This window comes from Pogona vitticeps, chromosome 6 (assembly GCF_051106095.1).
Source record: "Pogona vitticeps strain Pit_001003342236 chromosome 6, PviZW2.1, whole genome shotgun sequence".
NCBI lineage: Eukaryota > Metazoa > Chordata > Lepidosauria > Squamata > Agamidae > Pogona > Pogona vitticeps.
The window spans coordinates 92,543,378-92,604,325 of NC_135788.1; the positions used below are offsets into that span (position 1 = coordinate 92,543,378).

At 40.9% G+C, this 60,948-nt stretch overlaps 1 protein-coding gene across 10 annotated transcripts; it reads right to left on the reverse strand.

Moving 5' to 3' along the window:
• Positions 1–26,919: 26,919 nt before the first annotated feature.
• Positions 26,920–58,893, reverse strand: SMARCE1 (SWI/SNF related BAF chromatin remodeling complex subunit E1). Of its 10 annotated transcripts, none has more exons than XM_020785470.3 (11): positions 58,735–58,893; positions 53,566–53,608; positions 51,882–51,925; positions 45,506–45,673; positions 41,132–41,212; positions 39,947–40,078; positions 39,123–39,294; positions 33,544–33,716; positions 30,981–31,082; positions 29,305–29,515; positions 26,920–28,669 (listed from the first exon to the last, which is right to left on the reverse strand). In XM_020785470.3, the coding sequence occupies exons 2-11, from the start codon at positions 53,570–53,572 to the stop codon at positions 28,455–28,457; spliced, it is 1,305 nt and encodes a 434-aa protein (XP_020641129.2). In that variant the 5' UTR covers positions 53,573–53,608; positions 58,735–58,893; the 3' UTR covers positions 26,920–28,454. The 10 variants fall into 10 exon arrangements, with proteins under 10 accessions (XP_020641129.2, XP_020641133.2, XP_020641130.2 ...); XM_020785474.3 differs by having other exon boundaries at positions 26,920–28,666; positions 45,569–45,673; positions 58,735–58,887; XM_020785471.3 differs by having other exon boundaries at positions 26,920–28,666; positions 58,735–58,887.
• Between the last annotated feature and the right edge of the window lie 2,055 nt (positions 58,894–60,948).

Sequence of the window (60,948 nt, forward strand, 5' to 3'; positions counted from 1 at the left end):
CACACACATTCCTGACCCCGGGCTCTGCAGGGAGGTGCTGCATCCCAAAGAGCCATACCAGAAGATGCTAACTACTGTTATTGTTTGCATCTTTTAAAAAGTGACATTTTATTTTTTTTCTTAAATAAATAAAATATTTACTTTTAATGACAAACATGTTCACACCAAAATGCTACAAGCCTCTGGCTTGAAGTTTAAAACATACTGAAGTAATGAGTCCATGTTCCCCAAAACTGTAAAAAAAATTAACCAAAATGATTTTCAGCCACTCTCCAAATAAAATGAAATTATCTCTTCATGGCTAAAATCCAGCAGTAAGTTACAACTAGAGTAGACTGTTGTGTTAGTGAGCCAACTCTTCTGCTAGTTCAATCGATTCAGTGGACTTAATTTAGTTGCAGTTTACTACTAGATTTCAACCACTATGTTTTAATTGTCGTGTAACTTATTTACACAAAGGGAAAAGAGAGAGGCAGAGAGGAGAGGAAACCGGATAACTCTGGTATAAGGCTTTAGTGTCATATGAGGTCCCTCAGTTGGGTGGATGACAAGGGGAGAGGGGCAAAACCCATCAAAGATGACCTCTCAAAGCTGATGGTGCCCTTGCTTGCTTTCTCTCCACTTTCTATAGCCTGTAAAGAGCCTGGAAATGGGTGGGCTAAACACCACTGGTAGCCACAGGCTCCTTTTCGGGGTGGGTAGGATGCTTGGTGGCCCCACCATGTCCTACTAAAGGATGTGAGAAATCCCCAACTGAAGCCACTCACAATCTGCATAGCTCAGTATAGGGATAAACCATTGTGATTGTAATAAACAACGGTCAATTAGGGTTAAGTATTAGATGGGTCAGATGTTTTGTGTCTCCTGGGATACATCTTATCCACCTGAGTGCTTTATGGTGATTCCTGTTGTTTCCCAACAGCAACAAAGCAAAGATATATCTGCCTCTCCTCCTGACTGTTGGGACTCCTCTAAATTAGCCTGCTGAGAGGAGAGATATTTGGGCTGAAAAACAGAAGCAAAATTTTCTGCACCCAAATTTTTTTCTGCTCCAAAAGCAAACTCTTTTTCTGAGCAAGTGCTCAGGGACACCCATGTTCCCCAATTCTAAGACTCTGCGCGCTCTTCCAATTCCTAGGCCACTACATTGCATAAGCTGGTAGATGTTGGGGATGAAGTGAAAACCAGATTAATCCTTCCAGCCAGAAACATGTCTACACCTGCATTAATTATGTCTCTGATTACAAGATGCCTGGGATCTGATTATAAGATGTGGACAGGATCTCCTTTTCCCATACCTGTGCTTGGGAATGGATGGACATCAAAGCTTGGAAGTGACTAGTTACAAACAATGCTACTTGCAGTTAACTCATTTCCCTCAATCACTATAATACAGTATAACACCACAATGTTATGACTATTTGACATTCCCCTTGTTTTTCAGTTTGTGCTATGTTAATGTGTAGCCGCCCAGAGTGGTCGGAAGACCGGATGGGCGGGGTATAAATCAAATAATAAAATAAATAAATAAAATAGCATTTTTGAGTCACGTTCTCTAACACTCTCAAATTAAGTTTAGGAAGAATCGGACAATAAAGCTACAGGTTGCTGTCCTCTGAAGATGCCGGCCACAGAGACTGGCGAAACGTCAGGAAGAACAACCTTCAGAGCCCGAAAAACCCAGAACAACTTCTGATTTTGAAATTGCACATTAATTCTAGTCGATGCTGGAACTACAGCCTGTGGCAACAGAATCAACAATAAGAAGCCTTGAATTTTGATAGGCATACAACTATCCATAAGGTTTCCAAAGCGGATATTTGTAAAGTTGTTTCTTTCCAGACTTGCGCCTTTTTAATCAAAGAATCCAGAACCTTGGGGCAAACGTGAATCTTTTTAACTTTCACAGACATGCTGGCAGATCCCTTGACGTCTGCAGTCATTATACTGAGATGTTCACCCATATTCCCCTCCATTGTTTCATCTACGTGATCCACAGTTGTGACTGAGACTGAATCTTGGACACCCGAGGTTAAAAATGGAGAAAATCTGTGATAGGGAAAAGGAATTAGAAAAACAAAAGGAGAGGCAGAACATCTGCTTTCCTGAGGGTCAGGAAAATGCCAAAAAGCAAAGGAGAACTGCCTATAGGAGAACTGAGAGAATAGTTTCATCTTGCTCAGTATGACAGTATGGTCTATAATATGCTGAATAAAACAGCCTACCAAGTGTTTTAGATCAAGTGTTTTTCAGATGGAGATTGAAAACTGGGATTTTCAATACACAGTTTTCCTCTGAAAGCTCATTTTACAAACATACAAAGAAAATCTCAGTTACCCCACCCCCACCCTCACAAAATGAGCATGCCTTTAGTTTTAATACAGGCTTTCTCTAATGTCTGTTTCTGACCTCAGGCACTCATAAAGGGCCTGTCCACACTGACATATAGAGATGATAAATGCATTGTTGAGGGCACTGTTTAGATTGGGGGGGGAGGTGTGTGTTTGCTTGGGTTTTTACTGAGAATGACCCATCCTTCCTCTTTAAGAGCTGTCACACACCATTCTGGTCCTGTGGTAGAGTATGCATTCTTTTTCGCATGCTCTGTTTCACTGGGATAAGGCACTCTTCAACAGCCTCAGCGTCCTGGCTGCAGATTCCAAGCGAGCATGAAAGGAGAATAAAAGAAGGGAAGTGGGGGGGAGGAAAGGAAGAATGGAATGGCAGGGATGGGGGGAGAGAGGAGAGATCTAAAAAGTACCTTCACTTTCCCTGACCCTTCGCAAGCAATCCGGCAAACTGACAGCGGATAGGCTACGAGGAGTCCTTTACTGTTGGGATGGGACATCACTCCTCTCCCTCACCTCCACAGATCCTTTGTAGCCTGATCCAGCCCACACCCCATACAGCCAGTCCCTCCTTGAATCACAGGCTGCTGCCAGTAACATCTGTGTCAGGCCTGAATCTTACCGATTACCTAGTTTTGCAGGGATGGCTTCTGACATCATAGAGCTTGTAATCAATTTTATGAAAAGAACAGATGTGCCACCAGGAAGTCTTTAGCTTTCTCTGAACCAGGCAGAGAGGCCTAAAATTGCTTTGATCTATAATGCTGTGTACAGGAATCAGTTCTCCTTCTGGGTCCAGCTGTTTTGCCAAAGATTTATAGAATGTCACTTTTTGGACATAAGTTGAACCTAAAAGGGAGAAGCAGCAACAAATGGAGGGAAGCTCGTGAATTGCAATGTATAATAAATATGCTACAAAATGCCTTCCTCTTTTTTAACAGTTCCTCCCCTATTCTTCAAAGGAACTAACCAGAAAACAAGAACACCTGGCTAAAAATCTAGATAATCCGAGACTCCTCTGTGTCTTCTGCACTTTTTGCTCTGTAATGCCCAGCCTGATAAAAGGTTTTGTAGGACTCAAAAAGTATATGTGAGATTTTAGTGATCTAATAAAAACTTGTCAGTTTTTTTATAATTAATAATAAAAGTAATAATCTTAGAACTGCAGAGCTGGAAGGGACCTTGTGGATCATCAAGTCCAGCCCCGGTCAAGGAGGCATAGTGGGGAACTGAACTCTCAGCCTTTGGTTCTGAAACCTAAAATCACTGAGCTATCAGGCAGTTCTATTTTAGAACAAATTCCAGTTCTTTTCCCATCAATTCAGACTCCCTATAGCTCTGCTGTAGAACTAGGGGGGAGCATTTTGTGTACAATCAAAGACGGTATGTGTAACATCCGTAAATATACTGTGTGTATCCATTTATTTATGATATGTAGTGTGGCATAGTGGATAGAGTGACAAACTGGTTGTTATTCAGAAACAGAGTTGACTTTTGGACATCAGAAGCAGTAAAATTGTTTAGAAATAATGCCAGAACATTTCTTTTTATAAAAGCAGCTTCCCACCAGCCTCCAGGTTCTGTATTATAGATCCTGTGTATTAGACTGGATAAAGGAATGGATAACTTTGGAAAATGATAGATTAATCAATCTGGAAGGACATGATTTGCAGTTTGGTTAGCATGCTTTTCTATGGTATAAAAAAGATAAAGAGCAAATACATTTTAATTCACATGTCACCTGACATCTAAGGAAGCCCTTTGAGAGCTCCGAAGGCATCGGCAGGGACCCCCAGGGAGGTCTCCCATGGTGGCAGGCAAGCCCTGGGAGACCTCCCTGGGGGTTCCCACTGCCGCAATCGGCACCTTCAGAGGTCTCAAAGAGTTTTCCCCCCAACATCAGAGAAAGCCATTTGAGACCTCCGAAGCCAAAAAGGCAGGGAGAAAGGGCAGGAAATTGGAATTCCATTCCCATGCATTTCAATTGGAAATGGTACGTCGACTTACAAACTTTTCGACGTACGAACGTTGTTTCAAAACGGATTAAGTTCATAAGTCGAGATACCACTGTAGATAAATAGGGACCACCTCGGTGGGAAGGTAACAGCGTTCGGTGTCTAAGTCGCACTGGCCATGTGACCACGGAAGATTGTCTTTGGACAAAACGCTGGCTGTATGGCTTGGAAATGGGGATGAGCACCGTCCCCTAGAGTCGAACACAACTGAAGAAAAGTTGTCAAGGGGAACCTCTGCCTTTTTGTACATTTATCAACAGCAGCATGAATTGTACAGTGGTGCCTCGCATAGCGATGTTAATTCGTTCCAAAAAAAACATCGCTATGCGAAACACCATTTCCCATAGGAATGCATTGGAAACCGGTTAATCCGTTCCAATTGGAACGGATTGCTGTCGTTAAGCGAAAAAACCCATAGGAAACATCGCTAAGCGAAACAATGTTTCCTGCATTGGAATGTATTGAAGCTGACTCAATACATTTCAATGGCTTTGCGAAGTCAATTTTTGCAATTTTAAATGTGTCATACAAGGGGCAAAAATGGTTTTAAATACTTGGAATAGCTTCTGCACCTTCTAAAACGGGTGCAAATGTAATTTGGCTTAGATCTGACTTTTCGTTAATTTAGGGTGAATTTTTTTCCCCCAACTTTTGACAGCTGTCAAAATCTGACAGCTCCATTATTTCCTATGGGGGAAGAAAAAATTCACAAAAAATTAATGAAGACTCAGCAACTGTTCTAAATGCTTGGATTCGTTAGAGGACCCCCTAAGTCGTATGCAAACCTGATTTGGCTTTGATCTGAACTTTCGTTAATTTATGGCGAATTGTTTTCTCCCCCATAGGAAAGCATGGTTCCTATGGACCGAAAAAAAAAATTAACCATAAATTAACAAAAAGTCAGATCAAAGCCAAATCAGATTTGCACATGACTTAGGGGGTCCTCTAACGAATCCAAGCATTTAGAACCGTTTTTGACCCTTCTAAGACACTTTTTTAATTGAAAAAAAAACATCGTTAAGTGAAGTAGGGGACCTAAAATCGCATTCGTTATGCGAAGCATGGTCCCAAACTTCGCTAAGCGAAAATCGCCCATAGGAAACATCGTTATACGGGGCATATTATTTTCTAAAAAAAACACATCGTTATGCAAATTCATCGCTAAACGAGGCAATCGTTAAGCGAGGCACCACTGTATTTCTAATACTGTACTATAAAATATTTCTTTACAATAACAGAACAGTTATACAAGATATTGGACATGGCAAAAAAAATGCTTCTCTCTGTTCATTAAAAGGACATATTTTGATGGTGCTATTAATGTCTTGTCTATCATCAGCAGAGAAGGTGGGTCAGTTTCAGCCACTGGGGCCAAAGGATGCTTTTACCCTCTTCCTAGCAACACTTACAACTGGCAGCTGACCTAAAATATTATGATGTTGTATCATTCCCTTCTATTGTGGTCCTGCTTGTTGCTAACTAACAAGATCAAAATATCTTTCTTTTTTTTTTTTGAAAGCCAGAAGTGAAAATATTGTTTTAGTATTCTTCATCTACTTTGCGTTGTAATATTGGTGCTTGTTATGTAATTGTTACAATTTTTACATTTATTAATGTTTTATGTACTGGTTATGAAACATTTTGCTCTTCTCCAGCAGGATTGTGCTGTTATTTTCCTGTCTGATTGTGTTGTAAACCCCTTTGACCACATTTCTCACTAAAAGATGGCATGTCTTGCAACACAGGTATAGCACAATTTGGAAATGTCCCCTTTTTTGGACTACAGCTCCCAGAATCCCCTGTCACCATAGGCATAGGTCAGTATAGACTGTTCTTCAGGTCCATTACAAGACCAATACTTTGCTTTGCTGAAGGTTCATATTGATGGTTCTATAATCACAAGGATTGATGGGTTCCTAGAGTTGGCATGGATACAACCCAGGCCAAACAGAAACAGAATTCTCTGACGTCAGAATGAGGTCACAATCTGGAGAGTTCTTGTTTCTCTGCAAACCAAGTGACAGTTAACAGTCAGGCTGAGCCTTAACATGATCAGGATGGATCTTCATGACAGAGAAAGGAATAGGTTGGATGGCGGGGGGGGGGGGGAAGCTGAATTAATTTTTCAGGGCCAATGTGGTATAGCAGATAAAGCGTTGGACTATGACTCAGGAGACCTGGGTTCAAATCCCTCCTTTGCCTTCAAAACTTTCTGGAGACTAGCAAAGGTAAACTATTCCTCGAAAATCTTATGTACTTCACAAATCCTATCAGGGTCACCAGACGCTGGAAATGCCTTGCCATAAAAGGACAATAAAATTGATCTTTTAAGAGTGGGGAGCTATTAGAAGGATTTATAGAGGTTTTCCTAGTACTTTCCTGCCTATTTTGTGTGCTGCACAGAGCACATTTCCCTCTGAGCGTTTTTGGACCACAACTCCCAGAAACTTTGGGTCAGGATGGCCAGTGGCCATACCATCTGGGAATTCTGAGAAATGGAAGTAATTTTTCCAAGCTCTGGTTCAACCTACGAGATTGAGTAACTAGATGACAGTGCCTAAGAAAGAAAGAAAGAAAACTCAACATCTTTAATTTTTATCTGTTTCCAAATAGATGGTCATGAGGAATCCCAGACAGCAGGCGAGTGCAAGTTCTTAAAGAAGGAGCCAGTCATTCAGGTGACCTTTAGTTTCTGCTTTCTTTCCATCTTTTGCTGTAGAAGTAATGTTTTTCTTAGTGTGTTCCTGATTCACAAGTCTGGGGCAGCCATGGTTCGATGCAGAGGGGAAAAAAAGCCAATTCAGGTGTCAAGCAGGGACAATAAATTATTTTATGTGATACCTTGGCTCCCAAAGAGGGATGTGTAGGATTTTCTCCCTCAAGTGTCCAAATAATGTGGCCTGTCCTGCATACTGTGCACTTTGATTTAACACAAGTGGGAAAGGGGATGATTTGAAAGACGGCGTCAATGCATAAACACTGAGAAATATTATTATCCACATGTGAGGAACAAGATGATATACAGTATATGTTTTCACAGCCAAGAAAGAAGGACAATCAAGAATATCTAAGGTTGTGTGGCAATTTGAAGAAGCCAAGGACTATGTGAAGAAAACCATGCTGAGAACCTCAGTAAGGAACCTACTTTCTACCATTAATGTGCAGCCACGTTATTTTCTCAAAGGTGATGAGGGTGTGAATTGTAGATTGAGTAAAAATTTTCCTGCAGAATATTCAAACACAGCTTTATTGGGGAGAGTACCTCTTCACTCCAGGGTATTGAAGTAGTTGGGGTGTTAATTTGGTTCTCACATCCTTTTCTAAATGGTTGAATATTTTGCTTGGAACCTTATCTCTTTTTAAAATTGCTCATCTCTACAAAGAGCTGTGTAGGAAAGAACATTCCCTCTCTCACCCTCCCCAAACAAAAACATTGCCCAAATGTGTGATTTAATTGCATCTACATTATTTTTAATTTTGTACAGCTGTCCCCCAAACATCTGATGCTTCCCAATGAACTTCTACCAGACCAACTTTTGTAAGGATAATCAACAAGATCCATGGCTGTGGGGCAATTTGAACAATTCACAGATAACCCTATCTCTAGTTTCAATCTAACAAGAAAGATGTCCAGTTGCCATGACTCAACTTCCAGCTAAGTGAGAAACCTCCTTTTAAAAATGTATGTACAGTCATGCTAGTTTCTGAAAGGTGATGATGGTGCAAGAACTAGTGGCCAGAGTGGAAACTAGGACTTGAGAGACCTGGGTTCAAATCCCTGAGTGACCACAGAAACTTCCTGGAGGTGTAGCACTGGTAAAGCCCCTCCTTCAAGATCTCACATACCTTGAAAAATCTATTTGGGTCACTATAAATTAGATAAGACCTGATAAACTAAAATGCACAAACTTTTTAAAAAGACAAATATCACTTAGTAATCCATAGCAGAAAGAGCCATCTGTTTTCACATTGCATTTCCTAATGTTCCATGACCCTGATTTCTGCAGAACTAATCACCATGAGGCATACCAAACTTTACCTTCCATTTGAATACAGAGGTCTTATTCCCAAAGCAAGTTAACCCCTTTTCTTTTTTTCAAAAACTCTGTGACTGCAGTACTTATACCTACATATGTAATAAGAAAGTGTACATATATTTCACAAATTTCCTTTTTCTCAAAAAAAAAAAAAAAAAAAAGGTCTCCGAAGAATGCCGTGAGCTCTCCTGAATACAAACCACAGTGGACCTGGCAGAAAGATGGAAATGAATATCAGGAACTATTTGCACGAACTGTTATTTGCCTCAGTATTGCCTTCTCTGCTCTCACTCTGCTCCAGGATCCTGTTCACTCTCAGCAGATCCCTTCCTCCCCATGAGTTTCACTTGCTGTGGCTCCCAGGGCCCCAGTCCTTATCAATCCCTGGAACCGGAGCCCCTTCCTCTAATTGGGAAATCCAGAGGGAAATGTCCCAGGATGCAATGATCCGGATTGGCAGATCTCTCTGAGCCCTCCCCCAGCCCCCATATTTCCCCCCCGGGAGCCCCATCCTGTCCCCCCACCTGTGGACCCCCAGACACCCTTACCTGACGGCTGTAGCTGCTGGGCTACAGAGTGCCAGAGGCAATGGCAGAGCAGGAAGGAGGGTTCTCTCCCCTTCCTCCTCCCCCACCCAATGTTTTCTTGGCTTCCCTTCTCTCTGCTTCTCTTCCTTTTCCTCCTCTGTTTCCCTCTGGCTCTTCCAATGCTCTTAGGGTAGCCTTGGCAAGGTCAGAGGAGCAGAGGAGGAAAAGGAAGAGAAAAGGGAGGAAGGGGAGATGGGGAGGGAGTGGAGGAGGAGTGGGAGAGAGGAAGGGAGGGAGGGAAGCCATTGTCCTTCCGTCCTTTTCTGCCATCTAGTGATGTGTGCCTCTCCCCCCCCCCCCCAATTTATCCTCATTTGGGCTGAATCAAAGCCCATGGCTTGGCCTTTTCCAAGCAGATTGGACTCCGATTGGATTGAGTTGTCCCCCAGTGGGGGCACCAAACTCTGAGAGGCCTCCCCCAACCCCTCCTTGAGTCTCCAAATGTTTGTCCCAAATGAGGTGGACCAGAGGGCTTCTGGATGGAAGGGAGGGGCCTCAGAGTGTGTCAGGAAGAAGCGAAGGGCTCACTGCTCTCGGGAGGAACGGAGGGAGGAGGGGGAGCCTTGGAGACTCAAGAGAAGGGACCGGGGAGTCGAGTTCTTCCACAGTTCGGATGAGAATCCCAGCCAGGGAAGAACTCTGGGGGGGTCGTAAAGCTTCCCTCATATTTGAGGTGAAGATTACGATGCACCATCTTTGTGATTTGAGCCAAGCCATGAGAAAGCTTGGCACCTTGGCACCGTCATCTGCACAGCACAGCCAAAGTCAGGTAAGTGAGTGTGAGCGGGAAGGAGGAGCAGCCCACTGCCCTCCCAACTGTCCTCTGGCTCGGATGGCGAGATGGGCGCAAAGTACGGGCGCACCACAAGCCTGCTCCCAAACCTGGGAAGTAGGAGGTTCGGCAGGTCTTTACTTTCCCTGGCACTTGAAACGCTGCTATGGCCAAGGAGGAAGGGCAGGGAAGAGGGGTGGGAGGCAGAGAGGGAGGCAGAGGAGAAACCAGAATCTGGGGGCAGGTGCAGAATCCTAGCCACAACTAGAAGGGGAGGTGGTTTTGCAGGCTCCCTGATGTAGGAAAGAGGGAGGGGGATGAGGCTGGAGTGGCAGAAGATAGAGCAGGATGTGGTCCTCCCTTCCTCCTTGCCATCACTGTTGCTGCAGCCAGAGCTCCAGAAGGGAGTCTAACGAGGGGAGGGGAGTAGGGTTTTTTCCCTCCAGAGCTTCTCCAAAATAAATTGTATTCTGTGGTGGAGAATCGTGGGGGGAAAGGACCCAAGACAGAATAGGAGTGTTGATTATGATGACAGTCCCTTAATATTCTGATTAGATCTTGGATGGGAAAAGGATGGAGAATTTTGCCCTCTGTATTGTGGTTAGGCTGACAGGAAGAGTTCCCTACACTACAGGGGCAAAAAAGAGATGACTCCAATTTCTTCCTGTGCTGTGCTCACCTTGCAAGATTAGAAGGCATTCTTCACATTTTTATGGGGATTTTTTCATGCTACACATCCTTATCCTCCAGTTTTCTACTACTGAAGGGAAAGATTCCTCCTCCTGCACCTGAATCTCAACTATCTTATGAATTCATTCTTACTGTCCTATCTCTTATTTCTGGAGAGGCTCTGAATAAGAGGAATGGCTGCAGGATCTGTCCTTCTGGTGAGCACTCAGGGCTGATTTCCTTCATTATGGATAGGTTTGATCTCCTTGCAGTCCAGGAGACTCTCAAGATTCTCCTCCAGCACCACAATTCAAAAGCATCAGTTCTTTGGCGGTCAGCCTTCTTTATGGTCAAGCTCTCACTTCCATACATCGCTACTGGAAAAACCATAGCTTTGACTATGTGGACTTTTGTCTGCTTTTTAAGATGCTGTCTAGGTTTGTCATCGTTTTCCTCCCAAGAAGCAGATGTTTTTTAATTTTGGGGCTGCTGCCACCTTCTGCAATGATCATGGAGCCCAAGAAAGTAAAATCAGCCACCGCCTCCATGTCTTCCCCTTCTATTTGCCAGGAGGTGATCCGGCCAGTGGCCATGATCTTAATTTTTTTTATGTTGAGCTTCAGACCATTTTTTGCACTCTCCTCTTTCACCCTCTTTAAGAGGTTCTTTAATTCCGCCTCACTTTCTGCCACCATCATCAGTATATCTTAGGTTCTTGATATTTCTTCTGGCAATCTTAATTCCTACTTGGGAACTAAGAATCTACCTTAGTTAAGCAATCCAAATATAAACCAAAGGAAGCCATATTTCTGACTCTGCTATACTTTCCGGTCCTACTGAATGTAGGAGGCATCCCTCTACTGTCCTTTAAACCTGTTCCTAATATTTCTTCTTTTCAGAAGAACCCCTCTCTTAGCACAGCACAAGAAAAATGAGTCACCTGACAATGCTTCCTCTGCCCCCCTTTTCCTACTGTGGTCTGACTCACTCCAGCACTAAACGCAGGAGAGAGTCACCTTTTCATTGGGAGATTCTCCTTCTCTTCCCATCCTGGGGTGCAGCACATTAACTCTGAACAGGGGAATAAGGAAGCTCAGTAACACCTGATCCCCTACCTTTCCCAGGCTCCCCCATGTTGGAGCTCAAGGCTCCGGGGACCCTGGGAAAGGTAGCTGCCATAGCAACCTTGCCTGTGCCTGAGGATGAGGGGCAGGGACGTAGAGGGGGAGGCCTCCCTGCCCCTCCCTGCTGCAGCCAGAGCCGGAGGCAGTTCAGCAGGTGTGAGTGGGAGGGAGGGGCCACATGGGGGAAAGGGGGACGTTCGGAATGGGGGTGCCAATCAAAGAGGCATCCCATTGACATTCCAGATTGGGGGATTCCAGGACTCAGAGGCATAAATTCTCCCAGGGGCATAAATTATCCATGTCTTGAGGAAGACTGGTGTCGGCCAGGATGAGAGACTGGGGTGGGAGACTGAGTTCCAGCTGCCTGTGGGAGCAGTGGAGGAAGAGAGGGACTCTGCTGAGAACATACAGTGGACCCTCTACTTACAGAATTAATCCGTACTGGAACCGTGGCTGCAAGTCGAAAAGTCTGTAGGTCGAATCTCCATTGACCTACAATGCATTGAAAACCAATTAATCCCATAACCGGCCGTTTTTGTTCTATTTTTGTTCCATTTTGGTTTTTTTCTGGTCTGTAGGTTAATTCTCTGGCTGCAAGTTGAATCTAAATTTTGCGGCCAGAGAAGTCTGTAACTCGAAAAGTCGAGCCGTCTGTAAGGGTCCATTGTACAGGGTCCTCACTATGCTGTGTTGATATTAGAGGCCACTGGTGTTGGAAGACACGGGGTTGCACTCTAAGAACACTAAATTTGGAAATATGCTGTAGAAGAAGAAAAATGCGGTGAAAATCCAGGTCTAAAAACTGGAAAGTCATCCTGAACAGCAGGAACAAGGGGATTATTTGGGAAAAGGCAGAGCCAGCCCAGGTGATGGCATGTGCCAGGTGGATTTGGAAGCTCTGCCAATCATCTGAGCCAGAAGATGTTCCATGTCTGTCGGTTGCTGTAGCTTAGAACTCTTGACAGACTTCTAACTCCTGTCCTCTGAAGATGCCAGCCACAGAGACTGGCGAAACGTTAGGAAGAAAAACCTTCAGATCACGGCCAAATAGCCCGAAAAACCTACAACAACTATGGGATTCTGGCTGTGAAAGCCTTCGAGAATACATTGTTCTATGTCTCCTTGTCCATGCCTCCAAGCTGACCTTGCACTTCCCAGCTATTCTTTATTGCTGCTGCTTGTTTGTCCATCATTATTAGAAAATGTAGGTCTGCTAATTATCTGGGCCCAAGATTTGGTTTCCTATCAATATTTGCAGCCAGTACCTGTTCTGGCCTCCCGCCAACACTTTTATGTTGTTGTTGTTCTCCCCTGGACTGTTCCTCTGCTGTTGTTAACTGGCAGTGCCGAAATACAGTGGTGCCTCACTAGACAGTTACCCCGCATGACAGTTTTTTCGCTAGACATTGACTTTTTGCGATCGCTATAGCGATTTGCAAAACAGTGATTCCTATGGCGGAATTTCGCTGGACAATGTTTGGTCCCTGCTTTGCAAACCGATTTTCACTAGACGACGATCTGCTTTTCGCTAGACAATGATTTTGCTAGACAGCGATTTCAGTGGAACTGATTATCACCATCTAGCAAGGCACCACTGTATGTCTTTTTAAAAAAAGAAATAAATGAGCACTGAAGATGTCGGTCACAGAGACTGGCGAAACGTTAGGAAGAATAACCTTCAGAACATGGCCAAAGAGCTCGAAAAACCCTCAACAACCACAAGAAATAAAACTATTAGTTAATTCATTAGTGTTGCTCTATGTGTTTCTTATATTATTGATGCCTGTTACATTGTCATGATATTTTGTTTTAGATTATTCATTTTTACTATGTAATATGTGTTTGTCATTATACTATATTTCGTTATTGGTGCTTTTTATACTTGTTATGAAACTTGTGGTATCAGCAGGATTGTCCTGCTTATTTTCTGACTGATTCTGTTGTGAACCGTTTTGATCATATTGTGTATTGAAAGATTGGATACAAATAAAGCAGAAATTGGAAATGAACAAAGCTGGGTTTTTTTTCACTACCAGAATGCTGCAGATCTGAAATAAAGGAACTGCATTATTTTTCAATATGCATCTTCCTATGCATTAGACTCAGTGATCCTCAGCTTCCTTTTCAACATACTTACTGTGTTCTTTCCAAAAGAAAGAAGAAAAGGTCAGTGGAACAGAAACAGAAATAAGTTATTTCTCTTGACATGTAGATGACACAAAACTTGTTGCACTTAGAATAGGATTTTTAATTTTTTTTTACTGTGCTATGAACTTGGTTCTGATTTATGGTGACTGTTTCCAGAGTTATAAAGTACTCAGAAGTGGTTTGCCATTCCCCTCTTCTAGGGACACCCTTTGACTGCGCAGCTTGCTGAAGTCTATACAGGCTAGTTTTTCTCTCTGGAGGCCCAGAGGGGAATCAGCCTCCTAGACTCTGGTTCTGCAGCCACATCTCTAACTCAGAGGGCGACTGCGCTGGCCAATCACCCAGCAGTTTGTAACAGCTTAAGGATATATAAATTTGAATCAATACCTGGTGGCTGCACAATATAAAAGTTAGCATGAGGAAACACATTATGGAATTGTCTCTTTAGTTTGGATCATCTTTTTTTTGTTCAGCTGACTGGAGTGGATTGAAGTTGCTCCAATCAGGCTGACATTGCATTTGCCCATCTTCCGCCCATTGTGCTCATCTTATCCAAAGGCAAACTGAAGCTTTACGTTTTCCTCAACTGGGCACTTGTTGCCTGCAAACAGTTTTTTTAAAATGCCTTCAAGGCAGTGCTTGAACAGAGTACCACTAGATCGGTTAAGAAAGCAAAAAAGATGGAAATTGTCAATTAGTACCTTGTCAAAGGCAGCTTCTGCTGTCAGAGATCTCTGTAAATACAATGTTCTGCCTCTGCTTATTCCTGCAAACCGTTTGTTGTCTGGATGGCTACAGCTACCTCACCTGTGAGACCAGATTAGAAAAACTGTGGATCACAACAGATCCAAGCATATTTCCCCAGCTGTGTGGGTGCACCCTCGCTGAACTTTCCATAAAGCCCAACAAGGATGAAGAGGAGAACATATTATGACTTTGAGAGGGTTTTGTCCTTTCTTGAATGATATATATTTGTTTTTATTTGTTCCAGGGGTAGAGTTTAGTACTATCGCACTTTCCCATTAAGGTTATTTTGATACACATAGATTCAATTTTGGAAGCATTATATTTTCAATCAATATATTCAAAAAACCAATGAAATAAAATTAATAAAGGCTATCAAAGAGAACCCTCCAGTGGAGAAAGGATCTCTTGAATATTTTTTTAAAGATTTGAAAGATTTTCTGCAGATTAGGTTGGATAGATTTATTGCAACACCTGAGCTGTCATCTTCTATGGCTTTAATACTTGTGCAAAACTATCTTCGACACCAGGAGATTCACTTTCTGTTGTCCTATCATATTCCTATTGCATTTTTAATTGTGACAGATTAAATGGCCTAATCTAATCTATATATACAACCACAGCAAAATGTTAGTGTCTACTCATATTTTATGGGGTATATATGAACTGAAAGATACAAAACTATTCATATTTCAGATATATGGGAAAGTAATATAAGACACAGAATATTAATGTGTGAGATATTGTATTAGAAAAATCCCTGGGAGACCAGATACATTGAAACAATAAGAAATTTATTCAAAACATGTGTATGTAACAATCAATATGAACATTAGAATGTTAGAAGTGAGATATCACAAACTGTAGCATATAAACTATGATTAGTCTGATTATCTTAATTGCAATATTAACATAGCCTGCACATAACATATTGTTATTCCCACAGGGGGAAAAAACCTCCAATGTGAACAGATAACTCACTCAGGTGCAAGATAAGATGTATCACAGTGAAGATAGGTAAAGATAAAGGTTCCCCTTGACAATTTTGTCCAGTCAAGTCCGACTCTATGGGGTGGTATATAACAGCACGCTTTTTTTTTTTTTTTTTTTTTTGCTTTATGTTTGAACCAGACTGCTACAAATTCCCCTGTCTGGACAGGCCCTTAGTTGCAATGGAGCTTACTCCCAGGTAAGTGTGTGTACAGTTATAATCTTAAGAGTTGTTTGCTCTTCTTCCATCACAAAATCCAGACCTCTATACAATACATTAGGTCATTTTCTTTGCAACTTGTAACCATCATTTTATGTTTTGTTTATGAGCCATCCTCTTATTTGGAGAAGAGACTGAGTGCATACAGAGCCACATACAGGGCACTTATGTCTGAGAAAGCAGCAGGTCCACCAGCCCCAGCAAGACTGGTTCCAGTTTTCTGGATAGTCACTCCACTCATTTCAATCATAGCTACAGTTACATTCAGATCCTGTTCAGTTAGAAATGGAACATCTACAGTAACATTCCCTTCTTTTTTTTGCTGAAATCATGATCCAGGATATTTGTGACCTTTTCAAATAAGAGAAATAAAACCAGAACATCATTGTCTACAATATCACGCACAAGTGACAAAATCAATGTCTATGGTAGAAAGCAGCTGAAACTAAATTATAATGAAATACAGCAGAGATTGGGATAACCTAGCTATACTACTCCCTTTATATGTGATGCAACTCAGCCTTGTACATTTCCACTAGCACACATCCTCTACACAGTGGAATCGGTTTCCCAGTAAGTATGTAAAAAGGGGGAATAATAACAGTGGCATTTTATTCACAAAATGTTTGTGAAGGAATGTTGGTGATCCTTAAATGGTAAAAGGAAACCAGATCAGTGTCCCATTCAGAGAAAATCAGACTTCATTAGTGAGGGTGTGTTCACACAGGGAAATAGATCCCATTTTGGATCACATGTGGAGTAGTCCGATCAGACCTGTTTCCCAGTGTTCACATGATGTACAGAGAATTCCTCTCTGGCCCAACCAGCTGTAAGGCTACGGCTTTTGCAGGCTGGGCTGGAGCGATTCCCTGGCTGGTGGAAGGGTCACTTTAAGGGAAGATTATTTCCAAGAAAGCAACCCTTTCTGGTGCAACTGGACACACGCCTTTCCTGCTGCCTGACGACCCCCTGAAGTAATCAAATTCAGTGGGGCTAGTTTTAAGTAAATTTGTAGGACTGAATTAATGCACATTCTAGTCCCTGAAACATTTCCCAAGGGAAAGCCTTTGCAAGGCCTATGGTAAGGAATATAGCGTGAGAATAAAGGACTCCTCTTGAGAAAAAAGATGTAACCTGTTCCCCAGTGGTCTCAATCAATGTGCCATATTCATTCATTGCATCAACACCACCCTTAGCCTCTTTTACACTATTGGTCGAAATCTTGTTGGCGGTTTATGCTGGCGTTAAAGGCGTGGCTACATTGGTAAAAGAATACAGGACTCATTCCAGGATTGGGACAATAAGATTCATATTGTTTTCTGTTGACTACATGATATACAAGTCAGTGCAAAACAGCCCAGAGTCTCCCCAATTGCAATGTTTCCCTTTGTCATTTCTACTTTTTTTTTTTTTTTTGGTAACAAATACATTTGCATCACCTCAGGTAGTGTGATCACTTGTGTTGATGCATGCAGTTTGATCGTTCTGTGGAGGAGTTTGTGGCTATTCTACTGCAAGCCTTTCCACCTGGCTGTAACAATAGCAAGGAAGGGCAGCCAGTTCATTCAGACAAGAAATGGGCTGTTTGAATCCTCTCCTCCCCAACCCTGTTGCCTGGGTCTACTTATTTTCCTCTTCTCTTCCATTCCGTTCTCGTTTCATGTTTTCTTTTCTTTTTTACAGACTTGGTGCCATTGTGCTAGAGCACATAGGAGACCAAAGGGGAAAAAGTTCAGCAGAGAGAGAGAAGAGGATATTGCTAATCGGCACTTCTTTGAGGCTTTTGTGAAGGTAGCTATGCTGTAGCTTTGCCTCCTGCAAATTTTCATGGCCACAGCAGAGCTACTTTAACAAGCTACAAATATGACTGACTGCCAATTTCCTCCACTCTCTCTGCTAATTCCTGTGTGGTCAGCTAAAACAAATTCATCTGGGGAAACCTTATCTCCCTGACAAGAATTCACAGTAGACCCATTTTCTGTGACTGTGGAGAAATTAAATCTATGCAGCACTTAAGTGCATACAGTTTATGTCCCACCATGTGTTTAGATAGCAAAAGTTAACAGTAGGTAACACTGTTGAAGTACCCCGCTTCTGGTCAAATTTTAATAGTCCAAACTCTGATGAAGCCTGGCTGTTGTGTCTCCACCTTCTTGCTCTTCTGGACACTCCAGCCAGGGGGCAGGAAGATGAGTCTCCCTGCTCAGCAGCAGAGTGTCCAGAAGAGCAGGAAGCCAGAGACACAACAGCCAGGCTTTGTTGGAGATTGAACCGATGAGCAGGATGCTGGCCCTGTGCGCTATGCCGCAACCTGTAAGCGGACAGGTCGGTTCTGGGATGTGGGCCTGGGGAGCCAAGCCACCTGGGCCAGGGAGCCATATTTTTTAATTAATACAAATATCTCATCTCTAATGTTTTCTATAAGTGGAATAAGTAATAATGGCGATGATTTTCAAATAAGTAGCAGTATTGGGGGGCAACCCCAGTATTAAATACTGCAGAAAATGCCAGGGGCTGATTCAGTTCCCCCCCCCATTTATCAGATGATGCAACACGAAATGCAAATCAGCTCAGAGTTTGTTTGTTTGTTTATTTAATTTCTATTCCACTCCCATTAGTGTCACAGCACAACTCTGGGCAGGTTACAATTCTTAAAACAGAAAACAAAATTAAAAATAGAAATATTAAAACCAATAGCAATAACCCTAAAAAAAAACCCCAACTAATCCCAGAGTGGATGGTGGAAAAGAGAGGAGGGAAAAAAAGGAGAGGGAAAAAATGGCGGGGGGAGGTGGTCAGCTGGGCTCAGTGTGGAAAGTCTCCCTGAAAAGCAGTGTCTTTAATTGCTTCCTAAAAGGCCACAGGGAGGGGACTAGGCGGAGGTCCTCCAGAAGCTGGTTCCATAAAGTTGGAGCCACTGCAAAGAAGGCCCTACCTCTTGTAGACGATTTATGGGCCTACCTCAGAATGGCCACCCAGATGAGCCTCGACTGGGATGATCTTGTGGGTGAGTCAGATGACATTAAGGAGAGATACTCTGACAAGTAACATGGGCCCAAACTGTGGAGGGGTTTGTTTGTGCATCTGGGATGCCACAGGGAACCAGTGGAGGTGAGCTAGAACTGGAATGATGTGGTCAAATTTACTTGTACCAACCAAGTCCTTTTCTAGGTAGGGGCATAGTTGGGCATTGTCTTCTATCCTATTATGGGGTGGCCAGCTTTTTAATCTTTTTAAATCCCAGCTCAGTGAGTTACTGGTATGTACCTGGCTGTAGAGAATTGACTTGCTGCACACAATTATTATTCTTTTATTTTAGTGACCAGGGAACAGAAACAAGAAAGTAAACAGGAAACATAAACAGGACTTTATGTTTCCTGTTTACTTTCTTGTTTAAGTTTGTTCTTAAAGGTGTTTAAGTTTGTTCTTTCCTGTTTAAGTTTGTTCTTAAAAGTGTTAATTTAATGTTTTTCAATTAATTAATGGATTTTAATTGTTATTGCATTTTAATTGCTTTTTAATCTGTATGCCTTTACTCTTACTTGTTTTAACAGTGTGAGCCATCTTGGGAGCTCTCATTGGGAGAAAGATAGCTACAAATTATACAAAATATTTTTTTTTAAAAATAGGGTTTTTTGAAAACAAAAAAGTAACTACCATGCTAATTACCTTTTTGTCTCAGAATTCTACCCGTAAATAATTGCTTTTTTAAAAAGTGTTCCAAGTTCTCTTGATTAGTGTTGAAAACAGAATGTTGGACTAAATGGATGGGGATGTGAAACAATAAATGAATAATTACTTGTTAAATGCTACTTCCGAGGTAATGAGTAATATAACTAGATTGAGTGCCTGCCAAGGAAGGCAACCAGCTCTTCCATTAATGAACAGCACTTTTCTGTCAAGACTTGCGTGTTTTCCCCTTACATAAGCAAAAACTGGCAATAGGACAATGTGTCTTGTTGAAGGTTGTGAGATACAAGACTTAATTTGAGGACAATATGTCCTGCAAATTGTGAGATGGAGAAGTTTTGAAAAAAACTTTTTAAACTGTGACATATGGACATCCCCAACGTTACTGAAGTGGACAATTTATCAGACGAGTTGAGCCAATAAAGCCAAGGCCTGCTGTATTAATACTTTGATGAAAAGATGAGAAGAAAATATTTATTGGTCACCACTAGATGGAGATAAAGGCAACAGTTCTAAGATTAGGCAGGCCAGCCAAAGTCTCCCTTCTTTTGTTGAGTATCCTCTTGTCAGCTTTCTGCAAAAATAAAGTTTTCAACAGTAGCATTTAAAAAGTCAAGTGAAATTTACAGACGTCCTTCTGGAGTCAGAAATCATGGTTTGTAAGTCTTCAATTGCCACCAGGCTGAGAGTGATAAACCAAAATCTTTCAAGTCTCCTTTTCTCCCGCTTCCACCTGCCCCTGTGTCCAGGACAAGCACAAATCCCTCAGAGGAGACATGGAAGGATCCTCCCCAAAACACATGAGGACTGTGAACTAATTTGGGCATCCCGTGGGCACTGACAGCAGCCTGTTGGCCGATCTTTCCACTGCAGAAGCCACACTGGATTGCTTCTGATCTACAGTAAATGAAAATCATCCCTAAATGTCCCAGATCTTCATTGTATTAGCTTGAGGATTAGTAGCTGGTTAAACAAGAGGCAAAGAGGGCAGAGATATAGTATGTCCTAAATTAATGCATGGAAATTGTGAAAAAGGAACGTCCAGAGCTCACTTTACAGCTCCCAGGTCCTCCAATGAACATGGCGAAGTTTGCCATGCTTGTGGAGAGATTCTGGGCGATCATCTAAAAAACTAACGTTTCCAATTTATGGCAGAAGACACAAATTAATAAATATTTTCAGAATGGTCCAACTGGAATCTATTGGACTTTGAAAGGTGCACCCTAACTAATACTTATAACAACCATTGATGCTTTGGAAGATACCTCAACAACACAACAACACTGTGATCTCAACTAGAGATGGGAGGTCCACAAAGTTATGTTTTCCCCCCCAAACGAACCACTAATCAGGTTGTTGGTTAATTTGGGAACTTTTTTTTAGACAGCCCAGTGGCTGTCTAAAAAAAACTCCAACAACCAACCAACCAACCAACCAACCAACCAACCTACCTACCTACCTACCTACCTACCTACCTACCTACCTACCTACCTACCTACCTACCTACCTACCTACCTACCTACCTACCTACCTACGACAGGTCAGCCTGTCAGCCAAGGAAGAGGAGGCAGCAGCAGGAAAAGGTAGGGAGGCAATGGGGGGCAGTGGGAAGGGAGCGGGGCACGTTGGGGGTACAACGAACCAGGAGATCATCGCAGCTCATCAAAAATCCATTGGTGTGGGAAAATTCAAGTTCTTCAGTGTGGAGGAACCTGAACAGATCCAAATCAACAAATCAGTGATTTTTGATGAATTTCCTGGTTTGTTTTTGGCTTCGTGCCCAACTCTAATCTCAACCAATCCATCACAATGCATAATAAAGCATCAAAGTCATCAGCCTCCAATGGCTCTCCTCCTAAACCTAGTATCACATCCAACTTATCTAGGGTTTCAGTGGAATCGACTTCACTTCAATCTGACCCAAAGTCAGAGGAATTATTTTCAGACACCCTGGCTATAGACAACCAAAGAGTATGATTTTGTCAGTCCAGGCAAAACTGGGAGTAGTCTACAATTGCCTGAGGACTTGAGAGCATGTATTTACTTTAAGCCACTGGTCCCCAACCTTGGGCCTCCAGATGTTCTTGGACCACAACTCCCAGAAGCCTTCACCACCACGTCTGCTGGCGAGGATTTCTGGGAGTTGAAGTCCAAGAACATCTGGAGGCCCAAGGTTGGGGACCACTGCGTTTAAGCCACATGAACCAAGAGCATAGCCAGTCCCCATGACTCAGCACTCACAGGAGGAATAGACAACTGCCTTGTCATGGCCCAGTCAGACACCCTTCATGGAACATCATTGGCTGGATATCTAAGAGGTCAAATGACTACACCACCTAGCCTGAAATTATTTTCTCTGTTTTATTGCAAGAGACCTGGCCGGGAGCCAGTGGGTCCATCACATGTGATCTTCAAGAACCTGACGGGAAGAAAAGGGGGCAAACTCAAGGGAGACTGGCTGTCCTTGTCTCTACAAAGCTCCAGCCAACAGTCATAAAATTACCCTGTGTGGCCCACAAGTTCTTTCTTGTGTCCTAGATTTTAGCCACCACAGCCTTTTGATTATAAATGTTTACCTTCCCTCTCAAGGTACAAAGTCAATAGTATGTCAAACCTGGTCCAAGGTTGAAGACTTTTAATGATGCCATGTCTGGCTCTGCCCTTAGGCAAACACCTTAAGCCACAGATGCTGGGGAGCAAAGAAGCAACTTCGCACACTTTCAGCTTAGAAAACTAAGCTAGCCTTTGTGGTGAAGGAAACTGCCCTGTCACTATTTTTGAAATGATTGAAAGCCAGCCATTGGCACTGTTGAATCTTCTCATTCGCTCCCCTTCCTTTTCTCCCTCCCCCAGAGTATTGTACAGTAGGACAAAGCACTTCCAGTTTCTCTGGTTGCCTTTTTTGTGTGAAGAGGGAACCCTGGCCCAGTATTGCCAAAGAACTGGGTTTCCTGTCCTCCTGTTTGCAAGGGAGCCTCCCCGTTTCCCCCATGCAGCTTCTCCATTTCACTGGAAGCGGCTTCTCTCAGAGACATAAACCTACTGTATAGTCTCTGGTTCCACCTAGTGGTCAGTCTTGGTAAAACACCTTGGAAACATGTACTGAACATAATTTTATTTATCTATCAGGCAGGGTGAAAGCATGGGTACTGATCCTGCGAATACGGCAGTCATACTGTATTGGGGAGTAGCGGCCAGCAAGTCAATGGAGCCACGAGTCATTCTGTAAGACCTACCCAGGCTGGGACGTTGAGAATTTTGACCCTGAGAGAGGCTTAGAAATCAGTGACCAGAAACTGGGCCTTCTCGGGAGTAGCCCCGCAACTGTGGAATGTTCTCCTGCCCAAAATTTGCCTGGTGCCATCATTGGGAACTTTTAATTGATTATTAAACCCCCTTTTTTTTGAGACAGGCCTTCCTGGACTCTACTGTATCTTGATACAACAGTGCTAAAATATCCAGATATTCGCTAAAGTTCAACCCTCGCCATGCTTTCCTTATTTTTATTTTAATGTCTTACTGAAATAATTTTCATTTGTCTATATTGTATTATGTTGTACTACTGTTGTGTTATTGTATTGCTTTGTCTCTATACTGTTTTATTGTACTGTATAAACTACCAGAGTGGCCTGGGTTGCCAGATGGGCAGCATAGAAATTAAACAAACAAATAAAATAAGGTTGCTTTATAGTAATCCTTTCATAGGAATATTAGTGAGGATGCATTTGGACTACTGTGGATAGTTCTGATCATTCTGCATTAAGATTAAAATGGCATAGCTGGAAAAATGCCTCAAAGAGCAACTGAAATTATTCTGTAAAAAAGAGACAGAGAAAGAGACTACGATTGCTCTACAACTCAAGTGTGTGGAGAATGTGGATGTTCTTCCTCTCCCACAATCCTTGACAAATATAGAAGTCATCAGAAATTACCTGACAACAGATTGAGGAGGGACGAAACAAAGACCTTCCTCAGACAGTGCAATTTACTTTGTAGGATGTGCTGCTACTGGATGGATGTGTTGATGACAGGCTTTAAGTTGAATGCCTAGAAAAAAGAAATATCAAACAACTGGATGCACTTGGGACACAATACCTAACATGATTTCTATGCTGAGATTGACAGGTGATTTGCATTCATGATAGCTGCTGGGTGACAAACAACAAAAAAACTGTGTTCTCATGTTCATGTTGTGTGTTTGCTGGTTTGGCCACTGTGGGAAAGCAAAATGCTGGACAAGGTGGCGATGGGATTTTGACTGGTCTTAAAACATTCCTTCTTCAGTCTTCAGATTGCCTTTACGTTTACCTGTTCTGCAAGAGTTGTATGCCAGCCCTGATGAGGTCCTGGTCCACAAGAAGTCATCTTAACCGCAGCTATGATAACATCAACCCACAGTCAATATGAACACACTGTTATGACTCATTTGATGGGTTCATCTCCTGCTACCGTACTGTGTATTTGGCGACTAAGAGCTTAACAGCTTGCTTGAGGATTTTGTTCAAGCAGATTCTCTGAGGTTTTGGGGATATTCACTTTTCACCACTTTTACTGTGAGAAAATTCACAAGTGGGTTATTTCTCCCCTCAGCAGACACACCCTTTTCAGCAAGACTTCCTGTCTCTACCACTAATCACTGTTTATTAAAATTCATTATGAGAATGGGCTACCTGTTGAAAATCCTGAATAACTTTCAACGGACTGAAACCTTTGCATGATCAAAGTGATTATGCCACAGAAACATATCAGCCTTGGACTTCAGCTGGTTTCAGAGAAGGGAAAAGTTGTAGCAAATAAGAGAAACCTACATGTAGACAGAACCTCCCCTGCCCAGATGTTAATCAGGGATTCTGGGAGTTGAAACCCAAAACATCTGGAGGGCCAAAGATTTCAAACCATTGCATTGGAAGGCATCTGGAAAAAACATTGGTACTCTGGGTTTATACTGGGTGTGCGTCTTGACTCTAGGACTAATTTCCACAAGGCAGCTCTGCTGCAGCAAAAATAGCAAAGAATTGAGCAGCACCTTTAAAATAGAGCATAAACTTTCATGATCATCCACTATCCTTCATCCAGCACAGGATGAGGCTTTGCATCTCTCTCTCTCTCAAATACATCAAGTTGGAGGAAGGAAACAGAAAACAGTGAAAATAATTTTAAAGGCACAATTGATATCCTCACTGTCTGTACTGCAACTCAGCTACACATACCATATATAAGACTGGAGCCCCCCAAACAATGCATCTGAAATGAGCTATGTGTCCATGAGTGCTCATGATATAAATAAATCTGGATGTGAGGGAGATCTGGCTGCAACATGTTTTCTCATTGATCATCAGTATTAATTTGGCTGATCGGCTGGCAAGGGGGTGTGCCCTTTCACACGTGTCCCTCCTGAAGCCGTGCACTTGATGGAAGAAGATGACCATCCCAGATAGGAATATACTGTTCTTCGGTCAAGGGTATACAATACATAATTCTTTTAATCTGATAGATGCCACAAAACTAATTTTGAGCCTAAGCCTCCCCCATCCCTTCAGAACAGGTTGCTATTGATTTTTGTAGTCCCCTGGAAGCCCTTCAGACAAAGCCTTAGTGCACTCAAGGTGCTTTGAAAATGCTGGCCAGCAGCATGCCACTGGCCTTTACTCTGTCCACAATCCATTTTTATCTTTGTCTTTCAGCTATCAACATATTTCAAATGGCAGTAAGGAAACTTAATTAGCATGAGCTGCATGACATGTTGTATGTGCCAAAATATTACTTGGAAAGTAGTGGGAGCTCCTACAAGTTCATTTTTAGAAAAAAGCATACACAAAGATAGAGCAGATAGCATAATACGCACAATTTTTGGAAAGCTCTTCTGTATAACTTTTAGACATACAACCCTTCAGTTTCCTATGTGAATCTTCACTCTTGGTCCATTTAACACAACCAGTTTCAGTCCTAATGACAGTCAGTTGAACACTTAACAGGCTCTACACCAGAAGCCACACCAGAGGTCTACATACTTTAAACCATTTATTCAAAATTCTCTCCCTTTCATTTGACACATTTTATGGAGTCTGGAGCAACTCAGGCATACTTCATTTAGGCTGTAAAGGAAGTGAAAGAAAATTATTATTCAAAAAAAGAGATTTATCTTGTGGAGAGACAAGACAGAACAAAGGTGTGTTAGAACACAACAGCCTGTGCCTTGGGTGGAGAGAGAACATTAATGAACTTTTGATAGTATGGATTTAAATTGTGTCAAACAGCCAAGTCCTCCTGAGTTTCACGTAAGAACACACAAGGTCTGAAATTCCCTGCAGGCAACCTTACAGAAAATCATTTACTCCACACCCAGCTGCCAAGGAACAGGTGTGGAGGCAACTGTGGGGTTGCCTCAGAGGAAAAGAACTAATAATAAAGTGGTTGCTGTCAGAAGCACCTTAAGAAGTAAGTCCCAGAGGCGTATATATAGAGAGGCAGTATGGCAAGTGACAGGAGTAGCCTTCCTCAGCCTAGGGCTCTCCAGATGCTTTGGTCTACAACGTACACATTAGCCCAAGCCCACATGGCTGATGCCTGAGGATTATCAAAAGTTGTAGGCCAAAGTATCGGGACAGAAAATGGCTGGTGATAAGGTTGAACACGGGAAACTCAGTTTCAAGTTCTCTCTCAGGAAAGAAACTTAACAGGGCACTTCTTCATTCTCTTTTTCAGTCTGCATCCAGCAAAACAATTGAAAAAAAAAACCTCTTGCAGAGAAGGTTTAAAGATTTCCAGAGCTGTGGCTAGAACAATTAAAGCTAACATGGGGTCACCACTCACTGATCCAGTACTGTCAACTGACTGGCGCCACCTCTAAGGCTTCAGGCAGGATTCTCTCCATACTTTTGGTGCAAATACAGAGAACAGAACCTGGGACCTTCTGCAGGAAAAGCATGCCCTCTACTACTGAAGTATGGGCTCTGCCCATGAAAGAGAACTGGGAAAGAGGGGGGAGGTTGTCTGTGCCAGTACAAATCAAACAATAGGAGTGGCAAGTCTTTGTCTCTCAGGAAGCAGTTTGGGAAGACGCAGAACTCAATCCAATTTCTAGGATCAGAGAGATCATGAACTTCCACGTGCAGCTTCTTCATGCCTCATGTTCTTCCCAATCACCCCTTTCCACCAGACGCCTTTGGAGTACACCACCACCTTCCATTTCAAGTTTTGAAGATATTCAGCTAAAGCTTGGGTGGAACCAACCAACAAAGTACAAATCAGGCCACTCGAGTCTAGAAAAACAGATTGTATGCTACTGATAAGACACTTTGGAAGTCATTCATTCACAGAGTCACCATGGATTGGAGGTGATCTGATGGCACATAATATCCTCTACTCCATCATGCACAGGGAAACTAGCTATTGAAGCTACATATTCACAACTAGAGCTGGACTTGGCTGCTCTTGTTTGTGTAACTAATTTATGAAACGGATTTTGGATTTTCTAAAACTGGCATCTCTACAGAATATTCTTGTTCCCCTTCTGTAGGAAAACACAGCATTACAACGGATGCACTTTGTGACAAGTACAGACCACTGCAACCATTTCACTGAAAACATAGTCTAGTTTATTACATCAAAAAGTACTTAAAATAGACTGAAGAGGTGTGTTTTTTAAAAAAAGAAATAAAATAAAAGCCACCACAATGAAATAGATGATACTCATAAAATCTTCAGTTTTCAGTTCAAGTTACCATTCTCTCTCTCTCTCTCTCTCTCTTAAATCCTCCAAGGAGAGGTCTGTGGAGGGCAACCATGAAGCAGAAATTCTCAGACAGCTTGCATTTGAAAAGAAAACAAATAGCTACAGTACATACAACGCAAGACATCTTTCAACTCAAAAAGCTACTTGAAACAAATGATTTGCATGGCACTCTCATACTGTGGCACAACGTGGGAAACAAAAAGGTTTGACAAGCTTCAAGCAGCTGCCTCGGATTGTGCTCCACCACACCTTTTGCATCAATCCACTCTCTAGAAAGGATCAAAGAGCACAGGGGCGGGTGAAGCCCACAAAAGAACGATCCCACATTATGCTCAACAGCTCCAAGGCATGATGAAACTACATAATGCAACTGCATTTTTGGCAGAAATGGCCAGCAGACTCACATGCCTAAAGAGAAACTGCTATTGTTTTTGGTGCTTGCATGAGAAAGAAAATCACTGTAGAAGAAAAAAAATGAAAGCTACCCAGTAACATTTAGCTTTGTGGAGTTTTATGCGGCAGAGATCTGAAACTGACATCTGCTTTCAAGCGTTGGAGATCTGTTGCATTTTCAGCACGGCAGTCAGTTTTTCTTTTATTACCTTATCAAAGTGAATATTACTAGAAAAAAGAAATGGCAAGAGCAAAGCAAAAAGATATCTGATGACTGTGGCTTGTAACCACATTTACCTTGTTTAGCTACTCCTCTATAAAATATGTTCTGTAATGATATCCCTTTTAAGACTTATTTCACAAAAAGAAAAAAAATTACTGTGGTTAAGAACCATGTCTTCAGCATGTGGACTGGAATCTAGTTTGGGACCTAGTGGAAATGGGAAACCTCCTTTCTTAGCAAACAGCAAGCATTTTAAATCCAGGAAGGGAATCCTGATGTTTATGGATTAGATAAAAGGGTTCTTGTTAGCAGAAGCTGAAGTTTCCAATATCAATTCTACCTGCATCCCCAAATGATATGAAAAAGGAGAACTTGTCCCTTAATAACCAGATCCTAAGCCACCAGCAACCAAAAAACAAATTACTCCCCAAAGTGTTACATGCTTCTTCAGCACTCTGTAACATTTCCCAAAAAACAACAAATCCTGAAACAAATCATTTCCTTGAGAAGAGTGTGTGGTTGTTCTTGGGATCTCTTTTCAATCCGACTAATTACCTTGAAGGCTTTGCTCAACCCTAGATATCTGAATGCAGTGCCAGTACATATTACAGTCGGTTAAAATGTACAATATTTTGTGGTGGCCAAAACATAAAACAAGAAGTAACAACAATTTATACACCATTTCTAACCCATACTATTAGTTCTTTAAAAAAGAAAAAGAAAAAGAGAGAATGAGTGAGATGAAAAGCAGATGTATATTTATTCTTTCTTTTCACTTTCCTCCGGAGCGACTGGGTCAGCGGGGGGTTCTTCTACCATGGCGCTGTTGCTTTCTGAACCCGTGTTGCTGTCACTTGTTCCTTCCTCAGCCATGCTTTCGACTCCTTCTTGCCCACTCTCCTTATCTTCTGGCGTGGAGGTCCCTTCCCCATTTTGCTGACTTTCAATCGTTTCCTCAGGAGGGGGCTCTTCTGCTACACAAACATTTATTTATTTTTTATCAGTGAAATTCTTTTGCAGCTGTTAAGCTGTTTTTTAAAATTGTTTTTCAGGTACAATGGCAGAATAAAAAGTTGAAGTAAATGGCATTCACAGAAGGAAACAAAGGTGGTTCTATCTTTAAAGTTATTTCGTGCATAAGTTATCGATATAGTTTGGTTCTTAATCAAGGACACTGAATGCGTGTGAATCATCCAATTCTTTCGCAGCCTATTCTATCTCTACACTACTGGAAATGAATCAATGGCCCTGTATATAATACTGTCCAGTAACTGAAACAGGCTATTACGGTCACATTAATCTGACTATAATTTATTACATTTATTAGACATAATCTTCTAAAGATGAAAGGCTTTTTATATGTAAGGAGCCAAATTAAATCAAGATCTTAAATTTAAAAAGAGAATGTATTATCTCTTTCCTAAAGAATCCTGGCCCAAGAAGTTAACTGAGGAAGATAATACAGACGGTTAGGGGGGAAAAGGGGGGGCAAACTATAACCTATAAACATGTGATGTCCTTTTAAAAATCTGTAACCTCAAGCATGTGTCCCTTTCATTTACTGCAGCTACAAAAAAGGAGAGCTCATACTGTTTTGTCAGACTAGTACCTGTCTCCATGGGAGTTGGCCCCTCTTCTTTCTTCTCCTCTCCCTTGCTCGCCGCTTGCTCCTCCTCTGCGCTCGTGCTGTTCTGACTGCGTTCCGCTAGCTCGGCCGCTTCTTTCTCCCGCTCCTCCTGCCGCTTGCGGGCCTGCTCCTCAGCCTGAGCAATTTCGGCCGCAATCTTCTCCATGTCCACTTCTACTTTCAGGCTGCACAGCTAGTGAGGAGCAAAGAAAAATGTCCCCGTTTTGAAACTGCCGTTCTTTTTAGGTTTGGGTTTTTGTCGCATTACAGCACAGTCCTGTCTCTACTACGAAATTAAGCATGCTTAATTTTCTCCTGCCATTAGCCCCACCTCCTGAAATAACTTGAGGTTAATAAGAACTGTTGAGGGGTCCTGGCCTTGCTAGGTCAGACATGAGCTGAACTAGCATTCTTTGCAAAACTCCGCACAGAAATTGACCAGTGGCAATCCCTTCTCCTAGGGAGCCAGCTGAACAGAGTGACAAAGCTTTTACTTTCATCAGCATACCAAGTCCCTGGAAACTGGCAAGTGATTCACCTTTTGCAGATTTATCAGGATAACATAAGGGGAACCCCATAAAGTATGACAGTATTATCTATGGTGTTGGTTGCAGATATAATTTTCAAAGCATACCATAATGGTTAGATATTTGGCTTTTTAAGTAAACTGAAGTTCTCCGTTGTCTAACCAGAGCCAGAAGGCCATAGAAACATGTATAAAAGTTTATACAGTTTCCTATTGACAAATGATCCGTTTTACGGGCTAGAAAATAGAATGCTTCACCATGGATGGGGAAACAAAATAAAGAGATGTGTATATCTAAGCTGGCATGTTATGAAGAAGCCTGAAACCATTTCCTAAACACCAGTTTTCATTTGGTATATTTCAGTCATTCTAACTCCTCTTTAATCTATGGTCTCATATGGTACAGCCTACCCCACAATAAGAACTTAAGACCTAGACAGAAAAAAAAGCTTGAGGATTCTTTGGCCTGTACTTTTTAGACCTCAAACTAGCACTGGTTATACTGCTGCTGCTACATTATTCTTTCTCACACTATACATTGGGAAACACATAAAATATTCAAGAAATGTATCTCAAACCCTTTTTCAAAGGAGACTAATAATGGATGTGGACAGAAATGTTATGCTACAGGAACAGGGAACGTATGACTCTCCAGATATTACTGGACTCCGAATTCCTGACATCTCTCACCCATTAGAGCTAGGTTTAACAGGAGCCCCAGACCATGATCATCTGGCAGGCCACACGTTCCTCATCTTCAAATCTAAGATTGCAGGCTCACTCCCTCTTAATGTTTTGGGATAAAAAATATCTCACTGGGCTTGAAGCAAAAAGTATAAATAATGTTACAATGGTTGTGGAAGATGTTTAAGTCTCCCTACATTTAGATCGAGGGAATCGCAGACTCGGCCTATAATTCATACCTTTCTTCTACCCCCAAATGTGAAACTGTGGTCCTTCAGGTATTTCTCAACAGTTGTTACCAGAAGCCCTCACCATCAGTGCTGACGGGACGTTGACCAACAACTTGCAGAAAACCACAGTTGTCCACCCACTCTACCTAGGCAGAAAGAACAAACCCGAAATCTGCTGGGCCCCTGATCATAGACAGAAACACTTGGGAAAGCCATACTCTCTTTAGCTCATTGTTAAAGGATTCTGTGCTCTCCAAGAACTTCCGCTTCTTGTCCTGATGACGTTCTTCTATCTGCAGGAGTTCGGCTTCCAGCTTCCGCTGTGTGAAGAGGGGATATTACAATAGAGGGTGAGCACAGAGTTCTGACAGACACATAAATATAAATAGTACGGGAGGGGGGGACACAGAGATTTGCAGCAAATTACATGAACTGCCTAGATGAGGGAAAATTCAGATCTGATTCCAGAAATGAGATAAACAGGTCCAATTTAAAACATTTTTGTTCACTGACGCACTAATGAATTTTTAAGGAAAAGTGCTTTATTTGTTATTTGATTGTGCTATTTTCTATTCAGACTAAATTTGCTATAAATGTTCTCAGTAGAATGAAAGGCGGTATGCAACTGTTTAGAAGTTCCTCTAGTATCACTCATGTGTGCCCTGGTACTTATGAATTTCTCATCTATGCAGTAACTGTCTCACATCTCTGAACTGCTGACTTAAGAGATTTGCAAAGTTTTGGAGGTCCTTAATGGGCCAGCTTTTTAATCACATAGTTGAACAGGTTTAGATCTAATATGAACTGAATGTTTGTCTGTATATCACCAGCCCTTGAGGTTTCCATGGGTGTGTTTATAATTTCTATGTGTAAAGTGTGAGATATATGCATTTGTCTAGCAGTGTATTTTGGGGATAGTTCTCCCAACAGTGTGGAACAAAAGGTCAGAGTCAAGAAATACACAAAGACGGAGCCCTTAATGTGCAGCTCTTTTTTAATTCTAAATTCTGTTTAGACAATGTTTAGCCACTTATTGTGCAATTAGGGAAATTAACACATATATCGAATAATAGGTTCTAGCATTTACATGCTAATGAAAAGTTGCAAAACATCTTTTAAAGAAGCAGCTCTGTTTCACCTTGCTCAAGCTGTGCATTTCTGTAAGAGGGCACAGCATGTACAGGAATGTTTGAAGTGTTAGTCCACACCTATTATTACATCTGATCTCCTGGCAGATACATTCTGAATCATTGAATGTTGGACCTCACCCCTTAGTCCTCCCAAGAAAAAAGTAACCTCTGTGAGCATAAAGATTTCTATGCCTAGCATGCGTGCTGAATTGTATCAGGTAACTTGGAGGATATCCCAAAGTTGATTGATCAGAAATGTACTCCTGATTATAGCAATTTTATTTTTCCCATCTGGAAACATGGAAGACAACTGTGTGAAAGTGTGTGTATTTTGCAAGAGCTACAATAAAGGCCTATGAATTGAGGAGGGGCTAAAATACCAATCAAAACACAGACACACTCTCTCCTCCTTTTTGCACTAGCTGGAAAGAAAGACCCCCCCCAAAAAAAAAATTATACAAAAGAAGCTTCAATCAGTAATTAAACAATAATTTGTCAAGCAACAATTGAAGGACCTGTAAGTTCTGCTCAGTGCTGGAGACAGATATGAATAACTGATAGCTTTTATACTTTCATAATTAGGGACAAGAGAGTAAGCATTATTTTTACCTGTCCCAAGATGGCTACATGCTGAACTCACTTTGAATCTAGCAGGGATAAATCTGCTGAATGTCTGCTACATTCAACCTCAAGAATTTTATAATCTGTTGCTCTGAGCAGTACTACCTTATCTTTACCTTTTTATCACAGCTTGCACCTTGTTTTGTGACAATTTTAGTTTGCCCCAATAAAGATATTAGTCCACTACATTTTTTCTGGTTACAATATAGCTTCTGTATTTCCTTCAGTAGTCTATGCCATCTTCAATTGCTAAAACGACACTCTGGTGTGACATTTTCTTTGACTTAGAGCTCAGCCAGCCCCAGGGGTTAAGAAATATAATAATGTCCTAACTATCTTACTCTACAACAACATAAGAAGTGCCCTGATGGGTCAGATTGGGATTCTCTTTCTAACAGATGCCTGGTCACCAGGAAGACAATTTGGATAAAAAACTTTAGTACACATCTGGAAGATCCATAGGCTCGGGTTTGTAAAAAATCTGGGGAAATAATGGAATACTGATGTCAGTTTCACTATTAACCCTGGAGGGAGTTCTCTGTAACTGCTTTTTAAGCACTTTCTGTGGTTCACCAGCACTCTGCTTGCAGATATTGTGCTTTCAGGTTGCATAAGATGATTAAGAGACAGGTAAAAAAAGACATTGGTGGAAGGATTATCCGCCTCACTGCAGGGATTTTGGTCCTTTCTAAAATTTACCTGTACACCTGACATCAAAGATCAGTTGCAATCAGTTTTAAACTGTTTTTACTTTTGCAACCAAGGAAACCTGGGAACAGCGAGGAAGATAGGGTTTCTGAACTAAAGAACTCCCAGCCCAAATTCCAGAATTTGGAGTGAATGAATAGCAGTTAAAATACTATGAAACTAATTTAAATTGAGACATGAGAACATGTCCATGATATTAATCTATCAACAACATGGGCGGCCTGTGTTATGGAGAAACCTACCTGTTAGGTAGAAACTAAGGAAGAAAAACTCTGGTACCAAACTCATTTACATTCACAGATATCAGATATGCAAATTTTACCTGGTGAACCATTAAGGACTGGACTTGGCGCTTAAGAACTTGCATCCTTGCTGTGGTGACTACTGATCTGACATCAGGGACTACACTTTCACTCAAGATTTCACTAATTAAGCGGTGGTTTCTTTGGAAACGGGCTGTAGCAGTGTGTTTCATGGAAAATCCATCATCATAATCTGAAACAAGATGCACAAACATGTGAACTGGAGAACATGCAAGTGCAGCTTGTACACTGAGAACACTGCCTGACTTCACAGCTGACTTTGACCACAAAACCCTGCATTCCATATACAGTAGTATTGTTCCCTCTTCTTTTTGCTAGTGCCACGTTCCTACCAGAAATCTTCATGTTTTTTAAAAAAATCCTGCAGCTTGGGAAATGGAATACTTCATCTCTTCTCTGCCAGCCCACTCACACATGCAATCGCTTGTTCACATGTCTGCCAGTTACATGGTTAAATATGAGCCACCTTAGCTGTACAGTAAATGGAGCTTCTTCCTTTGCATGTTTTCAACACATAGCCCTCTCAAAAACCTTTAATAAAAATAGTGCAGCACATACAACAACAAAAGATTAAATAAAAATAAGTCTAAATGAACACAATAGACTGATGGAGTAGTGGCATTTTTGCAGATTAATACTCCTACGCCAAAACCTCTGAGAAGTTTTGTTGTTGCCGCTGCTTTGTTTTTCTTACAGAAGCACAGCAAGCTCTCGCCCCCTTCATCATCACCTTTTCCTACAGAAATAGTTACATAGCCGCCTAGAGTGGTCTTATAGACCAGATGGGCGGGGTACAAATCAAATCAAATCAATCAATATATAAATAATCAAGACGGCAAACAGAAAATTACCACAGCTGGTCAAGCACCACATGTGTATCTACAAAATTGTTTTTGAGATCTGAGAATAAATGCCAGATATAGGTTTCAGCTTCAGAACTCACCATACCAAAATATAACCTTATTTTGGGCAGGATTCACAGAGGATCAAGGCTAAATTTCTGGCCTAAATCTTCCAGTGAATTTTGTGATGAAGAAAAGTGTTGGCTTTCTGATTGTGTACAAGAACTCCTACATCAGCTGTAAGTAACTGTCCATACTATATCCCCAACTTCATAATTTTCTAAAATAAGAGGTAGGAAGGAAAAATTAGTGGAAACAAGACATATTACATGCCTTAATGCTCCTCTCCCTAAGTCCTAAATGAGTGGGGACTCAAAAATAGTTTACTCAGTAACAACAGAAATAATTCTCCTCCCAGAACAGAAGGGCATAATCATGGTAATAAAGACAAGCAGAATGCTAATGAAAAATGTCCTCGCCCCCTGAAAAGAAATACTGCAGTAAAAAAAAATATATTCAACTATATAACTATTATATGACTGGACTCTCTAAAAAGATCTGAAGAGAAAAATTTGCAAAGACTGCAAGAAAATCTGATAATCTAGAAAAGTCTCAGGGAAAGGTTACTGAATTCTCTGGGTGTTGAAATGAACCACTTGGAAACATCTGATATTAAAAGCCCAAACAGTCGGTAAGCTGTGCAGGGGTGGGTGGGAAGAGGAAAAGAAGGGACTCCTCTGTTTGGGAGGCCCAAAGACCTTCTCTTGCAAGCTGGGAAGAGAAATATTCCCCCAATTATTTATTTCTCCACTTTCTGCCTCTGTTCAGAGACCTTGCAAAATAATAAGACCGTGCCAAAATAAAAAGCTAAATGAAACTCAGTCCTATTTAATGCATATTAAGTTAGAGATATCCCCAGCCTCTCCTGACATATCTGTAATCAGGACACATACAGAGCAAAGGTTGTATCTTAGAATGCCCTTAAAATAGGGCAAAGAGGTGACTGCCTGTCTGAAGTCCAGAAAAGCCGGATAAAAAGACTCGTAGGCACAAAGGAACTCTCCTCTGAGGGTGGCCTGCCACCCACCCTAAGGGAACATACAAAACTTATTAGCAAGACTGTCTGGCACCAGGACGAGCAAAGACTCCTCTATGACAGAAGGTGGAATTAGGGCAGGGCAACATCTGGTAACTTTTGCTTATCTTACTGTACCTCACACATGGTGAACAGCTGCTTGAACATGATGTCTCACAGATATACAAACACAAAAGAAAAAAGTGTTTCATTCTCTAGCTGCACGATTTCTCCATATGCAGTTCTCCAGTTACAACAAATAATGCAATCTTAAATGAACAAAAAAAGACAAGAATGATTACATCATTTATCCATCCCTTGCATAAAATATGCATAATTTATGCAAGGGATGGATAAAGTGGATACAGGGAAGCTCTTTTCCCTCTCACGCAATACCAGAACCAGGAGACATCCACTTAAATTGTGTGTTGGGAGAGTGAGAACAGACAAAAGAAAATATTTCTTTACCAACCGTGGTGTTAGTCTGTGGAACGCCTTGCCACAGGATGTGGTGATGCCATCTAGCCTAGATACCTTTAAAAAGGGAATTGGACAGATTCCTGGAGGAAAAGTCCATTGCAGGTTACAAGCCATGATAGGGATGTCCAATCTCCAGGCTTAGAAGGAAGGTAGCTCCAAATGTCAGATGCAGGGGAGGGGTATCAGGAGACAGGTATCTAGTTTTCTCATGTGCTCCCAGAGGCATCCTGTGAGATACAGGAAGCTGGACTAGATGGGTCCTTGGCCTGATCCAGCACGGCTCTTCTTATGTTCTTATGACTAACAACACAGAGCAGTCAAGGTGGGGCAGGGAGTAGCCTTTCAGCCAAAATAAGAAATGCTTGGGCAATTCCCCTCTTGGATATATGCTGGTGTCAGTGACACTATTCTTTTGAAGCAAAAAATGACCAACAGGATTGATTAACCTGACTGTGAGGCTTGGAATGAAAAAATGGAGACAAAATGGGATAGCTATGAGCACAACCTGTGGGATCTTATTGTGGCAAACTTACAACCATTAATTCTTATTCATATAAGCAAGAACCGGGACTCAAAGGGTCAAACTGGGCACCTCTTTTCAAACAAGGTTCATACTGGTTTAGTTGAAAAGTTAGTACAGTGCAGCATTTCTTCTAATGTTCTGTAGGCTCCACTCCCTGCATGCTTGAGACCGGAAGCAAATGGGTGAAAACACCAGCTTGGCTGTGCACACGCAATGCAGCGCTGCACACACATGTGCTTTAGAGGGAACACTGGCACAGTGTAATGGTTAAGGGCATGAAGCAAGCATGGGAAGCATGCAGATACATCATGGGAACCCAGCAGGAGGAGGTTTTATCACAGCCCTGTTATTTCAGCTTCGGATCTCACCTCAATCTGCAATATGATAAAAAACAACAACAACAAAACACCTCTGGATAACATTACAAGCCTTGTCGTCAGGACTGCTAAAATGGACGAGAAGTACCTCGAACTCTTATATTCTGACAAAAATGTTCTCTATGAATTATCTTTATTACCTAGGTATACACTTTGAAAAGCAATTCTGAAAAATAATGAAAAAGAAATACTACCGAAACCTACATTAATTATGCAGTCAAGAACAGGGCTGTTTCTTAATGGTTGTATAACCATGGAAGGGACAAGGTGCAGGTTCACATCTTCAGTGGCATGGTGCCCTTCAGTGGTGTCCCCATTGACTTCTTCATCAATGGAAGGGCCACACACGGCCAGTGGAGGCAGGTGGACACTACGGTCCCTGCTGCCAACACTCAGCAGTGTAGGACTTGAAAAACAACCTGCCCTTAAGACTCAATAACATGTCATGTGGGATGGGCACACCTTGTTTGAGGGGGAAATCAAGCTCTAATGTGGCTAAATGGTTCCCCCCCTGCATTTCAGCAGTGGGACAGCAAAGTCTGTTATGGGAGGAAGGATTAGTGGTGAAACTGACCTTGGACCTCACAGCGCAGCCCATTTCTGTTCTCTATAACTGAACAACTGCAGAGCTTTGCAGGCACTTTTACAGAAAGCTAAATTACCTTCACTTCTGTTATGGAGTGGTTCAACACAAGCACACCAAAAGAGTTCCATAGGCACAGAGAAAGAGAGGCATAATATGTCTACACGTACTGTAAATTTTTTCAGACTCTATGGTCTCAGTGTGCCCACAGCCAAGATAAAACTAAGGGTAAGTAAGCTAAAACTGTCTCTGAAGAGCGACAATATTATTAAAGAACAATACATGAAAAAGCCTCTTAAGATCTTACGAGACATTAAGATGCAATGAAATGAGGATTGCCCTCACATTCCCACAGATGTGTGTGAGGATACAGATAATACTGAACAGCTGAAAGTGGTTGAGTAAGTGAACATCTCTCCTCTTTGACCGCTACTGTAGAGTATACATGAGAGAAGTCTGTCCTTTCTGGAGTAATTCATTTGAACTTATCAAACCTGGCTTAGGAACCTGACATCTTGGTTGTGAAACCTGTCGAAAAATGACTGAAATGCCAATTCTTGCCTCCCTCATTCTTTCTACAGACTGACTTTCTAGTTTGATTTTGGATTTTCTGCTATATTTTCTTGATTCTGTTCTAGTCCCAGTCACTGAAGAAGATGCACGTGCGGTGGAATGGGTCTGATTTTTCTGGTACTTGCTATCATATTATATATTGCTAAGTTGCAACTACCTCCCATTCCCCTCTCGTCACAACAACTGCATCACAGGCAATAAGCAGATATATTTTTCAGCAGACAATGTGGACATTGAACTTGGACAAATAAGATGAGGTCACTATAATGTTTAGTGCAGGAAACTGCACTAAAAGTATCCATTATTGCATAAGGACTGGGGAAAAGACATAGATGCTGTTTTTAGGAAATCATGAACACAGGCATTTTAATTTTTCAACTGCTGACAGACTTTGAACTAAATGGTGGCAGATCCATTTTCCTTCTTTCAAAAGCTGCTTACTTCTCAATTCATAATCAAAATTCTAATTTTCAGTCCCAATGGGCAGGGCTCTGCTCCTCTCTTACACAACTCCCTTCCCCTTGGCTTTCTGTTGTGATCAGAACCAAAGGGGTGGGAAATGATTGCTGTTGATATGTGGAGGGGGTGGAGTCTCTCGGACACATGCACCTTAGAGACAGCCTTGCTCATAATCATTAGTAACGGTAGGTAACAAATACCACGGCAATATTTGAGCAATGTCTTATATGGATGAAACATAGCTATGTATGTTTTATGTAGAATCATTTTATTCACTTGGAAACCTCAATGAAATCGTTACTGGAAACAGAAATGTTTGCTATTAGCATATGTAAAATATTTTATGGGCAATTTATTAACTGTTCAGGACAGCAGACAAGAGATCAGTTTGGGCTAAAGAGGCAAAAAAAAATTATGCTAAATCAGGTCAGGCCTGAAATCTCTCTAGTGGTGGAAAGAATTAAACTGTGGCTACTGCACTTTGGGCATACTGTAAGAAGGTAAGACTACAAAAACTGTAAATGATAGGATTTTGTAGAAGCAATTAATTCACAGGGCCTATATACGTCAGAAGTGACTTCATGGCACATACAATGAGCAACTGTTCTTATGGTTCCTACTAAAAAATCCCAACTTAAATATCCTTCAGCACCATGATTCACTTACCATCTGGGTCTTCAGCGGGCTGGATGCTCATATATGGTTCGCCCTTCTCCATACGGGACTGCCTTTGCCGGCTTTCCTCCTCCAAAGCAGCTTCAGCCCGGCTTTTTGCATTGATGTAGGCAAGGTAAGCAGGAGAATTATGGTAGGCCTTCATTGACTCGTTGTATTCTATCTATAGTTTGATAGATACATTTTTATATAAAAATTGCAATCAAGACCGTCTCTCATACCCTTGGGAAGTTCTTCTGACTAAAAGATTCTCGCAGTAAACAAGGATAATTCTGAGCGATGCAAGAAGTGGACACCTCAGGGTAGTTACTGAGATTCAACTGCTCTCTTCTGCAAGGGCAGGGTTGCGTCTAAACATTTCAGTGTGTGTCCATATATAATGAACAGCAAGGGGAATATGATGTTGGGAGGAACTGCAAGAGGGGAGTCTCATTAACTGTGATTTATTTCCAGGTGCCTTTATGTTTAGAGTTGGGGGGCAGAGAGGAGGGCACACAACCTTTGACTCAGGTTTAACGGTACCATTTGGTGTATGTTTGGGTGGGCTCTTTCAAGCCATCCAAGGTATCATGATTCTACCATACTTTTCTTAAAACTCCTGGGAGATCGGCCCTCGCACAGCAAACAGTTGATTCAGGTTCTTCCCTCAACAATGCTCTCGTATATGAGCCCGTTTTTTATCACCTCCTCCAGAACCAGTCTTTTTTTAAAAAGAAAAAAACACACCATATCTTATTTTAGCTTTGTATGTGGGAGAAAGAGACAGAGTTCCAGCGTCATTTGGGAGTGAGAGAGGGAGATTTTCTTCTGTGTACCTTTTCTGCTTCATATTCATTTAAGTACTCTTGCTTCTCTTCATCAGTGAGGTCTCGCCACATGCCTCCAATGATCTTCCCAATTTCCCATAACTTCAAGTCAGGGTTGGACGCCTTCACTTGGTCCCAGACCTTAATAAAAACATCTGTAGTAAAGCTCCAGCTAACTAAATACTTACAAAATTAAATACATCTTTCGTTATTATCACCAGCACGACTATGGTCCTTTCAGAGAACTACCATCACAAGAAAGGCAACATTAAGACAGTTACTTTTGGCTATGCTATGTCCACTGTTTGATCATTTCTCTGGTACAGGAAAAGAGGTACAATGTTTATCCACTGCCTGGTTTTTATTTTCAGTCGCATAGTATCCTTTGCACAGCATCCATTTGACTGTATCCTTGCCCTTAAATCCTGCACATGCTTCTTCTCTTTTGTTTTAAGAGAGGCCGCTGGACGACACAAACTTTTTTTTTTAAGAACCAGAGATAAAAAGGCAGGTAACACAGTTCTCCGTCTGGTTCAGTCTCTCCTTGACATTGGACTGGATCAGGCGCTGTCCATAAGACCTAGGCTCTCATTTTATCAGGAAAAAGTCATTGAATTAAAAAAAGAAGAGGGGCATAGCACTACACCCTCATTTCATCTCCCTAAAGTAAAAGGAGAAGGGAATTTAAAAACAATTAAAAAGTTAAAAAAGAAAAGTAGGTCCTACTGTCACTATTGGAAAGTCCAGCTATAGAGTTGCACCAATCCTGCTTTGCCACAGAAAGCGGAACTTTTGACAAAGAAAATTCTGTCAATAAGTCACCAGATGCATCCTTGTTAGCAGAGGAAGTAGTAGCAAGTTTTAAGCATTTTTAAAAATAAGCAATACAAAAGTCTTCATTTCTCCCCAGAGAGCAGGGTGGCCATGTTTCATTCTGTGGTGAAACTTATCTTTTTCCCCCTCCATTTGGATGGTTCACTACTGCCTTCACTGTGAAAGGAGAAGACAACTGCATTCTTAAGCTTTCCCTTAAGGAAAAGAAATATAGCAAGCAAAGCACTCAGATTTGTTTTTTGAATTAAAACACATTAAAATACACACATACACACACAAAACACTATAAAACAGTTTAAATGCAAGCCCAGATTTTTACATATGACTTCCTGAAATTAAGACCAAGTGTTTTGTACCCACCTTCCTGCTGTACCTCATGTAAGGCATGAGTGGCTTATCTGGAGGCTTGGGGGGTTTGGGGATTGTAATGCCCGATGACGCCTGGAGAAGAACCAAATAAAATCCACTGGTTATCTTATCTCACACATTTGTGAAATGCAAGATAGAGGTTTGCCAAGAGACATACACAGGTAAGTAAGACAGGAAAGCAGGTCACATTACAGGCTCTCATAAGAAAGCACATATTCTCCAACACCCCAACCATACTCTGACTCTAGTTATTCTGCCTGTCAATACAGAGATTCTGTACTGAAAGCAGCAATGCTGCCAATTTTACCAGCTGCAACATTACCACAGCTCCAAATGTCCATTCTCTTTCTAATGAGAGCAGCTGTTATTGTACATGCATTAATAACTTGAGGCTACATTCACACTACCTTTTAAACACTTGGCTGAATCTCAGCATTCTGATCAGTACCCACTGCATCACTTCTGTAGCGCTGACAAGTACAGTTCAGGAGGGAATTAAGCTACTCTCACATTGCAACCTCAATTTTCTTAGGATGTTCCATGCTCTGGGAAGTGGGACTATGCTACAATCCTTTGCAAGAGGGGTGTGCCAACTTGGGGCCATCTGATGTCACAGGACTGTAATTGTTACTTTCCCTCACTTATGTCTATCCTGGCTAGGACTGATGAATCCAACAAAATCTGGAATGCCCAACAAAATGTGGTAGTTGGCCTATAATAAGTAAGGGAACATAGGATTCCTTGCTTGATAGAGAGTCTCTGTCCAGGGCAACCATCTGACTCTTCCATCAGATTAGTGCTACTGCCTTTACATTGGCTTCTTTGGAGTACTGTACTTGGAACTGTTGCTAAGCATTCCAATGATAGTCAAAAGAGATCTTCCCTTAGATTACCAATGGAGAAGAACAAATACGGGTACAATGGGGCAGCTTGCAGCAATAGGTATGGGGCAAATGGCTAGTAACGTTTAACTGTGAATGCAACCTCAAGGCTAAACAAGAGATAGGTAACTTTAGGAAATGCAGAAAGAAGGAAATTCAAGTGCTACACATATCTTTCATTCAAGGCCTTCTCAAGTTACACTTATTTCAAAAAGACAGAAAAAGGGAGAATCTCAGAATATTTGTGGGAACAAGATCTTTGCTAAGCTTGCTCCATCAACCTGTATATCATACGAGTCCGAATTGTACTGTCCAAATCCAAATAAGTTTGTGTGTTCCTGGGTGGACCTTTGTCTTCATTAAAGGTTTATACAAACGCCAATCACCTTGCCTGTACTCGATAAGAAAGAAAAAGAAAGACACTAAAACAAAGAGGTGTTATTGGCCCTTTCTCTCTACATTTTTGTTTTGAAATAAGCATTTCCACAATTGAAGTCTGTTCATTTCAAAGATCTGCTGATACTGTAGCTGAATTATTGATCAACTGCTGGACGTTCTTCTCCATTATAGGCTGGTGACTTCAGTGAAACTAGTTCCAAGGATACTTCAGCATTCTACATGGATGTGGTTATCAGGAGAGGGTTGTGGCCTACAATTATACCTATGTGTGGAGATACAGTACCAACTATGGTAAATGGACCTCTGTATCTTCAAACCTTACTCTTCCAAACTGTTGCAGACAGCAGAAGAGCTCTGTCTTAGAATATAAAATAATCTCACTATTGATTGTAGTTGTCATCAGGCAGTTGCTTGCAGTAGGAGCTTTGATATGCAGTCAGAACTCCATCATCCATAAGGGCTTCACATTCACTTCAAAGCAGAAAATAGATCCTTGTGTGCATGATAAAGTTTATGTGATTTCCGCCTTCCACAGAAATTAAAAGGCAGTCTTTGTGAGCAAAATTTTACTTGCATAATGGAGCAGATACAACACCACTACATGGATTTCAGTTTTAGAATGATCATGTCAATGTCAATTACTTAGTTTCAAGTAAAGCACGTATGGCAAGAATGGCTTCTACCTTTCTAGAAGCACTTGGAAATTGCTTTTTTAATTTTGAACAGAGAAAACCACTTTCTTCTTTGCCATATTTATGAAATGCTATGACTGAGTCAATGCATACATAATTCTGCTGGAATATAAAAATGTTTATGAAGTGTATGCATTCCAAATGTATACAGATATACACACAAAAGATGGATCTGAAAACATTTAGTGAATCAATTTAATGTTTATAAATAAACAGGAATTTTAAAAAGATAAACCACACATATTAAAGTATACATGGCACAGAAAGCTGCAAATGCTCACAACATATATACAATGAAAATCTGTGAAACAAAAGCCCCTATTCCAATCTGAATTTGAAATCAGATTGAAAAGTATTTGGGTGTAATTGTTTTAAATGATTAGTGGGGAAAATACCATGGGCTGGTTCCAGATACTGAACAGAACCATTGATATCAACAGGACTTACATGAACTTAACAACATTGATTTCAAAGGCTCTTTTCTAAATTTGGAACAAACTGTCCTATAAAGTTAGTGCAATTTCATATGTCTCTAAACAAATGAAGGCCCCAATGAGCTCAATAAAATTTCTTCTTAAATGCATCCTCACCATTGTAACTGTGTTTAGTTTCCTATCCCTCTGCTATTTGTTTTCATCTTTCTTTATGTCATCTTTTGTGTGTATGTGTGTCCCACATTTGGGCTGACTAGAGAAATGAAAAAGAAAGCTCCCTTTGATTTATCAACTCAATGTCTTGCAGAGAACCGTGAAAACATGGGCCACTGGATGGCATTTGGTTAAACTGGATGCCATCACTGGATGGCATTTGGTTAAACCATCTGTATAGCAGTTAATTAAAAATAAGGCCCAGTTCCTATTTAAAAAGGGCAACATCACGTCTGGTTTATATAATATTCACTCATACAAAAAGAAAATTTACAGCCATAGAAACTGAACATGTTAGGGAAAAGCCTTCTCGAATTGGCTTGAGCTTCATACCCTGAGAACATTGTATGCAGGAATATTCCACTTTGTGAGCCCCTGCACAGAAGCTGTATAGTAAAGTGTAGCGGCTTAGTGAGAACTAGTGGTGCTCTATGGCTTATTACAGACCCATAATCATGGATAATTGGGAATAAAGAGACCCTTTTAATTGAACATGTACCTGTCTCCTTTATTGATCATAGGGCTAGTCAAAGACATTTCACTTCCCAGTTATCAGAAGATCATTGACTAGGTATGCTGAAGTTGCAGGGCACAGACCACAGCAAGAGCTATCTGCCTCTCTGCCAAAGGGTCCAATATGAAGATTTTTTAATGCTTAATACAGTTCTTCCTTAACCACTTACCTAAAAATTAGTATCACATCATGGAATGAAGACATACATAGGTAAGTGGCCCTCACACTGAAACAATTCATCAGTGGCAGGTTCTGATATGCTTTGACTCCCATGTGAGAACAGCAAGGATATGGCTGTAAGACCTTATAGATTAAATTCTTTGGGAAGCCAAATTTTCAAGGCAATAACCTTCTTTACTAGACACATGAGTCAAGATGGAGGGAGCAGATGCACTCTCTCAAAAGGTGGTAATTGCTTCTTAATTTCCAGATTCTGACCTTGCTCCAGAACCTAACCTAATTTTCATTTGTCTAAAGAAAGTAACAAGCAAATGAAAAACAGTTTTCTTTTGCAAAAATGGAGAAGTGTATAACTTCTACCCAATTCCAGAACTCTCTTAATTTTTACAAGTGAAGAGGAGAAAGATGCTGATTTCAGCAACGTCCATCCCTAGAAAAGGCTCTGGAAATGTCCTAATTTCCCCAAATTTAGTTTAAAAAAACGCTCTCCTATCTGTAATTTTGCTTTGCTCATCCCCCTCAGTTTTGGCTCAGCCTCTTTGTGTTTATAATTTCATCATCTTCTCAGATAGCTTCATCCATATGGCATTATTTCAGAATGTTCATGCCACAATAAGAGAAGATATACTTGAAGGTGCTAAACTGTCTACATTCTAAATAAATTGCTTCTATGGGTCTGAGAGGCCAATTCAAATGTGTATGTATATCACTTGATGCTTTTCCACTTGACAATTTGTACATCAGTGAGTGAGTCACCTCTCCTGAAAGCCACTGTCAGAGATGTCTGGAAGTGTCATAAGATCTCTGTCAATGATGCCTCATCTATTGTACGTTTCATATATAACTTCATGTTCCAGTCATCAAGTGACATACAGGTGAACTTACCCAAAATCTTGTTACAAAAAAAAATCTATTATCTAAAAGTTAGTTCCTACACAGCGAGAGAGAGGAAGACTAGGTAGAAAGGGAAAGAAATTGCAAGTTAATTTTTCATGTTTATATTAAAAAAATAAATAAATAGTGGTAGCAGCTAAGATTCAGAAGAACCTAACTCTAAAGCCATTTCTGGTCACTTCCTGTTGTTTGCCGGATGACGTAATAGTTGATTCTCCTACCGTAGCCCGGCTGTTGGTGCCCGGGTTCCCTCCCAGCCTGTAGTTGTTGTAGGCCAGATGGCTGTATGGATTGTATCCCACAAACCCCGGTGTGCTGGGCATTTGCTGATGGAAACAAATGAGACAAAAACACGAATGAGAAATGAGTCTCAATGAGGAGAACACAGAGAAATGAAAATGGTTTGCAATACAGCATGCAAAAGCAACCAGAAATTTAAACAAGCAAAATGAGGTGTTGCAGCAGCTAGGCCCCTCACAAGACAGCCAGTTAGCCTGAATGAAATCTGTCAAGAATACCAGAATTCTTCTCTTTAAATTCTTGTCACTATAGAGTCTGTGTAGCTGTAACTTCCAAGAATGGCAATAACAAATTAAACGATTTATGATCTATTTCAGAGGAAACTAGGTTATCAAAAACACACAAACACTTTCCCAAAACTAGATCCATCAGGTGGGAAGGTGAAATAAGAGGAGGAAAAGAGTCCTTCTTCACAGCATTTAGCAGCAATGGTGTCTGTGCAGAATTGTGCATATTTTTCTGTCTTGTTTTGTTAAATATAAGTTTCTATCCTACATCAGCAGTGTTCACCTTTCATTTCAGAAGGGAAATCTGGCACAATGAACACACACAGGCACAAAATTGGATCCTCTAACTGTACCAACTTGAATATATATATTTTCTAAAGAACCATAAAAAGAAACACTTGAGAATCTTACCCGTTTCAGATGCTACCAAGTATGCTGGGGGCCTAGCCCTGCACAAGGCTCAAATGCATTTCAAGTTTCTTTAGGATCAACATTAGACAGCCACTGCTGGTACAGCAGTAGTAATGTGCTCATAAGAGGGTTACAAGTTCTTGCCATCCCATGGAAGGAATTCATTAGTTGTGTTTATATAACAACATATAATTTTATTAAGCAGAGATATACAACAGACTGCACCATTTATTTATTTGTGTGCATTATAACACAAACTGAAAACCTCTAATTAATGCAGTTTTCCTGTTTCAATGAGATAATGATTAATGAGAGGTGTTCAGGTTTAACTGTGGCTCATACAAAAGGGGTCCATGAACAAGCAAAAGACAATTGTATGATGTGAAGTCAATCCTTCTCCCACAGCTTAACTTATCCCATAGGGTTGGTATGAAGATAAAAGGAGTTGAGTTGGAAACAGACTATGCACCTGTTCCCAAAATAAGAGCAGAAGAAAATGGAAAAATGCATTAAATAAGACACTTCTAGATATCCAGGTTTTGATATGGGACTGTTCCAGTTCTGGATACAACTTATACCAGTTATAGTATATGCTACTGTAAAAGTTTGTGCCAATATTGTTGTACTGTGCAATATCAAAATTAGTTGCCATCCCAAAGAATAAGAATCCAAACAAGCAATTACTTTATTTCCACATAATAATACACATCTCCCATATCTCCCTTCCCTTTCTTCAATGTACACAAAATGGAGAACACCATTTTGGAAAAGCAGCAGAAAGTGTTTGAGCACAAATACACATGCTTTGATTACAGAAATGAGAACCTGTAGTATCTGAATGCTAAAGGAAAGAGTAGACCTGAAATGAGGGAGTTCAGAGAGGAGTTCTTACCATTCCCACAAGACTGTCATTCTCAGTCTTCTTGAGTGAGCAAAGCCATGAGAATTCCTAATTTAGAGTTAAAATGTACACAGAGAATGAAGAAAGTCCAAAGGGCACATAAAAGTGACTCAAGAGACAGAAAACGCCCCGAGACTGCCCACGACACAAATTGTGTTTTAAAAATCCAACCAAAAGTATTTGAAGCTTTTACAGAAAGAGGTGCTGCTGAGGAGCCAGAAAGTAGAATGCTAGAAGATCTTGTCCACATATGGATTCTTCCTATTTCTGTGACTTTCTACATGTTTATTTTTCAGGGAAGAAAAAAAAATTAAAACAAATCTGGTTATTAAAGCCTGATGCTCTCCAAATATTCCAAAATGGCAAGCAAATTCCAGCTTTCCAAATACTGTATACCATGTACCAGATCAATCAATGACAAAAGGGCTAATTTGTTCAAATGCATCATGAATTTGTAAAAGCTAAAAAAAACTAAAGTTTTTATTTTACAAAAATAACTATTTAAAGGAACAAGGGCAAATTATTATTTTTTTGAAGGGGACTGGAAGAGCAATAAACTCCAGAGTTACCTACGATCTATGGGACAATATTGAAATCAATTAATTAAAGTTAACTCCAATGACTGCTAAAATGTTTCACATATACAGACAACAGTCCATATTTTCAAAAATTAAGGCAAAATACTTAAAAATACTTTGAGAATAAACTACAGGCAGACTAAAGGAAATGTGAGTTCCCTATTAGCATGTCTTTAAAACACTAAGTTAATTTAGTAGCAACTTACAAGAAGTAAAAAAGTGAAAATCCCAATGATATGCTTGGCTTACTGCTGAAGTCAAGACCAATCTGAACAAAAATATTTCAGTGCTCCAAGTTGTCATGTGATATGTTTGTGAAATACGTCAAGTGCCTTACAATTTTTAAATGAAAGAAGTTTTAGAAATAGAAGATACAGTTGAGCATGGTCCTCTGCAATGCAAGAGATCCAATGCCCATTTTGCTCCAGAAGAACCAAGTCCAAACCTCTATTCAGCCAGGAACACATTGCAGGACCCTGGACAAGTTACTTTCCAAGGGCAACCTAACTAACAGAGTTGCTGACTGGTTAAAATGCAGGTGTCAGCTCTACAGTGAAGGGCAGGATACAAATGTAGGAATAACACCTGGAATCCCTTAATGCTAGAGGAATAAAGTACAGTAGAATGTTTTGTTGGTTTAGTCACTGGCATTGAGTACAAAAAGCATATTTGCCTGTTTCTTGAAGCCATTTTGGATTTGAGCAATTGAGAAGATATTTCTAACAATGAATAGTAACTTCTCTTTATTAAGCTATAAAATATTTCATTAACCCTTTCAATATTCTCATAAACCGAAGATCTGGTATGTAATGAACCCATTCATTACAACCGTTGGTTCCCCACAGTATCTGATCCCTTTGGGTTTCTAATGGACTCCACAACATCTATTTCACACAACACAATGATTTCTGAGGCTAAGATGATGTCCTTAGTGGACCAAAGACACTTGTACTTTTAAATGCTTCATTTTTAAGACCTCTTATGTCACTGTTTTTAAATACTAAATTTTTGACCATCTGGAAGTTGTGAAACTATTTTAAAATAGTATTTCTCATTAAGAATTATTGTAAAGTATAAAAGCAAAAGGCAAAAGTGGCATATTTAAGAACAACAATTTTCAGTGTGAGTTTTCACAGATTACAGTCCACTTCTTCTTCAAAAAAGACATTTATGAAAGAGGTAGATTGTAATCCAGAATAAATTGTGTCTGTCCAGTGAATCTTGTATTTTCAGCATGTTCCCAAAGAACAATTGTCAATTATCTTTGCTTCTAGAGAGCATTCATCCTAAATTTGATCTGTGAATTATGTCCTGTCAAGTTGGTACTGATTTATAATTACTCTAATTGGGCTTTTCAGGTAAGTGACATGTTTAGGGTTAGGGCTTTACCAGTTAGTTCCACTCCCCCAAGTGAATTTCTAGAATAAGCAGGATTTGAACCTAGATCTCCCGAATCCTAGTGCAACAGTCTATTCACTATATCACATTATATCTGTGTTTTGTCTTAAAGATGCCACAATATTTTTATTTGTTTTGCTGTTATTGTTGAAATGGATCATCATGGTTACCTTGCTGAAATATTAGAGAAAATAATTTAGTAAAGAAATATTTACATAGATTTATCTTGGCGACAAGTGATAGCACTTAAAAAAATTCTCTAGCTATTCTTTCTACCTTGGATGTCTCAGGTCAACATATAATATGTTAATGATCTTCATCTTCATCATAGTGGCACACCATCAAGTCACTTCTGATGACCCTTTCCAGATTTTTCTAGGCAGAGAATTTGCAGTAGTTTACTATTCCCTTCTTCTGGGGACATCCTGGGACTGGATTGTGCAGGCAAGCTCTTCCCTGATGCTCAGTGGGGAACTGAACTCCCAACCTCCGACTCTGCGGCCATAACTAACTAAACTAGCATTAAAACTCCCCACCTGTTTAACAACAAAAAATTACTTGAAGGCAGTGATGTGAAATGTGTAGTCCCCGCTATGGCCAATAATGAGGGATAATGGGTGTTTTGCAACATATGGAGGGCCACATGCTCTCCATGTCCTGCATAATCAAATGAATTTGCTTTCAGAAACTATGAAGCCCTGCAATTCCAAAGAGAAAGGATGGTTTGCACATCCACAACATTTTGTCTCTCTTGGGAGCAAAATAGAAAGCACTCAGAGATGTCACTGGGGAGGGAGGCACTGCATAGTGAAAGCCCAAGGCTAAACCAATTTCTTGGAAATAATTATTTTTAATATAAATGTTATTCAACTAATTTGATGGAACAGTTGAATTATACAACTTTAGCTAATGGAGACTGAATTCAATATAAACAGAATGGAAAGCAGATTAAGTCACAATGGGCTTTAGGTAATAAGAAATGAGACCTCAGGTCGGCAGTAAATCACTTCTAATAGTTGTGTCCCAGCTAAAATGGCAACTGGTGGTGGTGGTGAGGATGTAACTCTTAAATAGCAACACCTTGATTATTCTGCACAAAACAAAGCAAGACTGTAATTCAAAGGTAAGAAGAAATCAAAGGGGAAGAATACTATTGTGTGAGAGAAAGGTAAAGAGACGATTCAGTTCATGCTTCTCTCCAGTATTTTCAGTGCTGGAAACAACCAGATCTAAAATTCCCTGAAATTCACAAACTTGAAGTAAGTAGGCTTTTTGTTTTGATGGAGTGTTTGTGTTTACCAAAAACATGTCAAATATTTGACAGGGATAATATCCAAATACATACAAGTGTCACTCTTGTATAGTTGATACACCGTTCTGGTAACTTTCAGGTTGAAAGTGAGTATGTGCACCATGTAAGTATGTGCAAACATTACTAGACAAAACCAAAACACCACCAGTAAACATAGTGCTGCCTTAAAGTCTGGTATCTATTCATGTGACTCATCATGGATCAAGTCCACCTCCTCAGACAATGCCTCAGTATCTTTAAGATGCCACTGTTTCTGATTGTGGTTATTATTACTGGTTTTGTATGGATAGTATGGTAACTTATTATCTATCCTGTGTCCACGTGGGAATGGTGAGTAATACATACAGAAATCACTGCATTGGTGTAGTAAGTGAACAAGTTGCAGCTTGACTCTGCATGTAGTCTTCAGATATCTCTCAGCACCAAAGCAACAAGTCATGAACAAGTCTCTAGGAGACTTCACCTTCTGTTCTTTGTTTTACTCATTGTATACACAAATATTCTCTACATTTTTAATCAGAAAGCTACTCTACAGGAGAGATGGAAGCCATGCACTATCCCTTCCATGAATCCACTGAAGGTTTTCCCCTACTCCTGTGCTGCAAACTTGGTAATTCTTCATTTAATTTTGACAGTGCAATGGCAGCAAAAGAGGACAATTTTTCTTTAAAAAGGTATGCAGAGAACACGCATCTTGCTTCTACAGGGTAGCAAATCTGGTGATAGTGGGACACCAAAGAAACCGGGAGAGGAGTCATACATTGCCTGTGTATTGGTCACTCCAATCCACTGCTTTTGATTAGAACTGAACTGTCAAGTTTCAGCATGGCCATGCCTTTTAATTTTGTGACTTAGTAGCTGCAAGAAAAAAATTCTCCCATATCTGCTGCAACATGTCACTTTAGAATAAAAATCTAGAACAGAGGAAAAACCACACATCTTTATTATTGTCAATACACACATACTCATATGAACACTTTTTCAAAGCCATGGCTTGCATTTTCCCAGGTTTCAAAAAAACACACAGCGACATTTTTGACAAATTATTTAGCTTTAAGACGTTTTGGGGTGTAGTAAGGTCATGTAAAGGAATAGCTCCAACAAGCAAAACAAATATGAACTTCTTTGAAAACTGATGTCAAATGTATGCTACAATTATAGCCTGAAGACAGACATTCTGTATGCATGAAGCCGCAAGTTCTAATTCTAGCTAATAGCACTACAGAAGTAGGGTTGGAAAGACGTCTGTGGTATGGATTTGTATCAGACTTCATCATAGTGGGTGAAAGGAACCTCTGGACTGATTCTGTGTGCAGAATTCCTGATATTTTCTCTTTGGAGTGAAGCTAAAATAAAATCAGACTTCAGAGTTTGTGAAATAAGAAAAAAAAATACTCCCATACTTACGGTTGTGGGGGCTGGGGTGGGTGGTGGGGCATAAGATGGCCTTTCTGTTTCAAAAAGAAAAGGAAAGAGGAATGTTTTTATAAATGAGCTAGAACTCAAAGACTGCAATAAACATTTAGGAAAACTAAATCAAAATGTCAGTTGGTAAGAGAGGAAAAAAAAGAAGAGCTTTTATTTGTGCTAATAATCTAAATACAATTATAGAGTTTCCAAGCTCTATATGAATTTTTTGTGCAGTTCTTACATGTCCTTGCAAATTTACAAGCTTCCTACTTCCAACAGCAAAACTGACTGCTGAACAACTGTAAATTGACACAGTCTTATATAAAATGAAGCTTAATTTTAACATGGAAACATTTTTATACAAGTCATGATTCTCACAAGAAAACTACGTTAATGAGAAAAATCTGCACATGTATCACGCAAGATGCATGTACCATTTATCTAACTTCCGAAACCAGTGAAGGAAAGAAAGCAATAATATACGGACCGAGTGCAACAAGGATTCTACTGGTGCCAACAGAATCTATAAGGTTCTGTCATATGGAAAAGTACATATTACAAGGTGTGTGGGAGCAAAAAAAGTAGGAGGAAAAACCCACAGAGCAATGATCCATAGACTCGGAGCCCAAAATGTTCTCAGATTAAAACTTCCAGAACCTGCATCCAGCTTAGCCACTGGGCCCAAAATTAGGGAATTAGTGTCATGACAGCATTAAGTGGAAGGAGAGTTTTTTGCTTTCATTGTTTTTGGTAACACTGAATTGGACCCAAATGTAGCCATTACAACACATACACTAGAATCAAGAGGACAAGTCATGACAAACTTAAATTCCATGTTCAATATTATTATAACTGTATTATATTATAACTGTATTATATTATATTATATATATTATATTATATTATATTATAACTGTATTATATTATAACTGTATGCCGTAGTTAATTGAGACATGGAGACTCTTTCCAGGGTTGTCTAGATAGAAAGTAATCAACAGTGGTTTACCATTTCCTTCTTCTTGGGTCACCCTGGGATTGTGTAGCTTGGTCATCATCACACATGCTGGCTTTTCTGGGATGCACAGTGGGGAACTGAATTCCCAGTCAGTGGCTCCACAGCCAGATACAGAGTTACTGAGGCCAGCCCTTCATATTCAACAGATTTGCTTTTAAGAATTGCTTTGCCTGCCTCCAACCTAATATTGTGAATGTACAGCTTTATGACTCTTGCTATTTTTCCTTCTTCAAACATCTTATCAGTGGCTTGCCTAGAGCAAGTAGAAGCTGTCAGAAAGTTTTGTACGGCTTTAATATGTGTGCACACATGTTTAAAACTAAAACCAGTTGACTAATATGGATACAAATATTGTGACCGTGGATCACAGAGCAAGGTTTGTAGTTTCTCCTGTGTCAACAAGAACTGCACTACACAGTTTTGTCTTTCCAGACCTTCTACTTTATGAATGTTTTACTTAGAAAGCAATCAACCTGAGTTAAACTGAGTTTACTCCCAAATAAGTTAGGACAGGATAGCAGCCAAAAAGGTATGTAACTTAAACATGAAGATTTTAAGAGAGTACAACCACCTTCAGCACTGAGACACAAAATAAAATGATCTGTGAGATCCGATTATATGGATATGTTAAACTAAACAACAACAAAAAACGTTTGCTAAACTTACTTGACATTTTGGTAGATAACCATTCAGCCAGATGACATTTGATCTGAAAGATAGCAGTAATAATAGAACAAGGATATAAATGAAGTTCAGTCTAATGTATAACAAACTGAATAAATACAGTCCATTGAGAACAGCCACAGCACTGATAGACTTCACAAAGCCACACACACACAAAATAAACCCTACAAGTCCCACTATTGCCCTTTTTAACACAGACACACAGCATATTACAACAGTTGCCAAATACAGTGATGCTTCGACTTACGAACGCCCTTACCTACAAAAATTTCGGGTTACGAAAAGCTCCGGTCGCAAAATTTTGCTTCAATTTGCGGCCAAAGCTTCGACCTAAGAACAGAAAAAGGCAGGGGGAAAGGGCGGGAAATTCAAACCGTTGGTGGCGAAGAGGCTGCTTCTTTGTAGCTCTTTCGCCCCAATGGTTAGAGCAGGGGGGTCAAGGAATCTTTTACTCCTGCGGGGCAGGAGGAGGAAGGAGAGGTGGGGGCAGCTCCAGATTGCCGGCGGGCGCAGGAAGCTGGTGCAGAAGGCACGGCTCTACTCATAAGTAAGGGCGGCTAAAGGCGCTGGGCTGAGGCACACGGGTGGGAGGGGCTCCTCCGTGGACGGGGCGTTGTGGCAGCGGTGCAGGAGGCGGCTCCCCACTGGGACTGAGTGCCATTGGAGGAGTCTTCTATCTGCCCGGCAAGGGGCTGCTTTTTCCTTTTTTAGAAACTTCTGGGTGGGTTTTGCACAGTGTGTTTCGACTGAGGGGGGTTGTTTCTGTGTTATGTTGTTTTTTGCAGTCCCAGCATGGGGCTTGCTCAATGTTTATTTTTGGTTGTTGAGGTTTTTTTTTTTTTTGCAGCCTTTGGGGCTTGCTCTGTTTATTTTTGGTTGTTTTTTTTAAAAGCCTCAGCGCCTTCCGATGGGGCTTTCTGTGTACTTTAATTTTTTTTATTTTTTTGAAATGCTGGAAAGGATTAATCCCATTCCCATGCATTTCAATGGGAAATGCTGCTTCGATTTACGAAAATTTCGAGTTACGGCCACTGTTCTAATACGGTTTAATTTCCTAAGTCGAGGCACCACTGTACCACAAAGGAGGAGATATCTGTAACAAAGTGAATAGAAGTGAGGTAATGCCAACAATTTTTTCTCCCCTTCATTTCTCTAACACAGAAATACATAATATGAGGAAACAGCAGGATCACCCTATGTATAAAGATATCTTGCTTTACAGGAATTAATATACAGTACAAGCAGAGGTAGTCTAGAAGTGATGCTTAAGATTGCTTGCAGTCTATGGAGTAAATTGTTCAAATCTACTCTGACTCCATATACAGAAACAATATACTGTATCTCTGTTGAGGCAATGACAAGGAACACATTTCACAACCACCAATCATGAGCACTATGGAGCTATGGTGCTTTTAAGAAAAACTCAACAGTAAGTTTAGGATCAGTTTCGGAAACAGAAAAGATCCTCAAGTGCAACTGAATCTTGAAATAAGGATGTATTGCAGAAGACCAAGGCTATCCACATTATGGCATTCGTGATTAATACATACAGATGTGAAATACAGATGAAAAAGAGAAATGTCAAAAAAATCATTTGAAATGCAGTAATGGAAAACTGAATACCATGGACCACCAGAAAGACAAATAAATGGATCTAAATCAAATCATATCTGAATTCTCACTAGAAGCTAAAATGACTAAATGGAAGTTATTGTACTTTGGACATATCATGAAAAGTCTCGTTGGAAAAGGCAATAATGCAAAGAAAATTGAAGATAGTACGAAAAAAGGAGGACCAAACAATACTGTAGATGGATTGACTCAATGCATGGGAAGCCACAACCTTGCTTTGCACGATCTTAGTAGGGCTGCTAATTATCAGACTAAGTCACAGGGTTTTTGAAAGGTAGAAGCTACAGTGGTAACCCGCTTGTCGACAATAAACCATTCCAGGAAAATCGCCATTAAGCGAAATTGTCGTCAAGAAAAAAAAAATTGGAATGCATTGAAAACTGGTTACTGCGTTCCAGTGTGGGAAATACCTGATCATCCAGTGAAGATCCTCCATAGGGCGGCCATGTGTTGCGAAAATAGGTCCGGAAAACAGCGGGGAGCCATTTTGCAAAGCGCTGATACGCTGTTTTTAATTGTCGTCCAGCAAAAAAACGGTTCCCAAAGCAGGGACCGAAATGACGTAAAGCGAAAAAAAACCCCATAGAAACATCAATTTGCGATCACAAAAAAGTCATCGAAGGTGATTTCGTCGTCTAACGGGGTCGTCGTCAAGCAGGGCACCACTGTACTTGATGGCGCATAAAAAGTACCCATGAAATACAGAAAATCTGTGGTACTGCCTTTGCATTCTTTGGGAAAAAAACATTCTCTTTGACTTGCTAGTTTCTCTTAGAAATAGTTTTAATTAGGGGAGCACCCAGAGGGACGTGGTGGCGCTGTGGGCTAAACCGCAGAAGCCTGTGCTGCAGGGTCAGAAGAGCAGCAGTCGCAAGATCAAATCCATGTGACGGAGTGAGCGCCCATCACTTGTCCCAGCTCCCGCCAACCTAGCGGTTCGGAAGCATGTAAATGCGAGTAGATAAAAAGGGACCACCTCGGTGGGAAGGTAACAGCGTTCCGTGTCTAAGTCGCACTGGCCATGTGACCACGGAAGAGTGTCTTCGGACAAAACGCTGGCTCTATGGCTTGGAAACGGGGATGAGCACCGCCCCCTAGAGTCGAACACGACTGGACAAAATTTGTCAAGGGGAACCTTTACCTTTACCTTAGGGGAGCACCCAGATGTACAAGCTGGATTTCAAAGGGGCAGAGGAACTAGAGACAAAATTGCTAACATGCGCTGGATTATGGAGAAGCCAGAGAGTTCCAGAAAAACATCTACTTCTGCTTCATTGACTATGCAAAAGACTTTGACTGTACGACCACAACAAACTATGGCAAGTTCTTAAAGAAATGAGAACACCTGACGACCTTATCTATCTACTGAGAAATCTATATGTGGGACAGGAAGCAACAGTTAGAACCTGGTGAGATTTCCTCTCAGAACTGGTCACGGAACAACTGATTGGTTCAAAATTGGGAAAGGAGTACGACAAGGCTGTATATTGTTTCCCTGCTTATTTAACATATATGCAGAATACATCGTGCTGAACTGGATGAATCCCAAACCGGAATTAAGATTGCTGGAAGAAATATCAACAACCTCCGATATGCAGATGATACCACTCTGAGGGCAGAAAGTGAGGAAGAATTAAAGAATCTCTTAATGAGGGTGAAAGGGGAGAGTGCAAAAAATGATCTGAAGCTCAACATCCAAAAAACTAAGATAATGGCCACTGGTCTCATCACCTCCTGGCAAATAGAAGGGGAAGATATGGAGGCAGTAACAGATTTCACCTTTTTGGGCTCCATGATTACTGCAGATGGTGACAGCAGCCACGAAATTAATGTTAAAAAGTAGGGACATTACCTTGCCGACAAAGGTCCACATAGTCAAAGCTATGGTTTTTCCAGCAGCAATTTATGGAAGTGAGAGCTGGACCATAAAGAAGGCTGACCACTGAGGAATTGATTCTTTTGCATTGTGGTGCTGGAGGAGACTCTTGAGAGTCCCCTGAACTGCAAGGAGATCAAACCTATCTACTGTATTCTGAAGGAAATCAACCCTGAGTGCTCACTGGCAGGACAGATCCTGAAGCTGAGGCTGGACAGTGTCAATATGAATCTGACCAAAGTCCAGGAGGGAGTGGAAAACAGGAGACATGACTTAACAACTAAAGAATAACAACAAGGGAAGCATTCCACATGCAGTCCTTTTTAAATACAGTATTTATATATGGTACTGAAATGAAAGGATGTTACTGTTTTCTGTGCCCGTACACTGGATTTTACTATTGAAAGATTAATGCATGATAACTCTGAGATCCACCATCAGCCAATGTACAATATTGGTCTGGATGGACCAAACGAAATACTGTATAGCTTTCTAAGCTAGCTTGAGTCATCTGAAATTATCTGTACTGTGAACTCTTTAACATGCTACTTTATTGCTACTACTTTTTGCTAGCCACAAGCTGCAGCTTATTTTTTTAGGGTTAGTAAATAATTATTTATAATATTATTTTTCAAGGAAACCATTCAATAAATCTCTTAACCTCACAACTTGATACGTATATACATAATCACTCAACATACTATAGAATAAGATCCACATAATTACTAGAATTACTTTTGAATTAGACTATGTGCTAAGTACACATAAATAAAATAACCACACATTATTCTCATTCTGCATTTACATCTCTGTTATCTCCTTTTGATTTGACATATGCATTTATAAGTCCACCTGTGCAGAAACCTATGCAGTATTACTTTGTAAATCACCACTCACTTACATGGCATAAAATAGTATAACATTAGTACTGTATAATATAAGTAAAAAGATTCCTTAGAATGATGCACCTTCACAGCAGACAAAGGATTTAATGGAGTCTATTTTCTTTTACATTGCCTATACAATACAGTTATTTGTACTTTCTAGACACCGAAAGATCATGGTGTCTCCTATTTACCCTTGGTCTGGTAACCTAGGTATGACACCTAATTGATTCTGAACATTCAAATCCCTGATAAGGGCCATATGTTGCTAGACTACCACCCCCTCCTCCCCAGCCAGAACAATAAACGGAGAGAGAGAATTATGGAAACTGTAGTCCAACATCTGGAAAACCACACACTCACTCCCAGCTTCAATTTAAACAGCATTTCTGGGTGTTCATAAATCGAGTTTATGCTTTCAGAGAATACAAGGCTCGCTTTCGGACGTATATTTACGCTACTCCATTTATCTGCTTTTTAAAAAAAGAACAAAACCCCAGCCATTAAAAGCGCAAGATACATAAATAAATAAGTGCTGGCAGGCTCCCAACCTTCTCGTTACTGTTTCGCAGCGGGGGAAAGCAAGAAAACGGGACCCAAGTCTTCCTCACACGGCTATGAAGGTGGCCAGCATCACTTTAACAGGGACAAGGGGGAGAGCAGACTGGTGGTTACTAAGGGGGGGGGGAGACGACGACCTGGGTTTATCTTTCCTTCATCTCTCCAAAACCAAGTCTCGTCTAGGCCCTTTCCACTCACCAGCTTGAATGTAGGCCTCAGGCCTTGTTTCTTTGTCTCTAATCCGAAGGAAACGATGGAGGTAGGGGGTGAGGATGGAGAAGCAGACGAGGAAAGGCGGCGACGGCACCTTCCGTTTCCGTACTTTCCACACAAACCTTCCCCTGACAGGCCAAAAAAAGGGGGCAAAATCTAAACAAGACCCATCAGGTACCACTATCCACAAATGAGTTTCCCGTTTAGAAAGGAGATGTTCTTCAATTTTATTTTGCTTTTTCCCCGAAAAGAAGGGACCATGAGGCCTCAGCGAAACACCTAATCTGTTTACACTACTATATTTACCTTAGGAGAAGGGGCGGGAGGTGAAAGGAGAGGGTGGTGCGTGATAGGTCATGTGAGGGTGTCATGACGTAATCCAATGAAAGGTATAGGCTGAACTTCATAGAGGGAATAAACCATAGAGTCCATAGGCAGAGTGGCTCACATTTGGAATTTTAAATTGTCGTTCATCCCTTTAAAAATTTTTTTTAAAGTTTCTGTCAGCTTAGTAATGCTTTTTGAAAGCCTCGTAAGAAATTAAACTCCCCTTCTCTCAATATATTGACGCTGCTAGAGATACCGAGGCATTGCCACACGCTGTGATCCTTTCACAGGACAAAGGCGTCTGTAGTGTTGCTGTTTTTAAACTACTAAAAGTGAATGATACGTATTCCTCTTACAGAATTTTTGGGGGGATTTCCCCTTATGGGGCTTACGTGCTCAATATAAAACTTACAGGGGTTTCCCCCCTGAAAATGGTGGGCACTGGAAACTGAAATTCGTTAATAAAACAACAGTACTTTTGGAGGGCTAGAAACTTTAGTGGTAACTTTCTAAATTCTGAGCTGAACTCTTGAATTTTTCTTGGGCCCTGCCTATGCCTTTTTAAGACTGTAGTTTTCTCAGCAGCCCAAGGTGATTATCTCACAACCCAATACAGGTCACACAGAAGCAGGGCTAGTGTTGGCGGGACATCTTAGGGATTGCTATGCCTCCCCAAGTCTCCCGTGGGAAGGGGGGGAAAAGTATACCAGGCAGAAGCTTCTGGAGAAGCAGCAGCTTTGATCGCCCCTCCCATCCTGTGACTTAGCTTTAAGGTCACTTAAAGGGAGTTATATAAATCAAATAAATAAGGTCTGGATTCTCGCCCCAGGGGTTCTTAGCTGGTGCCAGAGGAGTGCACTTTCATAGTGTCAGGGTACCAAAATGCTGAGAGAGAGAGGACTGAGGGGAGAGCCAATGAATGTGTGTACTTGTGCTGTTCAGACAATTTGAAGCAATATGTGGTGTGGTGTGACAGCAGCAAGACTGCATCTTCCTGTTGCACAAATTCAGATAGCTGCAGCTTAGAGCTTGAGGAAACAGTTCTCATGAGCTGGTGAAGAGCTTTTCACAAGCTCCAGCAGCAGCTTAGGACAACTCATGTGTCAAGTGTTCTTAGGTAAGGCCACACAGGATCAAAGCCCTAGTGGGAATACCAAGAACCAGTAAAGCTGCTAGATGTCTTTTGCTATCAGCCCAGCTGTTGAAAAATGCTTTCCCTCACTTCTCCCTTCCCAGAATTTGTTGGTTCAGAAACAGTTCCAAAACCCTGCACAGCCCTCACTTACCTCATCTCTGTACTTTTAAAAGCTCTCATACGTAGGATATCACAAAGGCAAATTCGTGTGACATCACAAGAACCTATTGCTTAGTTTCAGGTGTTGGCTTTGAAATCTCAAGGAATGCAATACTTTTGACAATCTTAAATAGGACTGAATTACCATGGCTACTGCTTTCAGAAGTGCCATCATTGAGCAACAGCATCAGCTAATTCCCTCACCAATGTGATGAGGAAAATCTTACAGATGGCATGTTTCTGACAGGATCACAGAGTCTTAGGATGCCATCTGGTATCTTGAGAATTGCTGTGCTGCGGATACCTATTTATTTATTTAAAATACTGTATTTATATCCCACCTTTCTTCTTAAAAACAACACAAGTCACAGTGATAAATATCCAAGAAAGGATATTGGAGGAGAAAGTTTAATTTTTATGTATGAGGTGGCTTTAAAGCTTGGACATACATCTCATTTGAACCTGGTTTCACCTCATGTCATTGCTCACTGGTTTAGTGCAAAGTTCCAAGTGTGTTGCACATGTATTGCATGAGTGCACCAAATTTTCGAGTATGGGTAGGGAACTGGGTAAGAGGT

What these genes read in the sequence shown, in the direction of transcription:
- SMARCE1 (XM_020785470.3), bottom strand. An exon ending in CCACCCCAGCCCCCACAACC is followed by an intron (nt 45,674 to 51,881) that starts GTAAGTATGGGA and finishes TGTTTCCATCAG; the next exon opens with CAAATGCCCAGCACACCGGG. An exon ending in ATGAATATGAAGCAGAAAAG is followed by an intron (nt 39,295 to 39,946) that starts GTACACAGAAGA and finishes ATCAAACTATAG; the next exon opens with ATAGAATACAACGAGTCAAT.